The sequence below is a fragment of the Chanos chanos genome, chromosome 9, assembly GCF_902362185.1.
Source record: "Chanos chanos chromosome 9, fChaCha1.1, whole genome shotgun sequence".
In the NCBI taxonomy this organism is placed as follows: domain Eukaryota; kingdom Metazoa; phylum Chordata; class Actinopteri; order Gonorynchiformes; family Chanidae; genus Chanos; species Chanos chanos.
Window position 1 is genome coordinate 29,059,339 of NC_044503.1, and position 72,089 is coordinate 29,131,427.

General features: G+C 38.5%; 3 protein-coding genes and 1 pseudogene across 3 annotated transcripts; all 4 read left to right on the forward strand.

Annotated features, from left to right (window-relative positions):
- The first annotated feature begins 17,619 nt into the window (after positions 1 to 17,619).
- Positions 17,620 to 19,695, forward strand: LOC115821585 (uncharacterized). The gene has a single exon (XM_030785396.1). It carries the CDS (start codon positions 17,620 to 17,622, stop codon positions 19,693 to 19,695), a length of 2,076 nt encoding a protein of 691 aa, XP_030641256.1.
- A 6,446-nt stretch (positions 19,696 to 26,141) lies between these two features.
- LOC115821586 (nuclear factor 7, ovary-like) lies at positions 26,142 to 27,389 on the forward strand. The gene is made up of 3 exons (XM_030785397.1): positions 26,142 to 26,246; positions 26,562 to 26,661; positions 26,842 to 27,389. Exons 1-3 carry the CDS (start codon positions 26,142 to 26,144, stop codon positions 27,387 to 27,389), a joined length of 753 nt encoding a protein of 250 aa, XP_030641257.1.
- A 3,762-nt stretch (positions 27,390 to 31,151) lies between these two features.
- Positions 31,152 to 35,749, forward strand: LOC115820010 (zinc-binding protein A33-like; annotated as a pseudogene).
- A 6,106-nt stretch (positions 35,750 to 41,855) lies between these two features.
- On the forward strand, positions 41,856 to 64,076 carry LOC115821587 (tripartite motif-containing protein 35-like). The gene is made up of 8 exons (XM_030785398.1): positions 41,856 to 42,254; positions 54,686 to 54,781; positions 54,979 to 55,209; positions 60,310 to 60,729; positions 61,320 to 61,415; positions 61,596 to 61,840; positions 62,034 to 62,152; positions 63,532 to 64,076. Exons 1-8 carry the CDS (start codon positions 41,856 to 41,858, stop codon positions 64,074 to 64,076), a joined length of 2,151 nt encoding a protein of 716 aa, XP_030641258.1.
- Positions 64,077 to 72,089: the final 8,013 nt, after the last annotated feature.

Below are 72,089 nucleotides of genomic sequence, written 5' to 3' on the forward strand. Positions count from 1 at the left end.
GAAACAAATTTTATTTGTGTTTTACTTGTAAGGTACACTGAGCTGGACTGAACTGAATAAGCCCACATGTGGCTTCTGTATTGCCCCCTATCCCCCCACTGCCCCCCACACCAAAAACACACACACATTCTATGGACACAGGTGTGGTTTATAGAATTATTCATGATAATTAAGCTAAGGTTAAAATAAAATAAAAATTCTTGAGAGTAACACCATTACAAGCTAAGGTCACTGTATACTTATATTCATTTCCAAATTTGTCTTTGAAATGTTTTGTAGGTCTACTATTGTTGACATCATCTACATAAGCTGTTTTTTAATCAGTGGCGTTGTGTGAAATGTTAGGTAGCCTACTGGCATGAAAGAAATAGCCTAGCCTATGGCCAGAGTACGCATATTTAACATGTTTCATACAATTGCCCTTACTCCAGACGCTGTACCAGGTTACTGTTTTGAACGTGTCTTACAGATAATGGAATAACGATCACTGCTTTGTCTTACCAAATATGGTATGCTGCCCGTTCACACATAAGCCACCTCCGCTTGCACCCTCTTTCACAGCTCTCACACACAGCAGACGCTAAATAACAAGTCTAAACCGAATTAAGCATAGACTGGTCTCAGAGGGAAAGTTCTTAACCGCTGATTTTTTTTTCCCCCAGTTGTATTTAGCTTCAAATTTTATGTCTAGATCTAAAAAGACTGCCAAGGACCGGACCTCGGCAAGTGCAGTTTTAACTGATAGTTTGTTCTTTTGTTGGAATTAACTGAAACAGACTATTGTGGGTTTTGTTGTTGTTGTTGTTGTCTTGTTTTGTTTTTTTGGTTGAACAGCATGACTGGTCTGAGGGCAGTTCTCCTACCTCAATAGGAAGGATGGCATTTCTATGGTATGAATACATTACTAGCCACAAAAATTTCCACTTTCAGATTCCAATATGGCTGAGACATTCCATGGATGCAAAGTTCTGCAAGTACCACACAGATTACAATTCTTCCAAAAGAGCTCTGGTAGTTGACGTCACGCAATCTGGCATTCATCAAAACACCGCCGTGTTGGCAGGAAAAGCGTGAGCAAAAGTGAATGGCGCCAGCCGTCAGAGTTCATGGGCCGCTGTAATTCCAAGGACACCGAACGCTGTATTGCAAAACTGGAGTCTAAAACAGCTAAAACCTGCTTTGTCGTCACTACAAGTGTCACTTCAGTCACTTCACATTAGCATAAGCAACAGGCAGTGTAATGCAACTGGTTTGCAAATGTAATGTAACTGGTGGGCCAGCCTGTATGTAGCATTACGCTAGTCTGTATCTTTGATGATGATTGGTAAATCGAAGACACAGAGCAGTTTAACACTACATACAGCTTGACACACAATTACATTACATTAGCCAACTGATTATGTTACACATTGCTTATGCTAACGTTAACTAAGACGAAGCGACACCCCTCCAGCGATGACAAAGCAATTTTTAGCCGGTAGACTCCAAAGCTGAATATTCATCACGAATCCAGATTTCATCCATTTATACCCCTCCAGGCTTTTGCAGGCTTTCAAAGACTCTCCAGATTAGGATAAGGGAAAGCTGATCAAGTAATTGTAGATGTCTAGATACTGCAGGTCTGGAAACTTATCCGTTCTGACTTTTCAATACTCATGAAAAGCACCCCAGGGGCATTATAAGGGTCAGTAATGTTTAACCTATCAAAATTTGCAATATAGCGTTCAGTGTCCCTGGAATTAAAGTATGCAGTGAACTCTGAGAGCTTGAAATCTACACTGGTGCCATTCAGTTTTGCTAATGCTTTTCCTGCCAACATGGCGGTTTACACAAAACAAGTCACGTGACGTCCAGAGCCCTATGAAACAGCGTATTTAGTGAACTACAGTTAAGATCAGGGATCACAAATGAAATAGGATTAATAGCTTTCAGTCTGTTTCATTTAGTTACTACATCTAATCTTGTGAAAATCTACAATTAGAAATGGACAAATATAGCTGCAAGTGGCAATGGTGGGCCCTCGCACTTCCGGCGATTTGAGACCCCTGATATTTCGTCATCCAATAATGTAGTCACATCTGATGTGTGTGCTAAATTACATCCTCATAGCAACAGCTTAAAGGATTGCATGTTAAAACCATAAAGCCACAATGTGCCCAATCCATTTGCTGAGGTACTGGCAAAAAAACACAAATATTACTGTTAATTTAATGTTCAGAATGGCGGATCATTTTGGTCCAATTGCATTTTTGTTCATCTGAATCTGCTACAAAATAATTTTGACTCTAGGCCAAACGGTTCAAGAGTTATATGACCAATTGGGGTGGGTAACCATAGGGACCTGCCAAGTTCGGCTGTGCACACACTTTTGGGCAGAAAAATAATAATAATAATAAAAATCATAACAAAACAAAAGGGTTCCAGCAGCTAAGCTGCATGGACCCCTGATAATAATAATAACAATAAATCTACCTTGCACTATGGTGCAAGGGGTAGCCAAGGCAAACTGCAAAATGGATCAGACTTGATATGAATGGTTTAAAGTGTCATGGGATAAGTTTCAGGCCCATCGTCCAAAGCAGCACAGAGTTACTCCCATTTTCTGTTTGGCATGGCATCATTCATTGCCACGGCAACCCTGAACAACACATCAACTGTCCCTATTCATCTTAATCTTGCACTGTAATTTGTAGGCCTTCGTGACTACATTTGAGGCAAATCTGATGAATCCTCTGGTAAACCCACATAAACCATACCTAAAAGTGCAGTATAACTATTTCAGTGTAGGTGGCGCTATAACTATGACTCATGATTGCCACATTGGTGTAATCAGTTTCCCATTAGTAGCAATACACGATTTGAGGCTGATCAAACCAAACATCAGCAAATTATATCCATTTCCTATTTTGGTGTGGCTTCTCACGCAAATCATTTTCCTGCCATTACCTGTCCATAAACTGTGCTGGGATCTGATTGTCTCCACATTTCCTGGTCTGATTGTCCAGCTGTCACAATTTAGCCAAGACTGCTGACACAGCACCTACCTATCTACCTTGATGCTGCAGTTGACTACTTGCAAGCTTGTTTCTGCTTTGGGCTGTTTGGTGTGGTGACAGGTGTTTTGAGCCATGTGTCACAAACTAGGAGGGGTCCGCCTCGTTGGGTGAAACAGCGCCGAGACCATAAGAAAATAAAATCAAATCAAACAGCCCAATGAAACGATTAAAACAAGTACAAAATCGGGAAGAAATAAAATAGAACAAATTTCTCTAGTACTGGCTTTGCAAATGTATCAAAGTCTCTTGTTTTGAGAGTTGCCGTCTTTGCTGGGAAGTGCGGACGTTCTCTCTGTCGAGGGAGTCCTCTTTCCGGGTTAGCTGGCTGGCAGCTGGCGGTGTCCCAGCTCCTCTGTCTCCGTCTTCCCCAATCAAACAGCTTCACTGGCAATGCTCCAACGAAAGCGAATGTGTGTCAGTACAGGGAAACGTCGATTTGCATTCACTCACACCAAGTCGTCACTAAAGTTACTAATTGGCTCCGCTGGCAGGTACAGGAGTGGAGAGAGAGAGAGAGAGAGAGAGAGAGAGAGAGAGAGAGAGAGAGAGTGAGTGAGTGAGAGTGAGTGAGTGAGAGAGTGAGTACAACCAACAAAAACACACAGTGGCAACCCCACAGCCCATATTTAACACACTCCAATTTTGCAATAAAACACAATCTCCCCATCCCCCCACTTGTCCTAAAATGGTCCATTTTTGACGCATGCAGAAAAACAACTAGTAAGTCCCCCAGAGCTTCAGAATGATAAATATCAAAGTTCTGCCTCTTTTCGGGGAGGTAGAACTTCTCAACCTCTCTCTTTGTGGATAGTTCCTGTCAAATCAAATATTAACAAATAAGCATTTACTAAAAACATTCATTTATCAGAACATCATTCGTTCTTCCTCCAAATGTGACAAATCTACCTTAATGCTTTTCAAAATACAGTAGCCTATATGCACTACTATGTTTTATTGTACTTTACTGTATCTGTAGCTGTTAATGTGATTACTCATATTTCAAGCCATTGTTGTCTCCTTTTGGATCCTTTTCATGAACTGGCCCCCATCCCAAATGATTTAAATAGCTCTACAGTAGAATGTTGGAATCTGATGGTCCTACCTATCTTCAGAATCATAAATATCGAAGTTCTACCTCTTTTCAGGGAGGTAGAACACCTCAGCTTCTTTCTTTGTGGATAGTACCTCTCATGCAGACAGACATTAACCACTGAAACCTGTGGTCAGGGTGAGGTTACACTGTTTAAAAATAAGCATTTACTAAGAACATTCATTTATCGGAACATCATTAGTTCTTCCTCCAAATGTGACAATTAGGGTTCAATGCACATCTTTGGCCACTGAAACAAAGTTAGCATAATACCTTAATGTACAGAGCATCGTCATACTTTAATGTAATTTTTTTTACTTGCCAGTTGTTGACTTGGGTCACTTGGAGACAAACGATATTTGAAAGGTATTTGTATGGGATGGCTGCTGATGAATATGATAATTAAAACAATTTTCTTACTATTTGTGGGCTGTGCGCTTGAATGAAAAAGACAGAAAGTAGTAATAATACGAATATATTCAGCTGTCAAGCAGTAGAATGTCCATTGTCTGTGTACAAGTCAGATGAGGTAGAGATATTGTGTGAGGTGACTCAACATTTTTGCACTTGTTTTTTGTAAACTGTTTTGGGATCTGATGGTCTCCACATTTCCTGGTCTAATTGTCCAGCTGTCATAATTTATTCAAGACCGCTGACACATGATATACCTATCTATCTTGATGCTGCAGTTGACTACTGGCTGGCTTGTTTCTGCTTTGTGCTGGTTGGTCTGGTGACAGGTGTTTTCAGCCGTGCAGAAAAACAGCTAGTAATTCCCTCTTCTTTGGTTTACCCGCAGAATCCCTCAAAGCTTCAGAATCATAAATATCGAAGTTCTACCTCTTGTCAAGGTCAAACTCCTCAACCTCTCTCTTTGTGGATAGCACCTCTCACGCAGACAGACATTAATAACTGAAACCTGTGGTCAGGGTGAGGTTACACCGTTTACAAATAAGCATTTACTAAGAACAGTCATTTATCGGAACATCATTAGTTCTTCCTCCAAATGAGAGGTAGAAATCCTCCACCTCTCTCTTTGTGGATAGCTCCTCTCACGCAGACAGACATTAAGAACTGAAACCTGTGGTCAGGGTGAGGTCTCACTGCTGATCAAATAAGCATTTACTAAGAACATTCATTTATCAGAACGTCATTAATTCTTCATCCAAATGTGACAATTGGGGTTCAATGCACATTTTTGGCCACTGAAACAAAGTTAGCATAATGACTTTATTCACAGTGGGACTATTCCACTGGTGGCCCTGAGGCCAGGTCTGACCAGCAAGTTAATTTGTACTGGCACTTCAAGTAGGATACTTATCACTTTAAAAACAGCCAAAAATTTAAAATAACTGAAGTTTATCATTTTTGTATGATCCTGTGTGTCAGGAAGTACAACGGCGCTGGACACAAGTGCGGGCAACTGAAGGATTTTAATGATAAATGAAACAAACAAAAGAAGCTCAACACAAACAGGGTTAACAGGAGGCTAAAAGAAAGAGTACAAACGGGTTAACAGATAGACTTTGAAACTTTGGTACACGAAACACAAGACAGCTCAGTAGACACTGGGAAAGTATAGACTTTGCACTGACTGATCTGACGGAGGGGTTTAAATAGGGAGACGTGTAGTCAAACTAAAGTGAGGGCAGGTGTGCGGGAGGAGAGCGATCAGACCTGTGATTAGTAGACCGGCGACGCTGAGCGCGGAATGGCTGAAACTGGTGAGGTTGTTACACTGTGTCACAATTATTTCCCACCCCGTTGGTCCCGCCTCACTGTGTCACAGTCAGCCCTGTTTGTCCCAGGCCAATCCACGTAAGAAAATCATCCCTGGCTGACACATGCACTACTCTCTGCTCTTGGATCTCCACGCGTTCTTCTCGCCACCTGTGGTCCTGTTCTTGCTAGCACATTAGCCTGGTTAATTAGACAAAATGCCTCTTAATCGCCCACCCCTCACTGCCAAGCATCTGCACCACTGTATGCGTATTGCCCTGACAACATGTACACCTGACTTCACTGTTCTTGCTAATTCAAAAAAAAGTCACTTTTCTCACTGGATGGCAAATGTTGCCTAAGTAGGCTACATATGGTATGGCATGTTTATCAAATTTGTTTATTAAATTACCAATAAGGATTGAATTTTCAACAGGTTGTACGTTGCCATTTGAATATTACTTAAGTGTCTTGATATTCACTTAATGATGTGATACTATGAACTTAATGTAGCTATTGATGTGGTATGGCTCACATGGACTGATTATTGAGGTGTCTGATGCAATTTCAATATAGAAATAATTGGCCTTGATAAAATACTATGAACTGATACGTTGTTATAATTCTATTCAATAGCATACTACTATACTGCACTTAAGTGGATGATGTCTGTTAGTTACATGATTAAAATCCTGAATGTCTGTGGTATGGCTCACATGGACTGATTTCTGAACATGGTGTATATTACCATTTGAATGTAGAAACACCTTGGGCCTGTGTGTGTTGGTACAATAAAATGCACTGATGTTATGCATTTTCAAAATACAATAGCAGATATGCACTACTACGTTTTATTGTACTTTACTGTATCTCTAACTGTTAATGTGATTACTCATATTTCAAACCATTGTTCTCAGGCTCATCATTTGGGATCCTTTTCATGAACTGGCCCCCATTCCAAACAAATTGAATAGCTCTACAGTAGAATGTCCATTGTCTGTGTACAAGTCAGATGGGGTAGAGATATTGTGTGAGGTGACTTCTTTGGACCTATTGTTTGTAAACTGTGTTGGGATCTGATGGTCTCCACATTTCCTGGTCTGATGCTGTCACAATTTAGCCAAGACTGCTGACACAGGACCTACTTATCTGCCTTGATGCTGCGGTTGACTACTGGCTGGCTTGTTTCTGCTTCGTGCTGGTTGGTTTGGTGACAGGTGTTTTGAGCCATGCAGAAAAAGAACTAGCGATTCCCTCTTCTTGGGTTTAATTGCAGAGTCTCTCAAAGCTTCAGAATCATAAATATCAAAGTTCTACCTCTTGTCAAGGTCAAATTCCTCAACCTCTCTCTTTGTGGATAGTTCTTTTCACACAGACATTAAGAACTGAAACCTGTGGTCAGGGTGAGGTTACACTGCTGAACAAATAAGCATTTACTAAGAACATTCATTCATCGGAATGTCATTAGTTCTTCCTTCAAATGTGACAATTAGGGTTCAATGCACATCTTTGGCCACTGAAACAAAGTTAGCATAATGACTTAATGCACGGTGGGACTATACCACTGGTGGCCCTGAGTCCAGGTCCGGCCCGCAAGGTAATTTGTACTGGCACTTTGGGTAGGATACATACTGCTTAAGAAAAAAAAAGTTAAAAAACGTAAAATAACTACTGCGATGGACTGGCGACCTGTCCAGGGTGTTTCCCTGCCTTTCGCCCTATGAACGCTGGGATAGGCTCCAGCACCCCCCGCGACACTAATCAGGATAAACGGCTTAGATACTGAGTGAGTGAGTGAGTGAGTGAGAGCATACTACTATACTGCACTTAAGTGGATGATGTCTGTTTGTTACATCATTGAAATAGTCCTTCCTTCAAATGTGACAATTAGGGTTTAATGCACATCTGTGGCCACTGAAACAACGTCAGCATAATACCTTAATGTACGGAGCATCATCACACTTTAATGTATTTTTTTACTTGCCAAATGTTCATTTGGCTCACTTGGAGACAAACGATATTTGAAAGGTATTTGTACGGGATGTCTGCTGAGGAATATAATTAAAACAATTTTCTAACTATTTGTGGGCTGTGTGCTTGAATGAGAAAGACAGAAAGTACTAATAATAATACGAATATATTCAGTACAGTGACTTCTCTTCAAGGACATGGAAGAGAAGCCACTGGACAAAGACCAAGCAGACAAGAAACTTGACCTTGACAACCTACAAACCAAACCAGCTTCAAACAATCACTGCACGGTATGGACACTCTCCAGCACAAGTAAAAGAGAGGTTCCACTCAAGCCATGGTTTGCAGACAAAAAAGAAAAGATGTGATACTGCACAGATTGTGAAGCTTACTGAATAGATAGATAGATAGATAGATAGATAGATAGATAGATAGATAGATAGATAGACACAACATGAAATATGGTATTTTGACAGGTCTAGTTGTTTGATGACAAGCACCACACACATTACCGTTCCTCCTATGAAACAGTGTATTGAGCTAATTACAAAACCTTACAATATTTACATATATCTTCTACAAACGCACAGGATGAGATTAAAAAAATAAAGAAAGAAAGAACGGAAATTCATGCAAATCATGTAAGAGCAATTATAATTCATCTTGTTTTACACATTTGCTTCATTGCTGGACAACTGGGTAGCACATGTGTAGGAACATTTTCACTTTAACTTTCGAGATGTGTTCTGACAAGATCCTGAGGTGTATGTGACATCAAAATAGGGAAAGAGTGTCATGATCTTTTAATTTGGTTCATTCCTTTTTGGGGGGGTCATTTCTCAAGCTCAGAGCCAGGGTGAATTCATAGAAATGCCACACACACACACATCGACCAAAACTCTTTAAAATGCTTTCTGGAATGCAAAAGGCCCAATGAGAACATGATTAGACCCTTGCCCCCCCCCCCCCCCCCCCCCCCCCCCCAGCTCGAGAAAGCAGTGGTTAGAGTGACTAATGAATTAGTCATTTTTTCCACTCCGTTCTTGTATCACCAGACTTTGCAGCAAAATTTGACACTGTAGACCACAGTAAACTTCTGGGTAGGCTTGAGAAGCATGTTGGTGGTTGTGTACTGGTTTACACATTTTTTTGTTCCTGGAACATTGAAACTTTGATCCAGGTAGTATTTTTCTACTTAGCAAAAACACAATTAAAATAATGAGTAATGAGTAAAGTGACTTAACAAACATTGTTCTGGGGGCTGTCCTGAAATTTTTGTCATGGGCGCCAGTCTACTTGGCAGGTTAGACCAAGCTAATGTTTCATAACCGTGTCTAAATCTACGAGACAAGAATTCTCACATTTATGGATTAGGAAAGGGAGACAGTTTCAACAGTACTGCATGTTAAACAAACATGAGGCTTTTCTGGAGTTTGCATGGACAACAATCTGCTGTTTTTAAATTATGTATATATGTATGTATGTTTGTATGTATGTATGTATGTATGTATTGCATCAAAAAGGTGTTAGGGTCAGAATGTGCTTTTGATACTTTTTTTTTTCAATTTTTAATGTTGCTTTTAGTGATATCAGTCATTCATTCACTTTATTTCAATTGTGAGGTCCTTTCTTTGTGCCTTTTTCACCAGTAATAATTGACATTTAATGTATTGATTATGCCAACATGTCAATCTTTCATGTCTCTTCAGGTCAACATATAAAAACTGGCAGCTTGTCATACTCATGGGTATTCCTAAATGACCACCAGATAATCTCACCTGAACATTACTCTACTTCAGTCCAATACACATACAAATGGGAATAAAATGTTCAAGTGATAGGGCTTGATCATTTCCTTGATAGTTGCCAGTCAGTGAATCCATTATTTGGCTTAAGAGAAATTCCTTACTGGCCACATATATATTAAATAGATTTACTAAAAGGGAAGATGCAAGTCAGTTAAATTTGGAAACATGTTCTTTATTAGGTTAGAATTTTACTGAATCTTCACTGAGTAGATAAAAGTACAATTTAATAAGCACTCTGTGCACAGTAAATAAGATATTTAAGCAGAGACAAGGTATTTAGAAACAAGGACTATCAAGTACATTGTAAAATTACAAAACTGACAAATTACCCAGAAAATGCATGCTCATCTAAAGAGCCAGAGCTAGAATGTCATCTGAGGCACACACAGCTGCCAGTCTCCTGTTATTCTCTCTCATGGCATCTACAAGACTCATCACACCCTTATCCTGTAGGATCTGAGGGCCTGTGATTTCTCCAGCCACCTTCACCACATCCTCCATCACCTTCATCACTGGATCCAGGAGGATGAAACGTCGAGTCTGAAGTTCCAGGACATTGGCTGTCCCACTCAGACGGCCCAGGAAGTGGACAGCACTTCTCATCTTCTCCTGGAACTCTGCCAAGGCCTCTCTCTGCTGTTTCACCTCCACTATTTTTTCTCTAATGTGTTTCAGTTCTTCATCTGTCTGTCTGATGTCACGCTCCGTCTCTGAGATTTTGGACTGATAACCAGAGACCTTCTGAGAGAACTCCCTGACCTGAGACTCTGACCTCTCCACCTCTTCTTTCGCAGCACAAACAGCCTTTTCAGCTTCCCCCATGTCCACAGCACCACCAATTGCCATGGCTGGTCCTGAGCAGAAAGTAAGCACAGGTAACATCAGAATGAAAGAAGTCACATTAAAGAACGGAGAATTCCAGCTGACAGTCTGACTGATATCTATGGTTGTAAATTGCTTTTAAGCATTTGCTTTTGAACGTTTGTTTCCCTTGAGACCTTACATGCCCTTGTGGCTTAGTGAGAGATTTGTTGCTAAGTTTCAGAATTACAGAATCGCCATATGAACATTCACTCTAATATCAGATTTTCATAATAATGTGGACATTGACTCATGTGACACATACAGTGAATTAACCCAGTGAGAAAGATGTTTTACCAACTATCCATCCAAAAATAGGGATGAAAGACACGCCTATGCCAACATCTCTCACAGTGTTTGCAGTATTTTGTCTGTCACGCTGGCTCTTAAGTGTATCTTCAGCATTTTGTTGATGTTTTTTGGCCTGTTCCAGTACTTCCTCAGAACATTTCAGGGAGTGTCTCTCTGCATCTAGCGTAGTTTTCAGGTTGTCTAAAGAGAGTTTCTTTTCCTCTCTCTCTTTGTCAAATTTGTGGTGTTGTGCTGTGAGATTCTCTGTGTCCTCATCCAGTTTTCTCAGCCCTCCCTTTGCCTCCTGCTCTGTCGTCTTCATGTCCTGCTCAGCCTTGACAATCAGTTCTCTGATGTGTTTGTAACCAGAAGAGTCATGAGATGTGAGATCCACATGGAAGAGTGAATCACAAAGGCTAATGAAAGAAGACATGCCATCTCTCAGAGACAGGACAATGGCCCTGGTCACATCCTGCTGACTGTTGGTTAGAAAGAGGAGGATAAGAGAAAAGAAGAAAGATCATGATCCTCTTACCTGTTGAACAGTAATCGAGACTTTGGATCTTTCTTCAGGTTAATTCTAAACAGTGGTCTGTATGAAAACAAACGTGCCTAGTAGAAATTTGGTTCAAGTTGTGTATAGTTTTGCTGAAGCACCTTGGAGATATCACTGAAAGATCCCTCAGACAGACTGTCAATGTCAAACACAAATACAAAAATAGAGGGGTGGCAAAATGTGTTATTCTGTGCCTAACAGAACTACAGATTTTATAGTTGGGCTCTCATGCTGTAGATGAACAAAGTATAAGCTGAAGTGTGAAGGAAGGCTGAAATTGTAAGACTTACCTAGAGGAGTATACTTTAATCATGATTTGTTTCCACAAAAGAGGAAAAATGTCTACTGGGGGAGGACCTGGTAAACCTGTGAACTTGTTCAGAGTCACAGAAGATGTGGCAGAGTACTATGTTCAGATTAAAGTCTGTTGGCAGACTTTACAGTCCCTCACCAGTCCCTCAGAAAAGGGATCTCTTTATTTGGTCTGTCCTTCTAAACTCTCTCCTCCCCACATCTGATCCTACCAATAATATCTATGAACTGCTTTAATGCCAAGTTTGAAATACTGTAACTGAAACATACACGTGCCTATGAACTAGACCCCTCCCAACATAATGTTCCATTAGGGGGTTTGGGGGTGACTATATTAAGCCCTCTGAATCACAAAGTGATCAAAGCAGAGTAGAAGCATCTCTCCTCAGCACAGTGCCTCACATCATCTGCCAAACGGTAGGCTATGCCCTTTAATTGCCTTGAAAACAGTATAATGTTTACTTCTGTTTTAATGTTGCATAAGCCATCGAGCAAAGCCTGCAAATTATGAAGAAAAACAATGCAAATGTGTAAATATATATGATTACCAAAGTCTAATTTTTTATTAGGTAGATTGAGAACACTCAAACAAATAATATGTAACATATGTGTGGAATCTTTTATAAATCAAATGTTTGATCTGCTGCTATTGCTCTGACCTACTGCACAACATGTAGACAGGTTACAGCTTATTTTACAAGAAAAGTTTGCAGCAAAGACATTTTCAGTTTTAATTTTTAATTTTAAAAATCTCCAGGAGTATAGCAAGGGCAATGCACTACTTAAAAGAAGGCAGGGAAACAAAGTTGGTGTAAACAATGTGAAATGCAAGATTCTGCTTTATTGCATATTTACACAATATAGAAAATACTCCGCACAATTTTCGGCAATGAACAAAACAACACAAACAGGACGTGAACTACTACTAATACTACTGTGCCAAGAAAAGAACATAATAAAACAAAAAAATTGTAACTGAACTTTCACTAATGATGCAGGGTCTTTAACACTCAAAGACAGGGAGTCTGGAGCTCATTTTAAAGACTTTACTGATTATGTGTTCTCACACTGCCCAAGTATGTTCAGCCCCTATGATACTTGTTTACTTCTACTACTGGTAACTATGGCAACAGCCTGGCTGCTCTAAATACGGTGGCCTCAAAGTAACATAACACTATACACATACGTAACATATTCCCTGCCCCCTTAGTTGACATGCCCTTTTTCTTATAAGTAGAAAAATACATTACTAGGCAAGAATTGAACAGAACTTGAAACATCCTACTCTGGAGAGAGACGGCGGACTGCCTCATCTTCCCACTAACCATGGGGAATTATTCTGCCCCACCGTCCTTGAGTTAGTTCTACAAACTGAAACGTTCAGGTGGTTTCCTGTTGCGAGGTGAGTTGCGCCGCAATTTAGGAGCGGGATCTGGAGGACTCTTCTTGCAGGTGGGTGTGCTGGTATCATTAGCTGCGGCAGGTGAAGCTGGAGGCACTATCCCAGGTAGGTCAATGTTGCCATCGCCTCAACACCACGCGCTCCGCCAACCCATTTGTGCATGGATGATACAGGATGGAGAAGATTTGTTTGAATTTGTTACTGCACAAGAAATCTTCTGTCTCTTTAGATGTAAACTGTGGACCATTATTGGTGACAAGGTGTTCTCTCAAAGGATGTGAATGGTTTTCTTTGATGTTGTGGAGGACATCATCGAAATTTCAGGCCTCTTTGAGTCTGCATCAACTGCAACAAGAGACATCTTCCCCTCAATAGGTCCAGCAAAATCAAGATGGATACATTGCCATGGGAATGCTGGCCAGTCCCAGGGATGAAATAGTGCTGGGCTTGATGTATTTTGGAGGGTCAGGCATTGGTCACATGATTTGACTTTCATCTCAATTTCCTGATCTAAACCTGGCCACCAGAAATAACTTCTTGCCATCTCCTTCATTCAGACAATGCTGCTGTGTCCAGCATGTAGCTTATTGAGGATCGTTTTCCTCAGTCTTGGTGGTATGGTGACATGCATGCCCCAGAGCAGACACCCTGCTACCACTGTCAACTCCTTCCCCCTTAAAAAGTAAGGCTCTAGCTCAAGCGTAGCATCTCGGACATGCGTCATGTCACCTTTCATCACCTTTCAAGCACATGAAAGGACCAGAGATGGAAATCAGGGGCCTGTGGTCCGTTAGTAAGCTGAATTTCCACCCAAATAGGTATTGATGGAATTTCTTTATCCTGAATATGACACCCAGAGCCTCTTTTTCAATCTGGGAATACTTCTTTTCTGCAACACTCAGCACTCTTGAGGCAAATGCAATAGGTTTTTCTTCCCCTGGCGACAAAATGTGTGACAAAGCTGCCTCAATGCCATATGGCGATGTGTCAAACACAAGCTGGATGGGTAGCGATGGATTGAAATTCATCAGGGCTTTACTGTCAGTCAAAGCTGCCTCGGCCTTTTGGAATGAGTCCTCGCAGTCCTTTGTCCTCTTCCAGGTGTGACTCTCACGAAGGAGCTCATACAAAGGCTTCAGCAGTGTTACCAAACGTGGGACGAACTTTCCATAATGGTCCAATAAGCCCAAAGAGGACAGTAACTGGGCAATGTGTGTACTTCGGCTATGGCTTTCGCCTTTGATGTTGCTGTGTGCAGGCCTTCGGCATATATCACTTGCCTGAGATATTCAGTTAATCTCTTGAAAAAATCACAGTTGTCTTTGCGAACATGCAGACCATACTGCACGAGTCTTTCCAGCACCATGCCCAGGTTCTCTAAATGTTCTTCGTTGTCTTTCCCTGTTACTAAGATGTCATCTAATTAACACTGGATGCCTGGTAGGCCACTAAGAATCTGATTTATTGCTTGCTGGAGAAGAGAGGGCGCTGACATGATTCCACAAGGTAAGCAAGAATACCTATAAAGGCCTCTATGTGTGGTGATCATCAGGAGTTTCTGTGATTCATCAATTTGCATTTGCAAATATGCTTGACTCAAATCGAGCTTGCTGAATTTCTTTCCTCAACATAATCCAGCAAAAAGATCATCAATAACAGGGAGTGGATACTGTTCAACAATCAGCACAGGACTCATGGTCACTTTGACATCACCGCATAGTCACACAGAGCCATCTCGCTCCATGACTGCCACCACCGGAGTTGCCCACTCACTGTGAGGTACTGGATGAAGCACATCTTGACCGGCCGTTCAATTTCAGTATCAACCTTAGGTTTCAGTACATAGGGGACATTTCTTGACATCAGCATGTTTTTTTTCAGTACAGCAGCTAAGCCTGTTTCTTCCACTGAGATGGAGTGCAACTTTGTCCAGTCCAAGCGATTCTTTTCAAGCCATGGCCAGCTTGTCAGTGATGGAAAACTGCCCTTAGCTATGTAGATGGGAAGACTGGCTTACTGTCCATTTAGTTCTACTTGAACATTCACTTTGCCACAACGATAGCACCTTCCTTTTTCTTTATCTTGTGCAGCTTCAGCGCTGTACATGCGCACAGCTGCTCCCAACTGTTGAGCCTCCTTGGTGCCAACTCCATGGATACAGCTACCTCAACTGCTGTCTGCTATGTTAGGCTGGCTTCAGTGAGCAAACATTTCTGTATTGCCTCATTGCACAGGCCACACATCAAACTCACAATGATCAGTTAGCTTCTTTAGGACAGCTATGTATTAGGACATGGACTCAGACTCCTCCTGATTATGTTGGAATGGAATCATGGAGAGCACTATTACAGGTGGTTTTGGAGAGAAATGCTCATCCAGTATCCTCACAACGTCATTATAGGTTTTACTACCAGGTTTTTCAGGCTGAACTAAGCTTCTAAACAAACCATAGGTTTTTGCGCCAGTTACACTGAGAAAAATTGCCACTTTCACCTCATCGTCAATCCCGTTGGCTAACACAGAGAAATCGAATCATTCTGTATATGTACTCCACTGCTCTACTGTTTCATCAAACTCTCCAGACACACCTGTTTCATAATTGGCCATTTCTCTTTGAATTTCCTTGCAAACCACACAGTTTTCTTTTCTTTAAACCTCATTTTTACCATTTCATTGATTTCTTCCTCCTTCACCCGTCTCGAGAAGAGAAGCATCAACTGGCTAGGCAAGTCCGTCTCGTAGCTTCACAGAATGACAAGTCTGAAATTTCCTCTCTGTCACGAGGAGGGAACAAAGAAAAAGTCAGGTAAGCTTATCGTACCTCGTCGCCAATTCTTTGTTGTGTCTTTAACACACAAAGACGGGGAGTCTGGAGCTCATTTTAAAGACTTTACTGCTTATGTGTTCTCACACTACACAAGTACATTCAGCCCCTACGATACTCGTTTACTTCTACTGCTGGTAACTATGGCAACAGCCTGTCTGCTCTGAATACAGTGGCCTCAAAGTAACATAACACTATACAAATACATAAGAAATGACATTTACACAACTAATTTGAAACCTGGAAAACAAAAAGGTCAAAGCCAAGGTGCTGTATTTAATAAAAAACAAATACTTTAAAACTGTTCTCTTGAGCTAAATACAAAACATCTCTCAACACCAAACTAATGAGATTAATACAAATCAGAAAGTGAGTGAAGGAGGTTAATTGTGGAAGATATGTACAAGTGCAAATGACAAACTTAAAACACAAAATAACTATAATTATTTATTGATACAAAATACGCAAACTGGCACATGCTAAACCACTCACAGCCTACGAAAAATTCTGTACTCACCAATCAGTAGCGGCTCCAGCTTTTATGGTGCCCTGGGTAAACCCCACCCTCAGTGACCTGCCCCCATCCTCATCTTGTACTTCTGAGTGGGAGACCTTCCCAGGCAGTAGCCTGTCTAGCTCACAAACTAGAATCAGCGTACCCACTCCAGCAAGGTTAACTGACCCACACTGTGACATGATATCATTGACATGACGTGCAAATGAGCTATAGAAGATCGATCGCACAAATAGCACCATTCTGAATTTTTTTGTGTGGGCGCAACGAGCCGCCTCTGGAAAGATGCTGCTCTGGGCAGCTGCCCATGTCGCTCATACCTAAATCCGCCGCTGTCAGCAATACCCAAAAGCACAACCTACAACGGAGTGAGTGGCCGAAGCGAAGGATTTATGGGAAGAGGGTCTACAAGATGTAGTTTGTAAATCTAGCTTCTCAGTGGTTCGCAAGCTCTTTTAAGCATATGCAGGTAAATCTCCAACCAATCCAGTGCCAACAGGAACCAAATGAATACATTTCAGGTGCTTTCATACCGGAAGAACCTTTCCATGAGAACTGTTGGAAAGTTCCCCCTTTTTCATGTGTTTGCACCACAGGGACTTAAAATGATCATAGAAGCTCAGAGAAGCTTTTCCCTCTCTAAGCATATCCTTAAGGAGATATCCTCTACATCATCTTCCTCCTCTGCAGTGTTCTGTATTTAAAATACACTGAAAGTTACATTTGAATGTAATGAAATGTCGTTTGTTTACCAAGTGCATAGACTTGGAAGCCCATAACCACACACAGATAGGAGAGTAAATACAAAAGTGAAAATATATCTGAATCTATTTCACCTGGTGTTTACTCCACTGATTAAAAAAAAAACACAAAACAAGTGATCTTATGATACTTCAATACATTCAGCCTGACATACTGCAAAATGTTGCTCAAAAATTGTGTCCACATTGTGAAATAGGTGGAATTCTTGGTCACTGTCCATATTCGGTGTAACAAACAAGACTTTTGGGGCCTTTCATAATTAATGAGTTGGTTGGTTTTAACTCAAATTAACAAATTAATTCAAGGATTTTTATTTTATGCTTGTAACACTCTGATGTTTTGGTGAAACTCAACCTGGAATGACCCTGCATTTAACTGTAGTTCTGTTTAAGAACACTTAATGAGCAATTCTTTAAGATATCTCTTTGTTTGTATCATAGACACCACGAAACGATGGCTTCTGAACTTGTGAAGAAGACTCAGAGTATCACCACAGCAAAGGACATGAGAGAGTCCACCCAGCTCATAATGAAACCTTATGCCAACTGGGAGGAGTACCTCACACCAGCACCACTTTCCATAGCTATACTAGGAGAGCTGGTCTTCATTTCCTCTTCAACTGATTTCTCTATCAACAAAAACCCACCCAAAGATGGCTACAAGCACATCAAATACCCAGAGTCATTCCGTGCCTGCCTCATGCAAGTGTGTAACTCTGGCTGGTGGGCTTTTAATGAAGCCCATAAGAATATGGATCAGATCCGCCTTCACACTTCCACTGTACCAGCCTACATGAAGACTGCAGTGAAGATCCTGTTTCAGGGAAGTGATGAGGTTGTCCAGGCCCTCCTACCTGACCAGCTGGAGAATATTCGGGTTATTGCAGATGACTGTGTGCAGTTGGCCTGTGCAGCAGAACAAAAGTTTACTGATGTCATCAATATCATTCAAGAACTCCTGGAGGCATGTGTGAATGCAGAACATTTTTATGGGGAGGAGCTGAATGAAATAAAAAGGAAACTGGAAGAGGCCAAAATGAGGGAGCAAACATCGCGAGAAGCCAATGAAAGATCTAAGAAAGCAATGAAGACAATGGAGAAGGAATTGGCAGATGCGCAAGAGAAATACAGCAAAGCAATCGATTCACTTCCTAGTGGATGGGAAATGATTGGTATGGATTTCGTTGAGGGAATAATAGAAAGTGCGACAAGTCTAACAAATGGACTAATGTCTGTTACTACCTGCCCTGATTCACAAATGTGTCAAGCATCAACAATGAAGGATACATGCGATAACACAGGAGTTAAGGATGATGCAGCAGATGAAGTTGATAAAATAAACATCATTAGCAAGTCTGGAGAAATTCTTCGGGCGGCAGAAATTCTTGGAAAATTCATCAAAGGGGAAGATATCAAGTGGAAAAAGTTGTATGACCAGAAGAAGAAGAAAACAAACACAGATTTTGCAGCAGAGCAGTTTAAACGGATTCAAAGTGACTTGCAAAGGTCCCCAGATTGCGCCCCAAAACAAGAAGCTCTACGCTTATGTGAAACTGGAATTAACATCTGTCAGCAGCTTGCAGAGTATGCACCTGAAGGTCAGTGTAGCAAAGAAAAAACGGCGGAGATCATCTGTGATTGGAAAGCGCTCATTAAATCAGCTCGTGCTTTTGACAGCAAAAGCAAGAATGCCACAAAGTCTCCGTCCATGACTTCAAAACCACCAATGATGTACCAACAGGAGAATAAGACTGAAGGGTCCGGTAAAAAGTCTGCAAGTCAAAGGGCGACAGAGAACGCTCACTTCCGTATTGAGCAGACTAGAGCACAACTGGACAAGACAAGAGAGACGTATGAGAAGTGTGTGGAGAACATGGAGAAGAACCAGAAGGAGCTGACTGACATTTTGATCACCATGAGAAAGTGTGAAGTCAAGGAGATTGACTTCAACACCACCATAGAAATGCTGGTCAAAGGTATGGATGCCATGGGTAGAGTGAAGGAACAATGGGAGAAGATGGTACGCTTCTTTCAGATGGTGTCCAACATCGTGAAGGTCAGCCTGAACAAAACACTCCACAATTTTGTCACAACATCTGAGAAGACACAGAAACTGTCTTACAATGCCAAACTGTTCTCAAAAGACCAGCTCTACAACCAGGCCTTCCAGGCATCCAACATCGCCAGTCTTGTCCATATGATCTCAGAGACCTACACTGAGGTGTCCACCAAGTACCTGATGGACAGAGTCAGTAGTTTGGGCAAACTCATGGCCATGGATAAGAGTAAGCCAGAGTTTGAACAAGAACGTCGACAGCTACAGAATGGGTGTGATGAGGCACAGAAAGGTATTCTACAACTGGTCATCAAGAACAAAAAAGCTTTTGAGAGCAGTGCTGATGCAAGATTAGAGAAGATTGAGGGGGAATTGCTGGCCATTCTTCCAGCTGCAGCACCAGAAGAAACCAAGGCCATTAAAGAAGCTGTTGTTGCTGGAATGACTGAAGAGGAAGAATCAAACTACTGCTGAGGTAAACTGTATTGTGGCCTTGCACATCTTTTGCACTGGCCTCACTCTTTTGCTCAAATTCTCTAATCTCTAAATAGTCTTCTAATGGACTTTTTACTCCCTAAATTCTAGTCTAGCTCCTTTATTTGCCTCTTACATGTAAATTTGTCTTAAATATATCATATTCTTAAATGTGGACCCATGCATTTACCTCTGCTTGCTTGTGGTCATGCATGCTAAACAGTTTCTTTTTAATTCTGTGTTATCGTCTTTTACAGAGTATATTCTATATTCTATGTACTATATTCTATATGCTATATCCCCATTCAGGTGAAAAGCTGGAGAAGACTGAGGGAGAAATGCCTCACATTCTTCCAGAGACCAATGACATGAAAATACTTCAGTGGATTCAGGGAGGAGGGAAACCTTTTCACTTGAATCAAATTATAGTGCAGTGCTAATATCTACCAATGCTGTGTTTCTATTTAAAATAATTGATATGCTCATATCTTGAATCAACATCTCATCTACAGTCCTGTCCTAGGTGTGACACTAACTCTCTTTAGTAGTTAATGTCAGAACATGATTCTCAATGAGTAAAGCATAAAATAGATGACTTCACAATCATCAGTCAATCAAAAACAAGCAAACAAAAACAATGTATCTTTATTGTTACTTTTCTTTTCTTTTCCCAAAAAGCTTTCAGCTTGTTGATTCATTCAAATAAAATTGCTTTCTTAAAAATGTAACGCCTTACCTTATATGGGTATGCTGTTCTCATACCAGTGCTATGTTCAAAGAGGTATCTCAATGAAGAAAGAAAGAAAGAAAGAAAGAAAAAAATTATTCAGAATTATTCAGAATTTAGCATATTCTTAATTAACTTCATTCATTGACTTTCGGACGCTGTCTTGTTGATTTTTCATGCTGCTGTTGCCATAGCCTTTACAAACATAGCCTTGAATCAATTTCCAGTATCATTTATAGCTGTGCTCTAAATATACACTGATCATTTTAACAATTAAACATTTAAAAAAAACAATAAAAGTCTCTGAAAATCATTATCTTGTCAGGTTCTCGTACCGAATTCACCTACTCTATCTCTGCCCCAGAAACCCATAAGTATTTAAAAAGACTGGTAGGCTTTAAAAGGTCCCAAAAACCTCTCAGATGGCCAAAAAAGCCTCATCCCCATTACAGAGGAGCATGACCAGTGTTGTAATAAAGATGTGATCAGAAGGTCAGTAGGTGTATGCTGTATCGCCATCTCCTGGCCACATATTCACCACTTAGTAACACCTCTCCACATTTTACAAAGGAAATTCACCTTGACAAGCTGAGCTAGTGTGGGGGACTTTGAGCTTTGTTCCTTTGCTCCCACAAAACCATCTGTAGTGAGATTGGTTCTGAGAAGAGTGAACAGTTAATACATGACAGTACGAGAAAATGTCAACAAGAATCTGATGGTGTTGCTGGTATTTTGATTTGTGCCAGTCTTCTTTTCTGGTTACTGATGGACCCTCTCCACACAATCTCTCAGGAGCATATGTTGTTTCAGTTATTCATTGATTCACATCACTGTCATATTTCCAAAGAGTTGGCAAAGAGAAGGATCTATTTACAAAAAGAACAAAGTGAAAGATAAAGTCATTATCTACACAGCTGGTTGAAATCTCCTGGGGAGACTTTCATGGGATTACATATTTTGTAGCAATTTGACCCCATCTAGTGGTACATTCAGGCTATGTTTCAAACTCTGTCTATTTTTCAACAATTTTCGAGTAAAACAAGTGGATTGAAATGTATCCACTGAACTCCATTGTCTTTGTTTAGTTTGTCATTATCTGTGTGTTCCAAAAGCAATCAAAAAGAGCAAAACTCTGGTATGTGCATATAATGCATTGTACATGCATAAGCACTAAGGTTCACATGCTACAGCATAAATCAAGTACAATTACTGTTACTTTGAAATTTCGAATACCAATGGGAGATAAACCACAGACTTTAACTTAATTAACATGAGCATGATGTACCTCTTGAGTAAGTTAATTTACTTCAAGATCTTATGCAAAGTTTAAATATTTAACTGAGAAATGCAGATGCACCTGAGGAAATCTCAGATCTGATGGGACATTGCATGTTACTCATTAATCACTGGTCTGTGGATGTGAAAATAAATGAGGATAGCCTATTATTACATAAGTATTTAATTAATATTCTCATGATAAAGTATAAAACTATAACATCTGCCATAGACTCTGTGAAAAGGACCATTGGAGCAATGAGACTTTTCTGCCAGGGTGGAACTGTGGATCATTTTTTTATGCATCAAATCACAGCCAGGTTAAATATGAGTGGGGACAAAGGACGCAACACAGATCATGACACACGGTTGTTTTGGTGTGGTGCCAGTTACTAACGTGTTTAGGTGCCCAGTTGCATACCAGCTCCACTCCTAAGAGATATGTACAACACCACATTTCCATTTTCATTGACACATTTCTCCATTCTTTTCATGTTAACTGCCAAAGCCTGGCTTGGAAAAATGTCATGTCTTTTAGAAAGCAGGTGCTTTTTTCAGTACGGAGATAATAAAAAGATATAATTATTATCACACCTGCTTCCAGGATGACCTTGTCCCACCTCCCCTAATTATTAACAACTCCTGTATTCCACCTCCCCTAATTATTAACAACTCCTGTATTCCACCTCCCCTAATTATTAAGAACACTTGAAACTGAACGCCAACTGAATCTCTGATGTAAATACAAACCGATACTTCCTATTCATTGCCAGTTTCAGTCTATCAGTCTCTGATTTTGTATTGTGTGTTGGATTAATTGATTCCTCTGTATTAAATTCTGTGATTCTGCACTCTGATCCTCTGACTTCATCAATACAGTTATTTTATGCAGTATTCATAAAGGACATGGTGAACAAAGTTTCCTCCTTGTATTAAAATTTTGTGTTGATTCAGTAAACTGTAAAACCTGAAGTATAAAAGTAAATCAATGTCACATTTCAGTGATTGTATCTTTACTAAATGCCAGTGTAACAGATCAAACAGCTCTGTTAAAACAGTGATGTGTTCTAGGAGGAGCTTCTGACTGCACTGAAGCCCTTACAGAATAAATCACTGATGCTTATAACAGTAATTTCAGATTTTACATGAAGTGTGCCTAAATAAAAGTGTGAAAACTCTGTGAATGGGACACACTGTCATTTACTCTAATGTATCTTCTCTAGAACCAGACTGTACACACAGAGTGGCAGATTAAGGAGGAGTTTAGGAAACTTCATCATGGTGATGAAGGAGAAGATTGAGGAGATAAACGGTGAAATATAATTTCTCTCACAGACACAATCAGAGCCATAGAAAATGTGATAAGAACTGATGACATGTCACTCCTAAGGATAAAGGCCAAATACATACATTCTGTCTCCTTGTTATATCAGTCATGTGAAAAAACATGTCATTTAAGTAATTAATATATTAGATATTAATATATCAAAAATATTAACTATATTAATATATTTGACCACTTATCGTAGATGATAAGTGGGCTGTTCGGACGTTTTAAACTGTGCTTGTTTATCCTTGTAGAGAAGCCCACTGCTGTATTTCTAGGGAGAAATGTGTTTAATATTTATCATTTATACCACGCCCTTGACATTGTAGCAATGGCTACCTGTCATAGGTTGCAGTGTAACTGATTACTTTTGCACTGAAATTGGAAATAAAGGAAAAGAACCCCAAAACAGTTTGTGTCCTGTGTGGTACGAATTCTGCAGGCTACAATCATGACAAAGAACAATATTACTGTAAGGAAATTACCTCTAAATTATCACTATCTGATGAAGATTTCATCTGCCTTGTGTGCTGTTACATCTTCAAGAGTCCTGTTCTACTGTCCTAGTTCAGTTCCATCCTTGTGCAGAATGGGTTTGGGGTATCAGTTCTTTTCTGTGATCAATTCAAGGCTAGAGGCTGCCATACCTCTTGGTTATAAAGAAGAAACCAATGGGTTTAATAACTGTAAAGAAATTTAAATATGACTGTGGCTCACACAATCAGAACAAAACCTTTGCTAATTACCATGCTAATTTACAGTGCTCATTTTTAATAGACATTTAGTTATTTATTTCACATATCTTGAAATATACTTGTAAACATTCTATGATATAGAAAAAATAGCACTCTAATCAGAAATTTACAGTCTAAAGTCATATATAACCATTAGGTGAATATTTCAAACATTATTGTTCGGTTAACAATAAACTGTTGGTGAAATATATGTTGTGTCTATATATGTTCATAAAACAACCAAAACAAAGTCACTGTGTTTCAAAGCTGTTGTCATGGGTATATGAAAGGTCTGATATGGTAACTATAAATTATTGTTTCTTATCATGTATATTACATTTTCTTATTTTCTACTGATATAATATTCTATAGTAAAAGTCTGGGCAGTTCTCAGTGTCTGTAGTATCACTTCTACACGACTTTCACATCCTGAATATTAGAATTGAATATTAAACTGAAAGGTTACTAAAGGCCTGAATAAGATGACTTGGGTACAGGGAAATGTCTTTACATTTAGTCCTCTAGGGGGGAATTCAGCTACCCCTGACATGTTTCAAAACAAAGAAATCATAGACCAATCAGAATCCCTCAGCTAAAATCCGGCCCTTTGACACACTTTAGGAGAAACAGGTAAGTCAAGGAGTTTCGGTTTGTTTGGAATGCAAGAAAAGCTCTACTTATTTTAAAGTTTGATTATTATTAAGCAAACACAGACAAAAGGATTTACAAAAGGAGTCTCTGAGCAGAGTGGAATACAGGTAGAAGAGAAACGTTCCTTTGAGTTTGTTATCTCACTAAAAATCCTTAGAGACAGTTAAACTCAAACACAGAGAGTCACGGCAGGATTGGACCTGTTACAACATGGCTTCTCAATCATCCGAAGAGGATTTCTCCCGTCCTGTGTGCTGCGACGTCTTTAAGGATCCTGTTGTCCTTTCATGTAGTCACAGTGTCTGTAAAGTCTGTCTGCAGGAATTCTGGAGAAAGAGGGGAACTCAGGATTGCCCAGTTTGTAGGAGAAGATCTTCACGAGATGAACCTCCCTCCAACCTTGTGTTAAAGAACCTGTGTGAGGCTTTTTTACAGGGGAAAATTCAGACAGCTCCAGGAGGGTCTGAGGAGGTCTGTAGTCTGCACAGTGAGAAACTCAAACTCTTCTGTCTGGAGGATAAACAGCCTGCGTGTATAGTGTGTCAAACCTCAGAAAAACACAAAAACCACAGATTTTGTCCAGTGGATGAAGCCGCTTGTGGTTGTAGGGTAAGAAATATTCTGTCTCATTCAGATTTCTCAAATGTAATACTATATGTTTTCATCTAAAATTATGTGAAGGCCCTTGGAAACTTAATTAAAAATAGAACGAATGAAGCCATTCATACAGAACAGCTATACGCATTATGGAGGAAAGTTCTTGATACCAGACATAGGCACATGTAACTAAATGAAAAGCCTGAGCACTAAAGTGTAGTTTTTTTCCAGGTCGAACTAAAAACTGCGCTGAAGTCCTTACAGGAGAAACTGCAGATCTTTAAAAAATTCAAAGTGACCTGTGATGAAACAGCAGAACACATTAAGGTGAGAAAAATAAACATGACTCACAGAGAGGGAAGAGTGGATCACATTTGTCTTTTATTCAATCATGAAAGATTATTTTAATTAGTTAATATCTTTTTGTTCAAATACATATCCCAGGAAGCATAACATATCAACATTCTCTTAGTTGAAAGATAATTTTTTTATATATTAAATATTGAGGACAATCGCAGAATTAGGACTGTTTAAATCAATTTCTCATAATGATTGGGTCAGGCATGACAGATATGACAGATTGTGGTTGATCTCCTGATGAATGTTTATGGTGTTTATCATTGTTTGCTCTGTGCAGATCAGTTATAATATAGTTTTATAAATATGCTACTGTAGAGTTATGACATATGTCTGACTCACAGCAACTGCATCACTGTAATAAAGCCTACTGTCTGATAGTCGTTAGAGAGGTGATCATACAGCATGTACATATTTGGATTCAATAACATACAAACATAACAAACATAACATATATAATACATAAAGGTGTGAGACACCAAAACTTTTAACAAATACTTTCCATACCGAGAAACTCTGAGGTGGGAGAGCTTTCATGACTGTGGACATGTGAAGGTACAAATGTAATGATTTCTGACATAAATCAGACAATCAGCTGCTAAAATATTACTGCAAACTGAAAACAAGAAGTCTGTTTTTTTTTTTTATATAGAATCAGGTCAAAAACACAGAGACACAGATAAGGGTAGAGTTTGAGAAACTTCATCAGTTTCTACGAGATGAAGAGACAGTCAGGATAACTGCACTGAGAGAGGAAGAGGAGCAAAAGAGTCAGATGATGAAGGAGAAGATTGAGAAAGTGACCAGAGAGATATCCTCTCTCTCAGACACAATCAGAGCCATAGAAGACAGCATGGGCACAAAAGACATTCGTTTTCTGAAGGTAAGACTCTCTCTCTTTCTCTCTCTCTCTCTCTCCCTCTCTCTCTGTCCCTCTGTGTGAGTGTGGTCCTTTCTGTGTGGCATTTCTTCTTCTTCTTCTTCTTCTTCTTCTTCTTCTTCTTCTTCTTCTTCCTCTTCTGTGTGTGTGATAAACTTTCACCAAGTGATTAACTCATCTAATGTTCTTTCACAGAACTTTGAGGACACAAAGAAAAGGTGAGTAACTTGTCACTTAAATCATGACTTTTTCTGTGATACAAAACCCACAGCAGCACTGACTCCTGAATGTTATTCCAGAGCCCAGTGCACACTGCAGGATCCAGAGATGCTTTCAGGAGCACTGATCAATGTGGCAAAGCACCTGGGCAACCTGAAGTTCAGAGTCTGGGAGAAAATGGAGGACATTGCTCAATACAGTAAGTTTGAAATCAAAGGGAGGTTTCTTTCTCCTCTGTTTCCAGCTCACCAGCCCTCACATATTGACATATTAACCTAGCTCAAAGCTAACCAATGTTCCAAGTTCATCTCACGGATAAAAGTATAAACAAGGAAATCTTTATTTCATTTTTCTGTCTGTCTCTGTTCTCTCTCTTCAGCTCCTGTGATTCTGGACCCCAGCACTGCTCACCCAGTGCTCATCCTGTCTGAGGATCTGACCAGTGTGAGATACGGCGATGAAAAGCAACAGGTTCCTGATAATCCAGAGAGATTTGATACCTATGTATGTGTGCTGGGTTCTGAGGGTTTTAACTCAGGGACACACTGCTGGGATGTTGATGTTGGGGACAGCACAAACTGGGTCCTGGGTGTAGCAACAGAGTCAAACCAGAGGAAGGGAAAAAGCCTGTATGAAGGACTCTGGGGTGTGGGGTATTGTGATGGAAAATACTGGTCACGCTCCCCAGAAATACAGAAATGGACAACAGTCACGGTGAAAGGAAAAATCTCCAACGTGATCAGAGTGGAACTGGACTGGGATGATGGAACCGTGTCATTGTCTGATCCACTTAATAACACACTCATACACACCTTCACACACACCTTTACCGAGAGAATGTATCCCCTTTTGTACAATCAATGTAATCTCTTTCCTCTGAGGATTTTACCAGTAAAGTGTCGCGTAACAGTGGGAGAGCGCGGTTAGAGCTGATACTGTCTCTGTTTAAAGATAGAAATGCTAGCTCTGCTTGCAGAGTTGAAACACTGTATCTCAGTGGTCTGATCGCACTCCTCCACCAGAGGAAACAAAACATCCACAAAAATATGACCGCTACAGCTATGAACTGACCCACTCCTTCACACTTGACTCCTCCTTACGGACAGAAGACAAAGAGAGAAGAAGAGCTAAAATGACATATGTTCCACTGTAGTACTGTATTACTGTATCACTGTATCTCTGTATTCCTGTATTACTGTATCACTCTATTACTGTATTACTCTATTACTGTATCACTATATCACTGTATCACTGTATTACTCTATTACTGTATCATTGTATTACTGTATCACTGTATCACTGTATTACTGTATCACTGTATTACTCTATTACTGTATCACTGTATCACTGTATTACGGTGTCACTGTATCGCTTTATTACTGTATCACTTGTCTCTCTATGATGCATATTATTTGGTACTCCCTTGTAAATACTCTTTGCTGATGCTGAAGTTGTCCTGCCTTCATTTACTTTTTCATTAAGATTTCCTTGCACTCTATGGTAGGTATCACTAAGCACTTTGAAATAGTCTGTTTCAAATGGTACGTTATAGGTTTAGATTATAGTGCAATAGACCTGCTTTGTTCTGTAGTAAAGCTATATTTGTTGATTATTGTTCATAGCATCCCAGCTATTAGCGCTGCTTCATCTCCCACACTGGGCGATAGCTTCTTCTCTCACACTTTTGTAGCCCCTCTTCATTAATACTGTTTCTACCAGTATCTGTCTGTAGTTCACTCTTTTACGTCCTGCAACTGTTGCACCTGTATCTGGTCAGTCTCTGAACTCAGCTCTGGCACCCAGACCACAGCCTGTACCTCAGTGATCACATGCTTGCTCTGTATTTTGCCTGATGTGTAAGTCATCTTTGATAAGTATCTGCTAAATAAATAAATGTAAATGCTATGCCTCTCTTCATTTCGCCTACACTGTCTTCCTGTGTCTGCCTGGATTAAGTCCAAGTCCTTTGGTTGTTGCTGTCAAAACAGCCAATGGAACTGTGCCCATCTGCACTGGATCACTCATCACAGCCCATGTTTCATCCCGTCCACTACGGTCCACGGATCTGCAGATCCAAACTCCAGACTCTCACAACCTCCAAGAAATATTCGAATATTTGGTTCTTCCACAAACACCTTAACATCGGATCCCCATAACCCATAATTCCCTGCCCTTGGACTGCCTACCTGTGTACTGTTTTTTTTTTTTTTTTTTAATGCCGACCGACACTCTGTTGTATGATTTGTATTACTAGGCATTCTACAACATGTGGACTGCTTGGAAGTCTCTTGTGAGATACTCTCTTTTGAATCAAGCATTAGCAGCTCAGATTCACCACTTTAGCTAATTATCGTTTGGATAATTTTATGCTTTAATACCTATCGTTTGCAGTATGATTGCTTCTGTGGTTTATTGTTTGTAATGTCCCTGATTATTAGCACTGCTTTAACCTGCATATTTGAGCTGTAGTTTCCTCTGTTGGTACATACAACTATCTTGCACTTGTATCTCATCAGTCATTTCTCCTTGCGTCACTTGTATTGAAGATGGTTGCTTTAACAGCCATATGCTGGTACTCAACTTTGCCTAACTTTTGAGTCATTTTAGACAAAGGCTTTCAACTCTGTCTACCTACCATTTTAACTGCTTTTAAATGACTGATTTTTTTAGTTCATTCAATTAAATTATAAAAGCCCAAATGAAATGATTCTGCTGCCTTCTGTTTTCCCTGACACTCTACAGTTTTATCCATAAAACAGTTAGTGAATGCAATATTTTTGATTGCATTACATTGTAACAATGACTTTGTTTAAATGAAGTCCTTTTCTTTTTTTAAACCTCCCTACCCATAATTTCTACTCATAATAAAAATCCAATAACATACCTGTCACTTTAGGGATTGTTTCTAATCTCCTCAGTGTGGCAGAACATTCATCTTAGAGGATTTGTAATAAAAGTTGATGTTTTAGTACCTGAGGACTGTTCTTCTGGGTTACTGATCTAGGTTTAGATTCAGACTTAACCAGTTAGGAATGCTCCTGACTTAAAACATTCACAATCTCCACACTGTATGAAGGAGGAAGTTCCACTTAGTAAATCACATATACTTAACATCCTACTCCAGCAGAGGTCAGCACTGTTCTTGAAATAATTAATTTTATGTGATTAAGCAGTCTTCTCATGAAAGGTACTGTCTATAAAAGTTATAAAAATCTAACAATGTGACAACATTTTAATGTTGATTCATATATGGATGGATTTCTCTGCATTTAATCTTTACATTCTGGCTCACATTATCTTTTCTTTCACAGAGGGAAAAAGAAACAAATCAGTAAAATCAGGACATTTTAGAAATACCTGATAACTCATTAGCTGTATTTTAAACAGTCTGTCACAGACTTTTCACCCTTCACATGGTGCGTGAAGAATATATTACACAAAGTATATATCATAGAAGACTGTCTGTGACTGTATGGAATAATCAGTGTCTAAAACAAGAGGAGGGGTTTTCCTTTCCTGTGAGCTGTGACATTTTCAATGATCCTGTGGTTCTGTAGAACATTCCCAGAGTCTGTAGAACACCTGTTCATAGCTGTACTGGGACATTCGAAAATTATTAATTAGTTCAAAATTGAACATAGTTCAGAAAGTTATGAGAATGATTATGATTATGGATATGGAGCAAATTGTGGAGGGTAGTTACCATGACTAGAGTGATGATGATGGTGAAGATGATGAAGATGAGGACAGTGATGGAGAATGTGAGAGTGATGTTGGGGAAAAGGTGAGAATGAGGATGATGAGGAACATAGTAATAATAAAAGTAAGAAAATGAATGGGACAGTTTTAATGAAACAGCACAATGTAAATACCATTGTGTCTCACATGATAATAACAAAACCATAACTATGTGAGTTATTCTGTTCATTTTAAATAAATATTTTTACACGCCATGATGAAGAATAGATTAAAATGTTGCACATTTCTAGTTTCAGGTTGTATAAAACCATATGTTGAAAGGTGAATATATTTTTGCATGTATGGCTGTAAAACAAATAAAATAATATCAGTATGTTTGAAACCTGCTGTATTAAAGGCTGATACGGTGTATAAAACCTAATGTATTTTCTGCAATGTGATTTACATTTTCGTATTTCCTCTTGATATAACCTATTATGATATAATTATAGTGTTAGCAATTTTTATTGTCTGCAATAGCAGGATTTTTCCCATCCTGAATATTATAAATTTGAGTATTAAATTGAAAGATGACGGAGAGCTTTGACAAGCTTGATCAGGCATGGTTGAAGAAAAGTCTCTACACTTGGTCCTAAAGGCGGAGCATGGGCTCAATGCAAATTTGAAATGAAAAGGAATTGTAAACCAATCAGAATCCTTCAGCTAAAAACCCACCATCTGACTTGCTTTGTGAGAGGGAAGTAAAGTGTCAGTTCATTTGAACTGCAAGAAGGGCTCTACCTCAGAAAAAACCACAAAACTCATGTTATAGTTTAATTTGCACTAAGCAGATAGAGACTAAGGGATTTACAGAGTCTACAGATCAGAGTGGACCACGGGTAGAAGACGGAGGTTCCTGTGAGTTTATCATTTGTCTTCTAAAGAAAGAATCAGAAAGTGAAAGTAGACTTGAAATACAAGAAGTCAGTGAGGGAGTAGACCCGTTACAACATGGCCTCTCACTCATCAGAAGAGGATTTCTCCTGTCCTGTTTGCTGCGAAGTCTTTAAGGATCCTGTTCTCCTGTCATGTAGTCACAGTGTGTGTAAAGTCTGTCTGCAGCAGTTCTGGAAAAAGAAGGGAACTCAGGAGTGTCCAGTTTGTAGGAGAAGATCATCAAAATCTGAGCCTTTTGATAACCTTGTGTTAAAGAACCTGTGTGAAGCTTATTTAAGGGGAACAATTGGAAAGACTTCATCAGGATCTGAGGAGTTCTGCAGTCTGCACAATGAGAAACTCAGACTCTTCTGTCTGGAGGATAAACAGCCTGTGTGTTTGGTGTGTCGGGATTCAGAAATACACACAAACCACAAATTCCGTCCAACAAATGAAATTGCTCCTACTTACAGGGTAAGATACATGTTCCGATCACTTAATTTTCTTATGCTTTTTAGGTCAAATAATAATATTTTCTTTAGTTGTTTTAAAAAGTGAAATTGGTGTTGCTCGTACCAAAACTTTAAACTTTCTTTTGTGGTGTCTCAGTACAGTGGAATATATTGTCATGTATGTAATATATTAGCACCTAGGACTCAAGTCTTCACCCTCCTGTATTGGTGCCGGGGTCACGCCGTGATAATAAAGGAGTTTGGTCAAGTCAAATGGACTGAAAACAGGGTAAAAAGCACAGAAAAACAGATAAACTGTCTGAGAACCCAAATACCTGACTCGTTAAGGAAGAGTAGGAACACAGCAACCACCAAAAAACCACTGTCCACCAGCATGGAAATTAATTTATCACAATGAAGTACATTAGCAGGTGCAAATGAATGTGAAATAACTCATCCAGTTTACAGTTATTATTCCCATACTCCCAAATTCCAACGACAGCAATGTCAGTTTCAGAGGAGATGAGCTCATCTGAAGAGTTTGACAACAAAGCGCATGCACAAATACAACATTCAGTTTGCCTACATACACTGCCCCACACACACACAAACTCACACATGTATGTGCAAACACTGTAAATAACTAAACTAATCACTCGTAGATCGTAGTAGATCACTCCATAGTGGCTGTCCCCTCCCTGACCAGAGGTGGCAGTATTCTCAGGTATTCTCAGGTCACCACACTTACACCTGCTGATGGTGTTGCTTAAACTTCTGCATATTCAGGGCAGCTATTAATCGATTACAAGTAAATACTGTAGATTTTAGTGTCTACTGAAAACCATTACAGAATTTTTCAATTCTGTCATTTATGACATATATAGGAAACACAACTGACTTTTAGAACTTTATCTGTAATCTAAAATAAATACATTTCAAAACTTGTTCAGCAATCCATTTGTCATAAGAAAACATGCACCTTTTTTCTAAGAAAAACTGTATGTAGAGAGAGCACATCTCAAAAACACCTGAAATGTAAAGACTTATTTGTGTAATTGTTGTTTTATTCCAGGAGGAACTCAAGACAGCACTGAAGCCCTTACAGGAGAAACTGGAGATCTTTAAAAAATTCAAACTAACCTGTCATAAAACAGCAGAACACATTAAGGTGACACTAATGAGAAATGAGGAATGAATGTGTATGGACAATGTCTAATGACTTAATGTAATACAGACAGAAGAGTTAAACAACAGGAAAACTAACTCAAATCTAAATATTTCTCATTTCAGGTACAGGTCCAGCACACAGGGAGACAGATCAAGGAGGAGTTTGAGAAACTTCATCAGTTTCTACAAGATGAAGAGACAGCCAGGATGACTGCACTTAAGGTGGAAGAGGAGCAGAAGAGTCAGATGATGAAGGAGAAGATTGAGGAGATGAGTAGAGAGATATCATCTCTTTCAAAAACAATCAGAGCCATAGAAGAGGAGATAAAAGCTGAAGACATTTCATTCCTGAAGGTAAGAACCCATCCCCTCTCTCTCTCTCTCTCTTTCTCTCTCTCTCTCTCTCTCTCTCTCTTTCTCTCTCTCTCTCTACTTGGTGGATAACTGGCTCACACCAAGGAGGGATGGCACAGTTTTTTTCCAACATGCTGTCAAATAAAATCAGACAACTATGGCTCTTACGACGCATCCCACACCTAAGCCTATGACCTGTCACTGTAGACACTACCTATGCCCCTATTATTATCCACAGTGTCTTGTGTATTTATTACTGGTGTAATTATTTATTATACAACAATAGTTTCATGTATGCATATATGTATCACATCTGCAGTATCATCAGTGCTATACACCCACCAAAATATGTCCTCTCTCTGAAGTGCTGTGTGCTATTGGACCTTGTATGTTACATGTCCTAGTCACCCTGTAAGGTCCATCCTGGTTTGTCTGTTCTGTCTTTAATGCATCTTGTATGAATCTTGTGGAAAGCGGCCCATCCTTTTGTCATATATGTAAACTGTGTGAACACCAAGTAAGTCATCTTAGTTCTTCTACAGCAGCAATGAACCCAATTCTTTTTTTTTTTTTTTTAAAATTCACAAACAAATGCCCGCACATCTGATGGGTATTGGTGAAAAAAAGTGTTTCCTAATTTTGATTGTGATTGTTATTCTGACTCTGACTGTAATTAAACTGTCTGATTTCATTTCACAGAACTTTGAGGAAACAAAGAAAAGGTAAGTAACCTGTCCTCTTAACTCTCTTCTTTTTCTGTGATACAAAACCCACAGCAGCACTGACTCCTGAATGTTATTCCAGAACCCAGTGCACACTGCAGGATCCAGAGGTGGTTTCAGGAGCACTGATCAATGTGGCAAAGCACCTGGGCAACCTGAAGTTCAGAGTGTGGGAGAAGATGCAGGACATTGTTCAATACAGTGAGTTTATGTACAAGATAATGAGATGAAACAAAACAGACAATTAAAAGAATCTCATCTAGTGATGTATTTTACTCATACACTTATGATCACTCTCTTACAGTGTTCATTGGATACTGGTCTGAATGTGGGATAATGAAGTCTAAGATAGTTTGTAGTTATTGTGTGTCAGAGAGAGAAAGAAAGAAAGAAAGAAAGAAAGAAAGAAAGAAAGAAAGAAAGAAAGAAAGATAGAAAGGAAGGAAAATTAGGCTATATGATGAAAATAACATAACTCACCCAGACAAACAGACAGAGGTGTGAAAAAAAAATTCATAGCAAAATGCTGAGATTATAATGACAGGCTGTGAGTGTAGTTTATAACTAATAGTCTGTCTGGAACAGGAATGAACAGAGAGAGAAAAGACTGGAACATCTTCAAGATGAGGAGACTGTCATGTGACAGTGGTTTCTCCCAGTCACATTTGGAAAATGTTTTCTTTTTGAGTTTGTAGTGAATAAAGGATAGGAATTTATGTGAAACACAACACACAGATCAAAACACAAGAAAAATTTAAAGACACCACAAATTATTGCAAGTGTTTATCTTGCAGTAATTTCACAAAGACCATACAGCTCATCTTAAAATGAAACTATATACAGTGAATGAAATTCATATTATAATAGACACAAACCTCACAATGACTGAACAGAATGGATTTAGACCCAGAGAGTAACAGGGTGGAGTAAGAGGAGAGTCTCAGAGTATTAGACCAGATTAAACCAACTCTCACTTCACAACTAATGCAACAAGTGCGGCATATGTAACTAAAAGAACCCAGTTGTATACAATGTATACACAGTGTTATATACTATGATATTTTGTAATATAATATTATAGTATGTTAAAGAATATTATAATACAACACACATGGCTACTGTTGTCATTCATTCCACACATACCAACAAAACACACACACTTGCTCATGCATACACACACACACAGTGCAGTACACATTTGGCTGAAAAATATCAGTAATGAAATCAAATTGGTATGAATAACTAAATAAATAAATGGATAAATGCTGGATTAAAATAAAAATGTAACTAGATAAACACATATTTAATCACATCAAAAATAACTGGATGAAGGTGAATAACCGTCAGTGTAGATAAATTTAAAAAAAATAGTATAATTGTGTAAACATGTTGTATATTTAATCTCTTTCTTTATCTCTGTTCTCTCTCTTCAGCTCCTGTGATTCTGGACCCCAACACTGCTGAACCATGGCTCATCCTGTCTGAGGATCTGACCAGTGTGATATACAGAGGAGAATATCAGCAGATTCCTGATAATCCAGAGAGATTCGATAGATGTGCATGTGTGCTGGGCTCTGAGGGCTTTAACTCAGGGACACACTGCTGGGATGTTGATGTTGGGGACAATACAGACTGGTCCTTGGGTGTGACCACAGAGTCAAACCAGAGGAAGGGAGAAACATTCTTTGACACTGGTGTCTGGTGTGTTCGGTTACATGATGGTAAATACAGGTCATGCACCTCAGGAGGGTCATGTGTTCCACTGACAGTGAACAATAAACTCCAGATGATCAGAGTGGAACTGGACTGGGACAGAGGAAAACTCTCATTCTCTGATCCTCTAAATAACACACACCTACACACCTTCACACACACTTTTACTGAGAGAATGTTTCCGTACCTTGCTAATGCCTGTAAACTCTCTCCTCTGAGGATCTTACCAGTGAAATGTTGTGTAACAGTGAAACAGAACAGTTAGATCTAATTTGTGATGGTAAATGAAAAAAAGCTTCATATTAATGTGAAATTTGTGATTTCAAATTTAAAACAGTATCTGTGTTTAGACCAGTTAATTTCACATTTATTTTCATTCTCTTGTATTAAATTATACAGATAAGATCAGAATTACATTATAATATTTAGAAATAATAAAGAGCGAAATCAAGATGAAATCATAGTTTTTTCTTCTACAGCTTTAGAAAATCATTTACCACAACCATCTTCTTGCTCCACCATCTCACAGGCTCCTCATTGGTCAATAAATATGATTATAGTTATAAAAATCCATATCTATAACACCATGTATTAGTGTCTGTCAAAATGATAAAGTTTCACTGTCCAGATGTCTTTATTTTAAAACTGTCAGTTAAAGGACTGTAATGTATCTCCCAATGAACATCACATTATACCATATAACTCACTCTACCCCTAAATAAATTAATCATAAGTTATTTTCTTTTTCTTGTTTCCACAGCAAAGAGTTTATTTTTTTCATACCATCTCACATGTATCATTTCACATCTGTCCATCCATCCATCTGCTCTCTCTCTCTCTCTCTCTCTCTCTCTCTCTCTCTCTCTCTCTCTCTCTCTCTCTCTCTCCGTCTCTCTCTCACACACACACACACACACACACATATATATATATACAGTACATAGAAAACATTCCTGCACATTTACATTATGCAGAGTTATTACACTGTGAGTTGTAAGGGTCCTGTTTGCTGATACTATGTGCTGTGCTTACATAAGTGAGGTTCCTGCTCTCTGGCCCCATGTCTATTCAAAATACACAAGCACATAAAATAAAACACATAAGAGTCCTGAAGATGCTTTTGTTATGTGGACTCTTTTTCAGGCTTTGTCTACACTCATAGATTCAGATTGGAAATCTGTGGAACCGTCTTTTCAAATTTATCAAACAGTATTTTAAGATGCAATACCCCTGGGGGGTATTTCAGAAAGCAAGTTTAGTGAAAACTCCGAATTAGTTAACTCCAAGAAAGTAGTAAACCTCCTAACAGAAGAGTTCTATGGCTCTGTTTTGCTAGGAGAATGAAGCCTCCTCTATTAGGAGGTTTACTACTTTCTCTGAGTTAACGAACTCTGAGTTTTCGCTAAACCCGCTTTCTGAAATACCCCCCTGGTTTTCCCTTCTTTGATTGTGTGAAATTGAATTGTCACTGTACACTTGAAGTCTAAATTGTAAACCTGTAAGACAGAAGTCTTTTGTTTTGTCCTGTTTATTTCCAATGCATCCTGCAGATGCATCCAGAATCTCCTTCAGCCTGTGACTGTAACTCAACGAATGTTTTTACTTAATTATTTTACCAGATGGGTGTTTTTGATGACGGTAAAGGTGGTTCTCCTGTCTAAAGACACACATTAGAGAAAGTAAGAGTTTCAGTGTTTGTGGAATCCCTGCTAAGGGCCCTCACAAAAAATTGTTGTATTTGCAGTCATCTAAGTCATCTGTGTTTTTTTTTTTGTGGTTTTTTTTTTTTTTGTTGTTTTTTTAACAAAGGAAAGCCTACTTGCAAATTTGTCCAATACTAATTCATTCAAACGAGCAGGCAAAACCAGATATTTTGATAGTCACCACACCACAGATTCTTATTGTCAAAAGACTATAACAACATGACAGAGTAGATTTCCTTGACTGTCACCCAGAAGCACTGGATGAAAAACAATGTATTAGGTGAAATATATAAACCTGTGAGATTTCATTCAAACAGCAGAAGGCAACACATCATAGCAAACGGCCTAGAATGCGTCTTTATGGAGAAAGTGAATACATTTTATTTAAGACTTCCCAATATTGTGAACGGTTTTAGGCTGTCGATTGGAAATTTTACGCAGAAGAGACTTATCGTCTGTCCTATTTCAATAGACAATATTTGTTTAGCAATCACTCACTAATTACTCTGAAAATATGACTACTACTGTATAGTTACATATATCATAGACTGTAGCCTAGTCACTGAGTTCATTCCCTTCATATGTATTTTCTCTGTTCTGTCCTGGTTATTTTATTTCATAAACAGTGTCATTGTTGTCAGTGTAGAATAATGATCTCCAATGTGTGACTGAATCCAGACTTGAGTAGTTCTTAAATAATTCTTCTTTATGGGCTTTGAATGATTCTTTTCTGTCTCTTCAACTGAATTGTGTCCAACACTTTCTCTAATTATTCTGACTTCCCTCTTCCCAGATCTCAGTGTCATCAGTTCTCATTTTACTGATCACACTTTTTATATCTGCTGAGCCTTCACACTGGTCTTACACCTGGATAAGAAAATGAGCCACTGAGTCAAAGATTAGCCACTGAAAGATTTCAGGTTTTCAAAGTTTACTCATACATACTGTAGTTTTCTTCTTTTTGGGCCAAATAGCCTTTGACTTGATACAAATATGAAACTACAAAATATAATTAGTACTTCTTCATTTGTTCTGAATGTGAGGGTGAAAAATGTATGTGAGCTCAGTCTCTCCTCTCCTAAAAACAGAAACACCTCATCATTGTAATGTTTCAGGTCACTGTGTGGTCTCAAATCCTTCAACCCCCTGAAGATTTTTTCTTCATGCTATTACATTAAGCGTTGGGTTACGCTTTACTTGGATAGTCCGCCCACAGAGGGTTTATAGAGTATATGTGAAGATTTGTGAACATACCTACATATTCTCGGAATAATTTAGTTGAACTTTAACTATGGCTAGGGTTAGGATTAGGGTTAGGGTCAACCTATGCTATACAAATGTTCAATAATGTATATACAGACAGATATTCAACTAACGACTATCCAAGTAAAGTGTCACCAAGCATTGTTCTCATTCAAAGGAAATAAAGAGAAAATAAATAGAGACAGGAAGTTCTTTTCTTTCTCCTTGTTTTACACAGATCAGTAAGAAAAACACACACTTGAGCTCCATCTAATCACCATTATTTTAAAGTAACTGTTTCCATTTAGCTCCTCTCAAGAGTTTATGATGGGTGTTTAATTTTTATCTGACTGCCTGCTGAGAAGACCTCCCACTCTCATTTGGTCCAATCACTGTTGGTGATGTAGGTCACACATTCTAGTGTAATTATAAACTGTTTGTTCATTTGCTCCTTTATCACAAGAAGGTTAAAGGTGAAGAGATTTTGAGCCTTCCAGACTAGGAGAGAGAAACAGAGAGTACAGAGAAAGAAAACTTCAGTTTAATGTCCACCACTCACCTGATGAACTTTGAACTGTGTAGTGTTGTATGACTGTGTGGTTCACACACAGGACAAATGTACTCACACACAGATATACACACGCACTCAAACTGACTTTTTTGTAAGGCTGCACACTGCATCTCAGCTATCAGCTGATAACTAATATTGAAACTGTGTTTAGAATTCTGATTGTGATATGTTGCTTCATTTGTTCTGTTAAGTTATATTTGCTTTATATTTGTTTATATTTGTTTTGGCAGGACAGCACTGTAATAACTTTGATTATGTATGCGTTTCAGTTGCTTAATTAATTTATTTAATAACTAAGTTTCTCAATATCATTATTTGGCCGATTAAACAAAACACTCTTCCATTGAAAAACCTGGGGTCTGCTCCATTCCTTTCATAGACATGTACTAACCCCAGTGGGTTACATTAATAAGTAAAATAGTGACCAAGTCATAACCCATATGATATATGAAGCTGTAAAACCATTTTTTTTCTGTACTTACACCCACTTGACAGATTCATTTACCTGCTGTCCCTGCACAGATCATTTGTGCAGTAGTAACGCCCTCTACTGACTGATAATGGCAAGTGCACTGCGTATTCCCCATGACTGGTATCTCCACTTCCTGAGGAGTCTGAGGGGAGAGTAAGGGGACTGGAGAGAGCCCAAAGAGACAGGTGGAGGGCGCGGTGGGTGGGTGTGGGGTGTCAAGTGACGTCAGTTAATTGTCTGAAAGTGAACCTAACCCCACATCCACTATAGTGTAAAATACCAACAGCTGTACGCTGCACAGTTTAAATGATTCCATCTTTTCATGTAAATGTAAATGTAAATCAACACAACATTCATATATTTACTGTTTACAAGCACCATATCTTTAGTTCTGTTTGTGCTGTGATTTCACAACATGAGTGACAGGTACCAAAAGTCAGAAGTGAACCACTGACAACTCTACATTCTGAGAGACACAGCAAAAATAGTGACAGATACATTAGAAAGTCTGGATAGCAGTTGAATTTTGTGAGTGGAAAACTTTTTCATGTCATTGATAATCATGTTGAGTGTTGTCTGAAAGACCAGTTGTGAGGCATAATTTTAAGAGGGAGACGTTAACTTGCCACTTGTGCTTGTGCTTTTGAGTCTGTTTTCTGGAGAACAGTATTAACTGAGTCCACCCATAACTTCATAAATCCTACACAAAATTTGCAATTTGCAGTTGTGCAGTTTAAATTTTAAAATTTTTAATTGAAAACTACTGTACTTGCTTTATATTTTTATATAAAACAATACGAACACAAACTTTAACGCTCTAATAATCTCCTCGCTGTATAGAGGAGGAAATTCAGTTTAGTAATTCACATATTTAAACTTAACATCCTGCTCCAGTAGAGGGCAGCACTGCTCCTAATAATATTAATTTTGTAATTACTGATTAATGCATAAAAATGAGAAATATCTGACAGGATAATACCCATTTCATCGTGATTCATGTTTTTATGAATTTCTGGATATTTGATATTGTGCCTCATATCACCTATTCTTTTATATAGATAAAAAGATTTGTAAAAAATTATGAGGATTGTAGAAATGCTGGATCACTCATTATAGTGCATTTTACATAGTGGACCACCGACTTTTCACTGTTATTGCACCACTGGCTTATACCACAGTGGACATTTCAGAGGAGAGTCAGTCACTGTGAGAGTTATGGCAATAATGGAAATGATAAAAACAGAGAAGATAGAAAAGGTGAGGATGAGGAGGGTGGTGATCATGACTAAGAATGAGGATGATGGTGAAGAAGATGAAGATAAGGATTGTGATAATGAATGTGAGGGTGATGTTGGGGGAAAAGATGAAGGTGAGACGACTGATAATGGAGATGAGGATGATGATGAATATATAAATAATAAAACTAATGAAAATGAAGAGGATTGTTTAAATGAAATAGTGCAATTTAAATATGACTGTTGGTCACACAATCAAAACAAAACCTGCTAATTACAATGCTAACTTTGAATAGAAATGTAGACATTTTATGATGAAAAAACATTAAAATCTGTTTCTAACAACAAATTTCAAGTCTCAAATTATATAAAACCATAAGCAAAAGTTACAACACAGTAATCTGTTGTAAATGATGTTTCTCGATCTTGTCTTGTTGATGTTTGTCTATTTGCCTTACTACTGTTGAAAATCAATAAATATATTGTTGAAAAAAAGTAAGAGATACAATAAAAGATTTTTTTTTAATTTCAGACTTTATTAATGGACAGATATTAAATTACGACTGAGGTATATTTCCCATATATTATAAAACAAGTAAAATAAAATCAGTGTGCTTCAAACCTACTGTTTGTGGGAGATCTGATATGCTGTATATAGCCTATTATATATCTATAAAATATATAATATTATATTTTCTAATTTACTGTTACACTATCTGAGCAGTAAATAGACAGTTGATACACTATCTGTCTGCACTGAGGACCCAGGAACCAGTTGTAGAAGAGCATTTAACTGTTGGTCCTCTAGGGGGAAAATCTGACATTTTTAAAAGACACAAGAAATTGTGAACCAATAAGAATCCTTTATTTGAAACCCTGCCCTCTGACACACTTTGCAAGAACCAGTTAAGTCAGGAAGTGTCAGTTCATTTGGAATGGCAGAAGAGTTCTACCTGACAAATTAAACCAAACGTATTTTAAAGTTTAATTATTGTTAAGCAATCGTTTACATCAGTCTGCAGATCACTATGGACTGTAAATAGAAAACAGGTTCTTGTGAGTTTATGGTCTGTTTTATAACCATAAATCAGGAAGTGAAAGTAAAGCTGAAATACAAGGAATCACAGCAGGAGTTGACCTTTTACAACATGACTTCTCAATCATCAGAAGAGGATTTCTCCTGTCCTGTCTGCCATGAAGTCTTTAAGGATCCTGTTGTCCTGTCATGTGGTCACAGTGTGTGTAAAGTCTGTCTGCAGGAATTCTGGGAAAAGAAGGGAACTCAGGAGTGTCCAGTTTGCAGGAGAAGATCATCAAAACCTGAACCTCCTCTTAACTTTGAGTTAAAGAACCTGTGTGAGGCTTTTTTACAGGGAAAAATTCAGTCAAGTTCATCAGGGTCTGAGGAGCTCTGCAGTCTGCACAGTGAGAAACTCAAACTCTTCTGTCTGGAGGATAAACAGCCTGTGTGTGTGGTGTGTCGGGATTCAAAAAAACACACAAACCACAAATTTCGTCCAATAGACGAAGCTGCTCATGATAGCAGGGTAAGATAAGTATTGTGGTTATTAAACACAGCAATAATATTTTAACTTAAAAAGCACAGAGAATTGTTTTCTGAAATAATAGTTATTTTCAGTTATTCTAAAAGTGGGAAAACAACATCTCCACATGTAGGGATTTGACCTCATGCTGTGCAGCTTTGGAATGAGTGAAATGAAGTGAAAATGAAATGAACACAGTCGGGTTACTATGCTATCTCTGTGTTTAAAACTTTGTATTTGGGTTGGGCTTAGGTGTGACTTAATACATTGTATATGAATTATAGAAATAAGCTATTATAATGTCAGCAAAATCAGGTCAGTTTCTTTTTGACATTGTACAGGGTGTGTGTGTGTGTGTGTGTGTGTGTGTGTGTGTGTGTGTGTGTGTGTGTCTGTGGATCTCTGATCTGTGTAGGTCAGGTCAGTTCCACCAAAGTGCTCATTCATTTATCATGTCAAATGACTGTGTGGTTTGCTGAGATCTTGTCATTATATCACACACACACACGCTACAGAATCCAACTAGAAACCAGAGGCTTTCTCTAAAAATCTACTTATTTATTTCAGGAGGAACTGAAGACTACACTGAAACCCTTACAGGAGAAACTGGAGTTCTTTAAAAAAGTCAAACTGACCTGTGATAAAACAGCAGAACACATTAAGGTGAGAATAATTAGTATAAATTGTACAGTTCCACATGAAGTGTTAATAAAAAGTCTACTAAAATTCTGCTAAAAATTCTATAATGCTATATTTCATGCGCTATGTAACACAGAATAATTATGAAGTTTTTACGAAATCAAGCTATCCTGAAATGAAACAACAGAGCACATCACAGGAACAGTAATGATCAATTTCAAAAACCCAGAAGCTGAAAATAAAACAATGATTTTGAAATATTTTCAGTATCATTAGTGCAGTGTACAGTGATCATTAAATATTTTTACGTTTCTCATTTCAGACTCAGACCACAAACACTGAGAGGCAGATCAAGGAGGAGTTTGAGAAACTTCATCAGTTTTTACGAGATGAAGAGACAGCCAGGATAACTGCACTGAGAGAGGAAGAGGAGCAGAAGAGTCAGATGATGAAGGAGAAGATTGAGGAGATTAGTAGAGAGATGTCATCTCTTTCAGACACAATCAGAACCATAGAGGAGAAGATCAAAACTAAAGACATCACATTTCTGAAAGTAAGAACACCAATGCCCCCCCCCTCCTTAACCCCCCTCCAATAAATTACACACAATTAGTAAATAACTGATGATTAACACATCTGATCTCCTCTTACAGAACTTTGAGGCCACAAAGAAAAGGTAAGTAACCTGTCTCTTAACTCTCTTCTGTTTCTGTGATACATAACCCACAGCAGCACTGACTCCTGAATGTTATTCCAGAGCCCAGTGCACACTGCAGGATCCAGAGATGCTTTCAGGACCACTGATCAATGTGGCAAAGCACCTGGGCAACCTGAAGTTCAGAGTGTGGGAGAAGATGCATGACATTGTTCAATACAGTGAGTTTATGTACAAGATAATGAGATGAAACAAAACAGACAATTAAGTGAATCTCATCCAGTAATGTATTTAACTCATACACTTATGATCACTCTCTTACAGTGTTCATTAGATACTGGTCTGAATGTAGGATAATGAAGTCTAAGACAGTTTGTAGTTATTATGAGACAGATGGAATGTCAGAGAGAGAGAGAAAGAAAGAAAGAAAGAAAGAAAGAAAGAAAGAAAGAAAGAAAGAAAGAAAGAAAGAAAGAAGAAAGAAAGAAAGGAAGGAATATTAGGCTATATGATATTGGTTACAAGATAATGAGGTTTAAAAAGAAAAAATAGTAAAAGCACATCATCTAATAATGCTCATGTACTTATGATCCCTCTCTTACAGTGAGTTTATTTTTACCATGTTACAAAGGACTTATGATCTCTCTCTTACAGTTTTCATCAGATACTGGTCTGAATGTAGTACGATGGAGTTGATCCCTAAGACAGTCTGAAGGAATTATGAGAATGACAAAATATGAAAGAGAGAGTTAGGCAGAGAGAGAGAAACAAAGACAGAGAGAGAGGGAGAGAGAGAAAGAGAGGGAAGCAGAGAGAGGGGGGTGGAGAGAGAGAGAGAGAGAGAGAGAGAGGGAAGCGGGGGGAGCAGAGAGAGAGAGAGAGAGAGCAACAGAAAGAGTGAGTGAAAGAGAGAGAGAGTGAGTTTGTAGTGAATGAAAGACAGGAATTTATGTGGCTGTGTGAATCACAACACACAGATCAAAACACAGGACAAATGTAAATACATCAGAAATTACTGCAAGTGTTTAAAACACAAACACCACACAGCTCATCTTCAAATTAAATTATATACAGTAAATGCAATACATATCAGTATAGACACAAATCTCACATGTATGACTGAATAGAATAGATTTAATCCCAGGGTGTAGCAAGGCGGCATAAGAAGAGAAACCAGATTATAACAGCTCACAACACACAACTAATACAATGCACACAGCTTAAACACTACACAAAACTAATACACCACACACAATTAATACATCTCATGTGCATACACACACACATACACACACACACACAATAGACACATACACACACACACAACTGATACAACATACACACAACTAATGCAACACACACACAAAATAGATATACAACTTATGCAACACACACACAACTAACACAGTAAATATGAAACTAATACAGAACACTCACAACTTATCTAAGTGTAGTACTCTTTAGCACATTGTCTAAATACTGTGAATCTCAATAATCAGTGAAGAGAAATTAATAAAGTATAAACATTTAAACACACTGAATATTCATTCAATCTCTCTGTCTCTGTTCTCTCTCTTCAGCTCCTGTGATTCTGGACCCCAACACTGCTGCACCAAATCTCATCCTGTCTGAGGATCTGACCAGTGTGAGATTCAGTGATGAGAAACAACAGATTCCTGATAATCCAGAGAGATTTGATTGGTATGAATGTGTTCTGGGCTCTGAGGGTTTTAACTCAGGGACACACTGCTGGGATGTTGATGTTGGGAACAGTACACTCTGGTTTCTGGGTGTGATCACAGAGTCAAACCAGAGGAAGGGAAAGACGTTCTTTAACACTGGTGTCTGGTGTGTGTGGTTAAATGATGGTAAATACGGGTCACGGGCCTCAGGAGGGTCATTTGTTCGACTGACAGTGAATAATAAACCCCAGAGGATCAGAGTGGAACTGAACTGGGACAGAGGAAAACTCTCATTCCTTGATCTTCTAAATAACACACACCTGCACACCTACACACACACCTTTACTAAAAGAATGTTTCCATACTTCTGTAATTACTGTAAACTATGTCCTCTGAGGATCTTACCAGTGAAGTGTTGTGTAACAGTGGAACAGCACAGTTAGATCTTATAATGTCTCTGTACAATTAACACACATCAAATGTCCATTATTTAACAAACTGATATTAACATTCTACAAATCACATCACATCACATCCAGTTACAGGACAATAACTTTATATGATGGTTAAAAAGGAGTTAAATGCAATCCATTGATTATTTTTTCAGCATAATTTTTAAACAGATTTGGAGGGAATAAAAACATGATGAATTGATTGATCATCATTTTTAACAACCCAGATGGAGTATTTATCCTTAAATCTCATCACTTACATCTCAAAGGGTTTGGGGTTTGGAAAATGATCTCTGTGGTAGCTGTCATGCTCTGATTCTCTCTTTCCCCCTGCGCTGGCCATTTTTTTATGAAATTTGTTCATTCACTCCTAATGAATCATCTGTTCCGCCTGTTTTCTGTTTAGTCTGGTCCTGCTGAGTGTTTATAAAAAAACAAAGTAGAGCTATATTAACAGTGTATACTCAAAGTCTGAGTCGTAAACCTGTAAGTTCCCAGAGGTCTTTTGTTTTGTCCTGTTTGTGTCTAATAAAAACTGAGAGACCTGCACAAACATCTAGAATCTCCTTCAGTCTGTGACAGTAACTCAATGAATTATATTACCACACGACTGTCGTTAATGGTGGCTCTGTGTTTTTGGCATCCCCACTAAGGAATCTCATATGAACTTCAAGGTACTTTGTGTCCTTCTTTGATTTTTTTTTCCTTTCAAATCTTGCCTGCAAATTTCTCCTACAATAATTCATTCAATAGAGCAGGCAAAACCACAGATTTTTAGCCAACAGGCTATAAGGGCAGCCGTGGTCTAAAGGTTAGAGAACCGGGCTTGTGACTGGAGGGTTGCCAGTTTGATTCCCAGACCCAACATCCACAGCTGTGTGCCCTTGCGCAAGGCACTTAACTCTAATGCTGCCCACTGCTCCTGCATCTGTTGTGTGTGTTAAATGGAGAGACAACTTTACTGTTCACAGTGTGTGTAATCACAGAGATTTACATATATGACAGAGTAGCTTTTCTTGACTGTCACCTAGAAGCACTGGATGAAAAACAATACATTAGGTGAAATATATAATATCCTGTGAGATTTCATTCAAACAGCAGAGGGTAACACAACATAGCAAAAGGCCTAGAATGAAACTTTATGGAGAAAGTGGATACATTTTACTAAAGGCTTTCCAAATATTGCGAACAGTTTTAGGCTGTAGGCTGGAAATTTCACATGGCAGAGACTTATTGTCTGTTCTATTTCCATAGACAATATTTGTTTAGTAAAATCACTCACTAATTACTCAGAAGAGATTTGTGACTAGTACTGTATAGTTACATACATCATAGACTGTAGCCTAGTCACTGAATATGTTCTTTTCATATGTATTCTGTCTGTTTCTATCCTGGCTGTTTTATTTCATAAACAGTGTCATTGTTGTCAGTGTAGAACAATGATCTCCAATGTGTGACTGAATTCAGATGTTAATAGTTTTCTTCTTTATGGGCTTTGAATGATTCTTTTCTGTCTCTTCAACTGAATTGTGTCCAACATTTTCTCTAGTTCCTCGGACTTCCCTTTTCTCAGATCTCAGTGTCATCAGTATTGAACACACTTTTTATATCTGCTGAACCTTCACACTGGTCTTACACCTGGATAAGAAAGTGAGCCACTGAGTCAAAGATTAGCTACTGAAAGATTTAAGGTTTTCAAAGTTTACCAGTAAATACTGAAGTTTTCTTCTTTTGGGTCAAATAGCATTTGACTTTGTGGCGATAAGAACCATGTCTCCCTATAATATATATGTGAATATATATAAAATAATATATATATGTGTGTGTGTGTGTGTATATATATATATATATATATATATATATATATTTTTTTTTTTTTTTTTTTTTTTTTTTTTTTTAAATGGCGTCTGCATACGGGTCATGGTCATTGTTTATAAATATCTGCCCGGGTAACACTGCACTCTCTCTCATTCACTTCCTCTACCTGGTGTGTCGCTACTGTTCGCTCCTGGTACATTTTGGGTTTCTGCGCTGTCCGGACGCGCTTAGCTGGTTTGAACGTTGTAGAGAGAGCGGCCTTTTCATTCTGCGGCGTGATCATTTTTCTGCTCACAATTATGTTGTGAATTGTTTATCGTTTTTAAGCAGGTGACACGGCAGCGGTGTGGTTAATTATTGTGGTTTTAGCCTCTTTTTTGTGTCCGGTCCAAACGTTGACCGCTCATATAATTAGCATTACCCTTAGGCTTCTGTTGAAGTTTTCTTTGTGATAGCTGTTTTATTTCTTGCTTGTTTAAATTTTGTTTTTTGTTTTTGTATTTTCCTCTGGCGCCCGGGTTGCCCTGTGTGGTATCACTGTTGAAAATTAATTGCATTTAATTTCGCTATGTCGCGGGAATTTTAAAAGTCTGAATCCTGCGTTTTCCTCAGTGTGTTAATTTTTTTCTTACAAATTGCTTGAAATTGTTTCTGTTGGAAGCAGGCTATCGAAGCAGACTTTGAAGATAAGTTTTTTTTCCCTCTATCTTCTCTTTCTATTCTTTTCTTTTTTCTTTTTTTTTGTCGCGGCCACTACCATCCTTCCTCCCAGCAGACGACTGCCTCGTTTAATCCGAAAGAGACTTTGTTTCCGCGTACCAAACGATGAAACATAATACATCTTTTGACGTTTCCGGTCTGACATGTGTTTCTTTACATAAATAGATAGATAAATAAATAAAAAGCAGTGTTTGTGATGTTTGGTTAACTTCAGCTAAAGCAAACATCGTTATTATTCCTTATAATCATAATTTTATTTTCTTAACTACCCTGTCTGAGTGGCGGTGGAAATCACCTGGCGCCTGAACAATTAAAATAGTCCCACTGCCGCCACAACCTGATTGGAATATGAAACTATAAAATATAACTAATGTTTCTTCATTTGTTCTGAATGTGATGGTGAAAAATGTATGTGAGTTCAATTCCTCCTCTCCTAAAAACAAAAACACATCATCACCATACTCTCTCAGGTAACTATGTCATTTCAAATCCTTCTCAACCCCCTGAGGATTTGTTCCTCATGCTCTTACATAACGCATTGTTCTCAGTCAAAGGACAAAAAGAAAGAATAAATAGAGACGGGAAGTTCTTTTCTTTCTCCTTGTTTCACACAGATCAGTGAGAGAAACACACACTTGAGCTCCATCTAATCACCATTATTTTAAAATGACTGTTTCCATTCAGCTCTTTTCAAGAGTTTATGAAGTGTGTTTCATTTTTATCTGACTGCCTGCTGAGAAGACCTCCCATTCTCATTTGGTCCAATCACTGTTGGTGATGTAGGTCACACATGCTAGTGTAATTATAAACTGTTTGTTCATTTGCTCCTTTATCACAAGAAGGTTGAAGGTGAAACCAGTTCAGACAGGAAAAAAGGAACATGTGAAAAATACCAGACCTCTCTTATATATCCTGAAAACATTCAGTGTTGGAAAAGTTGAGGAGGCAGTGGGAAGGTTCATGCCTAACATTGTACCAGATTACCTTCTGTGTGGACATCATGGTTTAAAGCTGAGCTTTGACACACTTCTCAAATGTGCCCGGGAATGATGATAAGGGTGAAAATGTGAACTGTGATTAAGACATTGTGAATGAGCAAGATATGATGAATACAAAGGAAGAAAAGTAACAGGATATCCATGCAAATCTAAACAGATTTGATTTCATGTGTCCATGTGTGCTGGGCTCTGAGGGCTTTAACTGAGGGACACACTGCTGGAATGATGAGGTCAGACACACTATACACTGGATCCTCGGAGGAACGACAAAGTGTGTTTACAGGAAAGGAGAGTATTTCTTCGCCAGGTAATGAGGCCATCGCAGGACAGACACACAGACAAACACACTCACACACATTCATACCCGGTGTCTCCAATTCACCTAACCTGCATGTCTTTGGACTGTGGGAGTAAACCGGAGTTCCCGGAGGAAACCCACACAGACACGGGGAAAGAACATGCAAACTCCACACAGAAAGGACCATGGCCGCCCGGCTGGGAATCAAACCCGAGACCTTCTTGCTCTGAGGCAGCAGTGCTACCCACCACACTACCATGCAAAGTTTCTTTTTTTTTTTCACTGCTCTTGAAGAGGTAAAAGTGCAGTGGTTGTGAACATATTGCTGTGGGCTTGTTTTACAACACAGGACAGTTTTTGTTTGTTTGTTTGTTTGTTCATTTGCTGAAGAGATGGTGAGCCATCCAGACTAGGAGAGAAAATTGTGTACAGATAAGGAAAACTTCAGTGTAATGCCCATCATTCACCTGATGAACTTTGAACTGTGTAGTGTGGTATGACTGTGTGGTCCACACACAGGACAAATGCACTCACACACAGATACACACACACACATACACACACACACTGATTTTTTTGTAAGGCTGCACACTGCAGGTCAGCTATCAGCTGATAACTAATATTGAAACTGTGTTGAGAATTCTGATTATGATATGTTGCTTCATTTGTTCTGTTAAGTTATATTTGCTTTATATATGTTTATGTTTGTTTTGGTAGGATAGCACTGTAGTAACTTTGATTATTTATCTGTTTCAGTTCCTTAGTTAATTTATTTAATAACTAAGTTCCTCAGTAAGGGCAGTAGGGTGGTGCTGTCACTCAATTCCCGGCCGGGCGGCCAGGGTCCTCTCTGTGTGGAGTTTGCATGTTCTCCCTGTGTCTGTGTGAGCTTCCTCTGGGAGCTCCGGTTTCCTCTCACAGTCCAGACATGTAAGTTAGTTGAGTTGGAGATACTAAATTGCCTTGAAGAGGTATGAATGTGGGTGTGTTTGCCTGTGGGCCTGCCCGGCGATGGACTGGTGACCTCTGGTGACCTTCTTAGGGTGTTCTGCCCAATGACCGCTGGCACCGTCACCCCTCCAGCACCCCCCACCACCCTAATTTCGGATAAGCAGCTTTAAAAACGAGAGTGATGGGAGAGTTTCTCAATAACATTATTTGGCCAACTGAACAAAATAATTCTTTCATTGTAAAACCCTGGGGTCTGATCCATTCCTTTCATAGACATGTACTAACCCTAGTGGGTTACATTGATGAGTGAAATAGCGACCAAGTCCATATGATACATGAAGCTGTAAAACAGCGATTTCACTTTTTTCTGTACTTACACCCAGTAGGCAATTTGTAGGGGGATGCCATCCCCCTTGTTAGCAAAATGACCAAAATGCACCCCCTTTGTTAACCTGCCATCCCCTTATATACTCTATGGAGCAGTGTTACTGACCATTGGGCCATCCCCCCTGTTGGCCATTGGGCCATCTCCCCTGTTAAAAAATAACAAATCGCCTTTTGCTTACACCCACTTGACAGAGTCATTTGCCTGCTGTCCCTGCACAGATCATTCGTGCAGTGGTAACATCGCCCTCTACTGACTAATACTGGCAAGTGCACTGCGTATTCCCCATGACTGGTATCTCCACTTCCTGAAGAGTCTGTTGGGAGAGTAAGGGGACTGGAGAGAGCCCAAAGAGACAGTTTGAGGGGGCGGTGGGTGGGTACACTGTGTCAAGTAATGTCAGTTAATTGTCTGAAAGTGAACCTAACCACACATCCACTATACTGTAAAATTCCAACAGCTGTACGCTGCACAGTTTAAATGATTCCATCTTTTCATGTAAATGTAAATGTAAATCAACACAACATTCATATGTTTACTGTTTACAAGCACCATATCTTTAGTTCTGTTTGTACTGTGATTTCACAACATGAGTGACAGGTACCAAAAGTCAGAGGTGAACCACTGACAACTCCACATTCTGAGAGACGCAGCTAAAATAGTGACAGATACATGAGAAAGTCTGGATAGCAGTTTGTAAGAGGAAAACTTTTTCATGTCATTGATAACCATATTGAGTGTTGTTCAAAAGACCAGTTATGTGGCATAATTTCAAGAGGGAGATGTTAAGTTACCACTTGCATTTGCGCTTTTGAGTCTGTTTTCTGGAGAACAGTATTAACTGAGTCCACCCATAACTTCATAAATCCTACACAAAATTTGAAATTTGCAGTTATGCAGTTTAAATTTTAAACTTTTAAATTGAAAACTACTGTAATTGGTTCATATTTTATATAAAACAATAAGAACACTCCTGATTTTAAAGCTCTAATAATCTCCTCGCTGTATAGAGGAGGAAATTCAGTTTAGTAATTCACATATTTAAACTTAACATCCTGCTCCAGTAGAGGGCAGCACAGCTCCTAATAATATTAAGTTTGTAATTACTGATTAATGCATAAAAATGAGAAACATCTGACAGGATAATACCCATTTCATCGTGATTCATGTTTTTATGAATTTCTGGATATTTGATATTGTGCCTCATATCACCTATTCTTTTGTACAGATAAAAAGATTTGTAAAAAAAATTACCGGGATTGTAGAAATGCTGGATCACTCATTGCACCACTGACTTATACCACAGTGGATATTTCAGAGGAAAGTGAGAGTTGAGAGAGTTATGAGAGTTATGGCAATAATGGAAATGATAAAAACAGAGAAGATGGAAAAGATGAGGATGAAGAGGGTGGTGATCATGACTGAGAATGATGATGATGATGATGATGATGAAGATAAGGATGGTGATAATGAGTGTGAGGGTGATTTTGGGGGAAAAGATGAAGGTGAGACGACTGATAATGGAGATGAGGATGATGATGAATATATAAATAATAAAACTAATGAAAATGAAGAGGATTGTTTAAATGAAATAGTGCAATTTAAATATGACTGTTGGTCACACAATCAAAACAAAACCTGCTAATGACCATGCTAATTTTGAATAGAAATGTAGACATTTTATGATGAAAAAACATTCAAATCTGTTTCTAACAACAAATTTCAAGTCTCAGATTAGATAAAACAATAAGTAAAAGATACAACACAGTAATCTTTTGTCAATTAAGTTTCTCGATCTTGTCTTGTTGATGTTTGTCTATATGCCTTACTATTGTTGAAAAACAAATACAATACAATAAAAGATTTTTTTTTTCAGACTTTATTAATGGACAGGTGTTAAATTAAGACTGAAGTATATTTCCCATATATTATAAAACAAGTAAAATAAAATCAGTGTGCTTCAAACCTACTTTTTGTGGGAGATCTGATATGCTGTATATAACTTATTATATATCAATAAAATATATAATATTATATTTTCTAATTTACTGTTACACTAACTGAGCAGTAAACAGACAGTCGATACACTATCTGTCTGCACTGAGGACCCAGGAACCAGTTGTAGAAGAGCCTTTAACTGTTGGTCCTCTGGGGGAGAATCTCACTCACTCGTTCACTATCTAAGCCACTTATCCTGATTAGGGTCACGGGGGGTGCTGGAGCCTATCCTAGCTCATAGGGCGAAAGGCAGGGAAACACTCTGGACAGGTCACCAGTCCATCACAGGGCAGACACACAGACAAACACACTCACATTCATACCTAGGGGCAATTTAGTGACTCCAGTTCCTGTGGGAGGAAACCGGAGCTCCCGGAGGAAGCCCCCGCAGACACGGGGAGAACATGCAAACTCCAGAGAATCGAACCTGGGAATCACACCCAAGACCTTCTTGCTGTGAGGCGACAGTGATACCCACTGCGCCACCATGCCTCCTGGGGGGAAATCTGACATTTTTAAAAGTCACAAAAAATTGTGAACCAATCAGAATCCTTTATTTGAAACCCTGCCCTCTGACACACTTTGCAAGAAACAGTTAAGTCAGGAAGTGTTAGTTCATTTGGAATGGCAGAAGAGTTCTACCTGACAAATTAAACCAAACTTATTTTAAAGTTTAATTATTGTTAAGCAATCATTGATTAAAGGATTTACAGAGTCTGCAGGTCACAGTGGACTATACATAGAAGACAGGTTCCTGTGAGTTTATAATATGCTTTATAACCATAAATCAGAAAGTGAAAGTAAAGCTGAAATACAAGGAATCACAGCAGGAGTGGACCCGTTACAACATGGCTTCTCAGATATCAGAAGAGGATTTCTCCTGTCCTGTCTGCCGTGAAGTCTTTAAGGATCCTCTTGTCCTGTCATGTGGTCACAGTGTCTGTAAAGTCTGTCTGCAGGAATTCTGGGAAAAGAAGGGAACTCAGGAGTGTCCAGTTTGCAGGAGAAGATCATCAAAATCTGACCCTCCTCTTAACTTTGAGTTAAAGAACCTGTGTGAGGTTTTTTCACAGGGAAAAATTCAGACAACTTCATCAGGGTCTGAGGAGGTCTGTAGTCTGCACAGTGAGAAACTCAAACTCTTCTGTCTGAAGGATAAACAGTCTGTGTGTGTGGTGTGTCGGGATTCAAAAAAACACACAAACCACAGATTCTGTCCAATAGACGAAGCTGCTCATGATAGCAGGGTAAGATCAGTATTGTGGTTATTAAACACCGCAATAATATTTTAGCTTAAAAAGCGCAGAGAAGTGTTTTCTGAAATGATATTAAATTTAATTTATTCTAAAACTGGGAAAACCTCCAAATCTCCAAATGCAATTTGACGTCATGCTGTGTAGCTTTGGAATGAATGACATGAAATGAAGTGAAAATGAGATGAACACAGTCAGGTTACTATACTGTGTCTGTGTTTTAAACTTTGTGTTTGGGTTGGGTTCAGGTGTGACTTAACACACTGTATCTGAATTATATTAATTAGTTTTAATAATATCAGCAAAATCAGGTCAGTCTCTCTTTGATGTTATACAGGATTAAAAGGTAAAATACACTGTGTGTGTGTGTGTGTGTGTGTGTGTGTGTGTGTGTGTGTGTGTGTGTGTGTGGCTCTGGTTCTCTGATCTGTGTAGGTCAGGTCGGTTCCACTAAAGTGCTCATTCATTTATCATGTCAAATGACTGTATGGTTTGCTGAGATCTGGTCATTATATCACACACACACTCTACAGAATCCAACTAGAAACCAGAGGCTTTCTCTAAAAATCTACTTATTTATTTCAGGAAGAACTGAAGACTACACTGAAACCCTTACAGGAGAAACTGGAGATCTTTAAAAAAGTCAAACTGACCTGTGATAAAACAGCAGAACACATAGAGGTGAGAATAGTTAGTAAAACTTGTATTGAGTCATTATGAACTTTTTATAAAAGCAAGCTTAGCTAAAATAAAACAATAAAGTGCATCACAGGAGCAATAATGATCATTTCCAAAAATTAAACAATGATTTTGAAATATTTTCAGCATCCTTAGTACAGTACACAGTGATCATTAAATATTTCTGTTTCTCATTTCAGACTCAGGCCAAAAACACTGAGAGGCAAATCAAGCAGGAGTTTGAGAAACTTCATCAGTTTTTACGAGATGAGGAGACAGTCAGGATAATTGCACTGAGAGAGGAAGAGGAGCAGAAGAGTCAGATGATGAAGGAGAAGATTGAGGAGATGAGTAGAGAGATTTCCTCTCTCTCAGACACAATCAGAGTCATAGAAGAGGAGATCAAAGCTAAAGACATCACATTTCTGAAAGTAAGAACACCTATGTCTCTCTCCCCATAACAGCCCTCAATAAATTGCACACTATTAGTAAATAATTGATGATTAATACATCTGATCTCTTACAGAACTTTGAGGCCACAAAGAAAACGTAAGTAACCTGTCTCTTAACTCTCTTCTTTTTCTGTGGTACAAAACCCACAGCAGCACTGATTTCTGAATGTTATTCCAGAGCCCAGTGCACACTGCAGGATCCAGAGGTGGTTTCAGGAGCACTGATCAATGTGGCAAAGCACCTGGGCAACCTGAAGTTCAGAGTCTGGGAATAAATGCATGACATTATTCAATACAGTGAGTTTATGTTCAAGATAGTGAGATGGAACAAAACAGACAAATAAAAGAATCTCATCTAGTCATGTATTTTACTCATACACTTATGATCACTCTCTTACAATGTTCATTGGATACTGGTCTGAATGTAGGATAATGAAGTCTAAGACAGTTTGTAGTTACTATGAGACAGGTGGAATGTCAGAGAGAGAAAGAAAGAAAGAAAGAAAGAAAGAAAGAAAGAAAGAAAGAAAGGAAAATTGGGCTATATGATGAAAATAACATAACTCACCTAGACAAACACACTGAGGCGTAAAAAAAAATCATAGCAAAATGTTGAGATGATAATGACAGGCTGTGAGTGTAGTTTATAACTAATAGTCTGTCTGGAACAGAAATGAACAGAAAAAGAAAAGACTGGAACATCTTCAAGATGAGGAGACTAACATGTGACAGTGATTTCTCCCAGTCACATTTGGAAAATATTTCCTTTTTGAGCTTGTCATGCATAAAGGACAGGAATTTATGCAAAACACAACACACAGATCAAAACACAGGAGAAATTTAAAGACACCACAAATTATTGCAAGTGTTTATCTTGCAGTAATTTCACAAAGACCATACAGCTCATCTTAAAATAAAACTATATACAGTGAATGAAATTCCTATTATAATAGACACAAATCTCACAATGACTTAACAGAGTGGATTTAAACCCAGAGTGTAACAAGGTGGAATAAGAGGAGAATCTCAGAGTGTTAGACCAGATTAAACCAACTCTCAGTTCACAATTAATACAACAAGTGCAGCTTATGTAACTAAAACAACCCAGTTGTATACAGTGTATACACAGTGTTATATACTATGATATACTGTAATATAATATTATAGTATGTTAAAGAATATTATAATACAACACACACAGCTACTGTTGTCATTCATTCCACACATACCAACAAAACACACACACTGGCTCGTGCGTGCACACACACACACACACACACACACACAGTACAGTACACACTTGGCTGAATAATATCAGTAATGAAATTAAATTGGTATGAATAACTAAATAAATAAATGCCGGACGTGATTAAACCGGACGTGATTAAACAAATATTTAATCACGTCAACAATAATTGGATAAAGGTGTGGTAAATAACAATAAGTGTAGCTAAATCTAAAAAAAATTGTATAAACATGCAAACATACTGTATATTTAATCTCTGTCTTTATCTCTGTTCCCTCTCTTCAGCTCCTGTGATTCTGGACCCCAACACTGCAGGACCACGACTCATCCTGTCTGAGGATCTGACCAATGTGAGATTCAGTGATGACAAACAGCAGATTACTGATAATCCAGAGAGATTTAATTGGTATACGTGTGTGCTGGGCTCTGAGGGCTTTAACTCAGGGACACACTGCTGGGATGTTGATGTTGGAGAGAGTACATGCTGGTCCTTGGGTGAGACCACAAGGTCAAAGCAGAGGAAGGGGGAGACATTCTTTGACACTGGTGTCTGGGGTGTTCGGATACATGATGGTAAATACAAGTCATGGGCACCAGGAGGGTCATATGTTCCACTAACAGTGAATAATAAACTCCAGATGATCAGAGTGAAATTGGACTGGGACAGAGGAAAACTCTCATTCTCTGATCTTCTAAATAACACACACCTACACACCTTCACACACACTTTTTCTAAGACAATGTCTCCATACCTTGCTAATGCCTGTAAACTTTCTCCTCTGAGGGTCTTACCAGTGAAATGTTGTGTAACAGTGAAACAGCACAGTTACAGCTAATGTATGATGGTAAATGAGAAAAGGCTTCATATTAATGTGAAATTTCCAGTTGTGATTTCAAATTTAAAACAGTATCTGTGTTTAGACCAGTTAATTTCACATTTCTTTTCATTCTCTTATATTAAATTATACAGATATGGTCAGAATTACATTGTACCATTTATAAATGAGCTCAGATCATTCATCACAGCCATCCTCTTGCTCCACCATCTCACTGGCTCCTCATTGGTCAATAAATATGATTATAGTTATAGAAATCCATATCTATAACACCATGTATTAGTGTCTGTCAAAAGGTTTCACTGCCCAGATGTCTTTATTTTAACACTGTCATTGGTTAAAGACTTTGTGACGCATCTCCCACTGAACATCGCATTATGCCTATAACTCATATAACTCACTCTAATAACTTATGATTAATAAATGAATCATAAGTTGTTTTTTTTCTTGTTTCCACTGCAAAGAGTTTATTTTTTCTCTCTCTCTCTCTGTCACACACACACACACACACACACACACACACACATACACACACACACAGCTGAAGGCGCAGTGAGAAAGTTCATGCCTAACATCTTCTGTGTGGACATCATGGTTTAAATCTGAGCTTTGACACACTTCCCAAATGTACCTGGGAATGAGTGAAAATGTTAACTGTGGTTAAGACATTGTGAATGAGCGTAATAAGATGAATATAAGAGAAGAAAAGTAACAGGATATCTATGCAAATCTAAATAGATTTGATTTCATGTATCCATGTGTGCTGGGCTCTGAGGGCTTTAACTGAGGGACACACTGCTGGGATGCAGAGGTCAGACACACTATACACTGGATCCTCGGAGGAACGACAAAGTGTGTCCACAGGAGAGTATTTCTTCGCCATGTAATGAGGCTCCATAAATACAATAAATAACAGCTGTATGCTACACAATTTAAATGATTCCATCTTTTCATGTAAATGTAAATGTAAATCAACACAACATTCATATGTTTACTGTTTACCAGCACCATATCTTTAGTTCTGTTTGTGCTGTGATTTCACAACATGAGTGACAGGTACCAACAGTCAGAGGTGAACAACTGACAACTCCACATTCTGAGAGACGCAGCTAAAATAGTGACAGATACATGAGACAGTCTGGATAGCAGTTGAATTTGTGAGTGGAAAACCTTTTAATGTCATTGATAATTATATTGAGTGTTGTTCGAAAGACCAGTTGTGAGGCATAATTTCAAGAGGGAGGTGTTAACTTGCCACTTGTGTTTGCGCTTTTGAGTCTGTTTTCTGGAGAACAGGATTAAAGAGTCCACCCATAACTTCATAAATCCTACACAAAATTTGCAATTTGCAGTTATGCAGTTTAAATTTTAAACTTTTAAATTGAAAACTACTGTACTTGGTTTATATTTTTATATAAAACAATAAGAACACAAACTTTAACGCTCTAATAATCTCCTCACTGTATAGAGGAGGAAATTCAGTTTAGTAATTCACATATTTAAACTTAACATCCTGCTCCAGTAGAGGGCAGCACTGCTCCTAATAATATTAAGTTTGTAATTACTGATTAATGCATAAAAATGAGAAACATCTGACAGGATAATACCCATTTCATCGTGATTGATGTTTTTATGAATTTGGGGATATTTGATATTGTGCCTCATATCACCTATTCTTTTATATAGATAAAAAGATTTGTAAAAAATTATGAGGATTGTAGAAATGCTGGATCACTCATTATAGTGCATTTTACATAGTGGACCACCGACTTTTCACTGTTATTGCACCACTGGCTTATACCACAGTGGACATTTCAGAGGAGAGTCAGTCACTGTGAGAGTTATGGCAATAATGGAAATGATAAAAACAGAGAAGATGGAAAAGATGAGGATGAGGAGGGTGGTGATCATGACTAAGAATGAGGATGATGGTGAAGAAAATGAAGATAAGGATTGTGATAATGAATGTGAGGGTGATGTTGGGGGAAAAGATGAAGGTGAGAAGACTGATAATGGAGATGAGGATGATGATGAATATATAAATAATAAAACTAATGAAAATGAAGAGGATTGTTTAAATGAAATAGTGCAATTTAAATATGACTGTTGGTCACACAATCAAAACAAAACCTGCTAATTACCATGCTAACTTTGAATAGAAATGTAGACATTTTATGATGAAAAAACATTAAAATCTGTTTCTAACAACAAATCTCAAGTCTCACATTATATAAAACTATAAGTAAAAGATACAACACAGTAATCTTTTGTCAGTTAAGTTTCTCGATCTTGTCTTGTTGATGTTTGTCTATTTGCCTTACTACTGTTGAAAATCAATAAATATATTGTTGAAAAAAAGTAATAGATACAATAAAAGATTTTTTTTTTTAATTTCAGACTTTATTAATGGACGGATATTAAATTAAGACTGAGGTATATTTGTCATATATTATAAAACAAGTCAAATAAAATCAGTGTGCTTCAAACCTACTTTTTGTGGGAGATGTGATATGCTGTATATAACTTATTATATATCTATAAAATATATAATATTATATTTTGTAATTTACTGTTACACTAACTGAGCAGTAAACAGACAGTTGATACACTATCTGTCTGCACTGAGGACCCAGTAACCAGTTGTAGAAGAGCCTTTAACTGTTGGTCCTCTAGGGGGAGAATCTGACATTTTTTAAAAGACACAAGAAATTGTGAACCAATCAGAATCCTTTATTTGAAACCCTGCCCTCTGACACACTTCGCAAGAACCAGTGAAGTCAGGAAGTGTCAGTTCGTTTGGAATGGCAGAAGAGTTCTACCTGACAAATTAAACCAAACTTATTTTAAAGTTTAATTATTGTTAAGCAATCGTTGATTTACATCAGTCTGCAGATCACTATGGACTGTAAATAGAGAACAGATTCTTGTGAGTTTATAGTCTGTTTTATAACCATAAATCAGAAAGTGAAAGTAAAGCTAAAATATAAGGAGTAACAGCAGGAGCGGACCTGTTACAACATGGCTTCTCAGATATCAGAAGAGGATCTCTCCTGTCCTGTGTGCCATGAAGTCTTTAAGGATCCTCTTGTCCTGTCATGTGGTCACAGTGTCTGTAAAGTCTGTCTGCAGGAATTCTGGGAAAAGAAGGGAACTCAGGAGTGTCCAGTTTGCAGGAGAAGATCATCAAAATCTGAACTTCCTCTTAACTTTGAGTTAAAGAACCTGTGTGAGGCTTTTTTACAGGGAAAAATTCAGACAACTTCATCAGGATCTGAGGAGTTCTGCAGTCTGCACAGTGAGAAACTCAAACTCTTCTGTCTGGAGGATAAACAGACTGTGTGTGTGGTGTGTCGGGATTCAAAAAAACACACAAACCACAAATGCTGTCCAATAGACGAAGCTGCTCATGATAACAGGGTAAGATAAGTATTGCGGTTATTAAACACTGAAATAATATTTTCGCTTAAAAAGCACAGAGAAGTGTTTTCTGAAATAATATTAAATTTCAGTTATTCTAAAAGTGGGAAAACAACATCTCCACATGTAGTGACTTGACCTCATGCTGTGTCGCTTTGGAATGAATGAAATGAAATGAAGTGAAAATGAAATGAACAAAGTCAGGTTACTATACTGTGTTTGTGTTTAAAACTTTGTATTTGGGGTTGGGCTCAGGTGTGACTTAATACACTGTATATGAATTATAGCAATTAGTTTTAATAATATCAGCAAAATCAGGTCAGTCTCTCTTTGATGTTATACAGGTTTAAAAGGTGAAATACAGTGTGTGTGTGTGTGTGTGTGTGTGTGTCTGTGTGTGTCTGTGTGTGTCTGTGGATCTCTGATCTGTGCAGGTCAGGTTGGTTCCACTAAAGTGCTCATTCATTTATCATGTCAAATGACTGTGAAGTTTGCTGAGATCTGGTCATTATATCACACACACACATACACTCTACAGAATCCAACTAGAAACCAGTGACTTTCTCTAAAAATCTACTTATTTATTTCAGGAGGAACTGAAGACTACACTGAAGCCCTTACAGGAGAAACTGGAGATCTTTAAAAAAGTCAAACTGACCTGTGATGAAACAGCAGAGCACATAAAGGTGAGAATAGTCAGTAAAACTTGTATTGAGTCACTATGAACTTTTTTACAAAAGCAAGCTTAGCTGAAATAAAACAACAGAGTACATCACAGAAAAATTAAACAACGATTCTGAAATATTTTCAGTATCCTTAGGACAGAGCACAGTGATCATTAAATATTTTTACATTTCTCATTTCAGACTCAGGCCAAAAACACTGAGAGGCAAATCAAGGAGGAGTTTGAGAAACTTCATCAGTTTTTACGAGATGAAGAGACAGTCAGGATAACTGCACTGAGAGAGGAAGAGGAGCAGAAGAGTCAGATGATGAAGGAGAAGATTGAGAAAGTGACCAGAGAGATTTCCTCTCTCTCAGACACAATCAGAACCATTGAAGAGGAGATCAAAGCTAAAGACATCACATTTCTGAAAGTAAGAACACCTATGTCTCTCTCCCTCCCCATAACCCCCCTCAAATAAATTGCACACTATTAGTAAATAACTGATGATTAACACGTTTGATCTCTTTTCACAGAACTTTGAGGCCACAAAGAAAAGGTAAGTAACCTGTCTCTTAACTCTCTTCTTTTTCTCTGATACAAAATCCACAGCAGCACTGACTCCTGAATGTTATTCCAGAGCCCAGTGCACACTGCAGGATCCACAGATGCTTTCAGGAGCACTGATCAATGTGGCAAAACACCTGGGCAACCTGAAGTTCAGAGTGTGGGAGAAGATGCAGGACATTGTTCAATACAGTGAGTTTATGTACAAGATAATGAGATGGAACAAAACAGAAAATTAAAAGAATCTCATATAGTAATGTATTGTACTCATACACTTATGATCACTCTCTTACAGTGTTCATTGGATACTGCTCTGAATGTAGGATTATGAAGTCTAAGACAGTTTGTAGTTATTATGAGACAGGTGGAATGTCAGAGAGAGAAAGAAAGAAAGAAAGAAAGAAAGAAAGAAAGAAAGAAAGAAAGAAAGAAAGAAAGAAAGAAAGAAAGAAAGAAAGAAAGAAAGGAAAATTAGGCTATATGATATTGGTTACAAGATAATGAGGTTTAAAAAGAAAAAATAGTAAAAGCACATCATCTAATAATGCTCATGTACTTATGATCCCTCTCTTACAGTGAGTTTATTTTTACCATGTTACAAAGGACTTATGATCTCTCTCTTACAGTTTTCATCAGATACTGGTCTAGTATGATGGAGTTGATCGCTAAGACAGTCTGAAGGAATTATGAGAATGACAAAATATGAAAGAGAGAGAGAAACAAAGACAGAGAGAGAGAGGGAGAGAGAGAAAGAGAGAGGGAAGCAGAGAGAAGGGGAGAGAGAGAGAGAGAGAGAGAGGGAAGCAGGCGGAGCAGAGAGGGAGAGAGAGAGAGAGAGAAAGAGAGAGAGAGAGAGAGAGGGAAGCGGGGGGAACAGAGAGAGAGAGAGAGAGCAACAGAAAGAGTAAGTGAGAGAGAGAGAGAGAGAGAGAGAGAGAGAGTGAGTTTGTAGTGAATGAAAGACAGGAATTTATGTGGCAGTGTGAATCACAACACACAGATCAAAACACAGGACAAATGTAAAGACATCAGAAATTACTGCAAGTGTTTAAAACACAAACACCACACAGCTCATCTTCAAATTAAATTATAGATGGTAAATACATATCAGTATAGACACAAATCTCACATATATGACTGAATAGAATAGATTTAATCCCAGGGTGTAGCAGGGTGGCATAAGAAGAGAAACCAGACTATAACAGCTCTCAACACACAACTAATACAATACATGCAGCTTAAACTCTACACAAAACTAATACACCACACACAATTAAACCATCTCACGTGCACGCACACACACAAAATACATACACACACACACACACACACACACAATAGATATACAGCTAATACAACATACACACAACTAATACAGAACACACACAACTAACACAGTAAATATGAAACTAATACAGAACACACACAACTTATCTAAGCGTAGTACTCTTTAGCACATTGTCTAAATACTGTGAATCTCAATAATCAGTGATGATAAATTAATAAAAGTATAAACATTTAAACACACTGAATATTCATTCAATCTCTCTGTCTCTGTTCTCTCTCTGCAGCTCCTGTGATTCTGGACCCCAACACTGCAGCACCATGGCTCATCCTGTCTGAGGATCTGACCAGTGTGAGATACAATAATAAGAAACAGCAGATTCCTGATAATCCAGAGAGATTTGATACATATGCATGTGTGTTGGGCTCTGAGGGCATTAACTCAGGGACACACTGCTGGGATGTTGATGTTGGGGACAGTACATACTGGGACGTGGGTGTGACCACAGAGTCAAAGCAGAGGAAGGGAAAGACGTTCTTTAACGCTGGTGTCTGGGGTGTTGGGTTATATGATCGTAAATACAGGTCACGGGCCTCAGGAAGGTCATTTGTTCGACTGACAGTGAATAAAAAACTCCAGAGGATCAGAGTGGAACTGGACTGGGACAGAGAAAAACTCTCATTCTCTGATCCTCTAAATAACACACACCTACACACCTTCACACACACTTTTACTGAGAGAATGTTTCCGTTCCTCTGTTATAACTGTAAACTCTCTCCTCTGAGGGTCTTACCAGTGAAGTGTTGTGTAACAGCAGGACAGCGCAATTAGTTCAAACCCACAATAATTAATGAGCAAAAATTTCACATCAAAAGTAAAGATATGAAAATCATCATCATCAGTTTATGAGGTCTAATTCTAAAAGTGTATGAAGGTGAAGATAATCAGTTTCTTATTTGTAATACCACACAGTGAGTGTTTTTAAGCTACAGTATCATAGCAACAGTGTCTTTGATTTTCATTCACATCATACCAGGACAGAGTTTTGCACTTTGATAATGTAGGAGTTTCCTTATTCTCTCTCGATGTATAAGTTGACTCTACATATCTGAACTGAATTGAGAAACATCTTCCTTAACAAGGCTAAATGTCTGAAAATATCACAGATCTTCTTTGAATTAAAGTTGTTTTTTTACTTCATTTTAATCATACAGTGCAGTAAGTGTTTTTGTTTAAAAGAAAAACTCATATGCCACACTGATAATGTTATGTGCATTGACCAGATTTGTGTGTAATGTATGTGTTTGATTTGGGCAGTAATTGTGTTGTAATTATGTCTGACTGACTGTACTGTAAACACACTGTATGTGTTATAGTGCGTGATGAGTCTGAATAAAGCCTGTTACGTGTGGCGCATTTGTGTGTGGTTGCGTCTTGTTCGCGTCTTGTGTTTTCTCTCTCTCTCTCTACCCTCTCCTGTCACCTGACGCAGGGATCCAGCGGTGGCGCGAACAGCTGCCACTCCCCACCTGGCCTGGTGTTGCGTCCCACCTCCGTGTTCCCAGCCAGCCAACCAAAGACGGAGCACCCCTCGTCGGATGGCCAACCGGAGATGGGGCGCGGAAATTTAAAGATGCCAGTTGTTAGCTGTGGGTAGATTTCGGTCTCGTTTTGCGTTTGCTTGTGCTCTATTGTGTTATAGTTACTCGCTGTATATCGTGTTTGACTGTTGTTATTGTTGACTACGGATTTGGATTACGGATTGGTTTTGGTTGCTTTCGATTGGCGTGGGGAGAAGAATAGGTAAGAAGGGGATCCCCGCGCTAGGAGTCAACTGTGTATAGGGGTTAGGTTAGAGGCGGGTGCCACTATTGTATGTTTTGTTTTGTAGGCAGTGAGTGTAGTTAGGTTTATTTTGGCTCTGCCACCTTTTTAGTTTCTCGTAGTTACGTGTGTGTTTCCGTAGGCAGTTAGGGTGGTTCCTGTTATATTTCGTTCATTCCTTTGGCACCGTCTATAGTTCTCTCCCCTCTCCGTGTCCATGTGTAAATATTTCTGTATATATATATATATTCTTGTAAATATTCTTTTGTCACTTTGTAAATATCTTTAATACATTTCACTTTTTTTGTTGTACATTGCTCCCGTGTCCGTGTGTTTTTCCCCCCGCACCGTCCCAATCCGACACTGGTGGTGGGTTTTCTTTATGCCACGTCCCTGCTTCATACCCCTAGACCCAACTCACCATCTGGGACGTAACAAGCCATTATGAATTCCCCATAATAAAACTAATGAAAATGAAGAGGGCAGTTTAAGTGAAACAGTACAATTTAAATATGACTGTTGGTCACACAGTCAACACACAACCTGTTTTACCATGCATGCTAATTTTAAATAGAAATGTAGACATTTTATAATGAAAAAAAAATTAAAATCTGTTTCTAACAACAAATTTCAAGTCTCAAATTATATAAAACCAAGTATAAGATACAACACAGTGATCTTTTGTCAATTATGTTTCTCGATCTTGTCTTGTCAGTGTTTGTCTATTTGCCTTACTATTGTTGAAAATCAATAAATATATTGTTAAAAAAAAAAGTAAGAGAGATAATAAAAGATTTTTTTTTTTAATTTCAGACTTTATTATTGTCACAGCCTGCACCTTGGTTTGGACTTTTGTTTTGAAATGTCTTGTGTTCCTATTCCGTCTGTCTCCGCCCCTCATCTGATCCTGTTTATTCTATTTATTAACTTCGTTTCATCCTTGTTAATTTGTACCAATAATGTTTCTCCAGTTCAGTTCTCCTTTTGTATTTAAGCCCTTGTGTTTGCCCTGTCCTTTGTCTATCGTTGTTTGTTTTCATTTGAAGACACTGTTTGGCTGCACTGTTTATACCCAGTTTTTGTTCCTGGTTATTTGTCTACTTTTTTATTACCACCGTCACCATGTCTTGCATTTGGGTCCAGCTCCACTGCACGCCTGACAATTATTGGACAGGTGTTAATTCAGTCTTAATTTATGTTTTCCATATGTTATAAAGCAAGTAAAACAAAATCAGTGTGCTTCAAGCCTACTGTTTGTGGGAGATCTGATATGCTGTATATAACTTATTATATATCTATAAAATATATAATATTATATTTTCTAATTTACTGTTACACTATCTGAGCAGTAAACAGACAGTCGATACACTATCTGTCTGCACTGAGGACCCAGGAGCCAGTTGTAGAAGAGCCTTTAACTGTTGGTCCTCTAGGGGGAGAATCTGACATTTTTAAAAGACACAAGAAATTGTGAACCAAGGAAAATTCAGACAACTTCATCAGGGTCTGAGGAGGTCTGTGGTCTGCACAGTGAGAAACTCAAACTCTTCTGTCTGGAGGATAAACAGCCTGTGTGTTTGGTGTGTCGGGATTCAAAAAAACACACAAACCACAAATTCCGTCCAATAGATGAAGCCGCTCATGATAGCAGGGTAAGATAAGTATTGTGGTTATTAAACACCGCAATAATATTTTAGCTTAAAGAGTGCAGAGAATTGTTTTCTGAAATAATATTAAATTTCATTTATTCTAAAAGTGGGAAAACAACATCTCCACATGTAGTGACTTGACCTCATGCTGTGTAGCTTTGGAATGAATGAAATGAAATGAAGAGAAAATTAAATGAACAAAGTCAGGTTACTATACTGTGTTTGTGTTTAAAACTTTGCATTTGGTTTGGGCTCAGGTGTGACTTAATACACTGTATATGAATTATAGCAATTAGTTTTAATAATATCAGCAAAATCAGGTCAGTCTCTCTTTGACGTTATACAGGATTAATAGGTAAAATACAGTGTGCGTGTGTCTGTGTCTGTGTCTGTGTGTGGCTGTGGATCTCTACTCTGTGTCGGTGAGTTCCACTAAAGTGCTCATTCATTTAACATGTCAAATGACTGTGCAATTCACTGAGATCTGGTCATTATATCACACACACATACACTCTACAGAATCCAAGTGGAAACCAGAGACTTTCTCTAAAAATCTACTTATTCATTATTTATTTCAGGAGGAACTGAAGACTGCACTGAAGCCCTTACAGGAGAAACTGGAGATCTTTAAAAAAGTCAAACTGACCTGTGATAAAACAGCAGAACACATGAAGGTGAGAATAGTCAGTAAAACTTGTATTGAGTCACTATGAACTTTTTTACAAAAGCAAGCTTAGCTGAAATAAAACAACATAGTACATCACAGGAGCAATAATGATCATTTCCAAAAATTAAACAATGATTTTGAAATATTTTTAGTATCATTAGTGCAGTGCACAGTGATCATTAAATATTTTTACATTTCTCATTTCAGACTCAGGCCAAAAACACACAGAGACAGATCAAGGAGGAGTTTGAGAAACTTCATCAGTTTCTACGAGATGAAGAGACAGTCAGGATAACTGCACTGAGAGAGGAAGATGAGCAGAAGAGACAGATGATGAAGGAGAAGATTGAAGAGATGAGTGGAGAGATATCATCTCTTTCAGACACAATCAGAGCCATAGAAGAGGAGATCAAAGCTAAAGACATCACATTTCTGAAAGTAAGAACATCTCTCTCTCTCTCTCTCTCTCTCTCCCCATAACCCCCCTCCAATACATTACACACTATTAGTAAATAATTGATGATTAATACATCTGATCTCCTCTTACAGAACTGTGAGGCCACAAAGAAAACGTAAGTAACCTGTCTCTTAACTCTCTTCTTTTTCTGTGATACAAAACCCACAGCAGCACTGACTCCTGAATGTTATTCCAGAGCCCAGTGAACACTGCAGGATCCACAGATGCTTTCAGGAGCACTGATCAATGTGGCAAAGCACCTGGGCAACCTGAAGTTCAGAGTGTGGGAGAAGATGCAGGACATTGTTCAATATAGTAAGTTTATGTACTAATGATGAGATTTCAAATATCATTCAGTGATGTATTTTGCATATGAGAGAGAGAGAGAGAGAGATGTATTTGTCAGAAAAACACAATCACCACACCATACTAATGTGAATAATGACTTAATATAAAATCAAATAAAATCATATACAGTAAATGTGATACATATATATTATATACATGAAGAGTAATACATATCAATAGAGACACAAATCTCACATATGACTGAACAGAGTGGATTTAAACCTAGAGTGTAACAGGGTGGAATAAGAGGAGAATCTCAGAGTGTTAGACCAGATTAAACCCAACTCTTAACACACAACTAATACAACACACACACACACACGCACACACAAGTAATACAACACACACAGCTAAAACAGCACCACACACACACACACACACACACACACACACACAACTAAAGAACAAACAAACAAAAAAAAACACCCCCAAAACTAATAAAACACACACATAGGCCTACACAACTTTTGTAAGTGTAATACTCTTTAACACATTGTCTGAATACTGTGAATATCAGTAATCTGTGAAGATAAATTAATAACAATATAAACATGTAAACATACTGAATATTCAATCTCTCCCTCTGTCTCTGTTGTCTCTCTTCAGCTCCTGTGATTCTGGACCCCAACACTGCAAACCCATGGCTCATCCTGTCTGAGGATCTGACCAGTGTGAGATACAGTAAAGCGAAACAGCAGATTCCTGATAATCCAGAGAGATTTGATAACTGTGCATGTGTTCTGGGCTCTGAGGGTTTTAACTCAGGGACACACTGCTGGGATGTTGATGTTGGGGACAACACAGTCTGGGACTTGGGTGTGACCACAGAGTCAAACCAGAGGAAGGGACTAGCATTCTTTAACACTGGTGTGTGGCGTGCGTTGTCACATGGTCAATATAAATCAGTGGTCTCAGGAGGGTCATATGTTCCACTGACAGTGAATAATAAACTCCAGAGGATCAGAGTAAAACTGGACTGTGACAGAGGAAAACTCTCATTCTCTGATCCTCTAAATAACACACACCTACACACCTACACACACACTTTTACTGAGAGAATGTTTCCATTCCTCTGTCATTACTGTCAACTCTCTCCTTTGAGGATCTTACCACTGAAAAGTAATATAACAGTGAAGCAGCACAGTTAGATCAAATGTGTGTTAGTAAATGAGAAAAAGCTTCATATTAATGAAATTTAAATTTATGATGTCTGATTTAAAAGTGTATGTGTTTTAATAGCATTTCAGGGTCTCTTCAGTGTCTAGTGTTATGTTTTACAAATAAGATTAAAATTGCTATAATATTCACTTAAGTAGGTATTAAAACATCCAAATCTATAACACCATATACTCATGTCTGTCACGAAGCACAAAAAGGAGAGATTCCTGTGATAGTTCAAGTACAAACAGTGTTAAACAGCAATCAGCACTGAGGAATCTGTTACGAGCAGAGGTGGACTGTCACGTTTCTCGAGAGGGACAGGATGCATTTGCAGATCAAACTTTCTCTTTATTTGAAGAAACAAGAATCTTACTTACAGACTCGAGAACAGAACCTTAGCAAAACAAGAACGTAAACGTGACCTGGAGGCAATATCCAAAACACACAATGCCAACACAAGGAAACAGAGAAAACCTAGGAGTACTTATATCAAACTAAACGAGATATCACTAACTAAACACAGGTGGGAGTAATGATTGAACAAAGACTAGATAGGAACAAACCAAAAACCTGACAGGACGGGGGGGGGCAAGAGAAAACAGAACCCAAACCCAACACTAGAGGGAGAGCAGAGGGACCAGGAGAACAGAGGGACCAGGGCGTGACATGGACTAAGTAAACAACTCCATTACTCAAGTCAAAGTATAGATACTCCTGGTCAAATATTCCTGGTCAGCCCGCATCCTCTTTGGGGTCCGGCAGCTTCACCGTCTGGGACCGAAGGCCCGTCCTCCTCCTCACTGGCTGCACTGTTTTGCGGCTGGCCATCCCACTTCTGACACCAAATGTGGCAGGGTGAAGCCGAACAGGGGTTCGGGTTGCCCAAAGCGCACCAAAAATAAACCAAAAAAACTAGCAACTAGCACGTAAGTGCAAGGTGTTTTATTTACAGTGCAAACAAAAAATGGTCCCAATCCAAAGTGAAAAAAATGTCCAAAATAGCAAATATTTACAGTGAAAGAATATGTATATATATATTTACAAGAAAAAAACAAACAAACAAAACAAAAAAATATATAGGTAAACAAACAAATAAATAAACAAACAAACCAAAAAATATATATAACAACCGATCATTACATTTTAACATAAGAACCCCTTTTCCCTGGAGTGGCCCCTTCCCCGCGTGCATCACGCATGCGCCACTCCAGCTAAACCGAATAAACGCATTCGTGTTCCTATGGTTCTGTTTGGGGGGGGAAAGGCGCCGCTCGCGGCCTGAAACAGAGCCCTCTGTCACAATTACTCCACTACAAGTAAAAGTTGTTCAGTTCAATTTTTACTTGAGTTAAAGTACTGGAGTACTTGCTTTTAAAGATACTTAAGTATTTTCTTTTTAATGTCATCGCATTGTTGTATTGTTGCAACAATGCATTTACAGAGTCTAATGACTCTGAAACAACCTACTTAATGCACTGACTTGCTTGTAGAGCCTGTAGAATAAAAAGCTTGTGGAATATGCTACAAAGCCTATAGAAACACAGTTGAGCCAAATGCTTCCTCTATATAAGACAGTGTATAGCTTCAGTTAAACAGGCACTAGGTTTAACTCAGAAACATATATTTCTGAAAGGATTTTTGTCAGTAATGTTAACTTGGCATTTTCACCCAGCTAACTATTAGTATGCGTCATCAGTGGATTCACACAGGACCCGGTGTTATGCCCCAAATGGTTTTCAAGCCAACTGGTTTCCGTACGCATACGGGAAGCAATTAGATTGGAAACCAGTTGATTTCAAAAATGTCAGACATGGACTTAAGATATGGCCATGGCTGCTCTGGTGAGGAACCTTTATCTTTATCATCTTTATCTTTCATTGTAGTAGCCATCAGTAAAACCGCCAAGTTCAGTTGTTAAAAAAATGCAGCACGCACTTGACTGACAGCATTGGAGTAGTTTACTGTGATTGTTTTTTCCCCTGTGATGAACACAATATGGCCTATCCCATTTTAGAAAAGAAAATTCGTCAGCTGACTTCAAAGCTGTCTGTTAAAGTAACGAGTAACGAAAACCTTCATAGAAATGTAGTGGAGTGAAAAGTACAATATTTGTATTTCAAATATAGTGGAGTAAAAGTCAGAAGTTTCCAAAAAAATAACACTACAGTAAAGTACAGATATTTGAAAAATGTACTTAAGTACAGTACTCAAGTAAATGTACTTCATTACTGTCCACCCCTGGTTACGAAAGACCAAGTTTTAATGTGTGAGAACTTGGCCTCCAAATGATTTCAGACCACAATTTCTCCTGTCTTGTGTGCTGTGCTGTGACACGGGTGGGTGGGCAGGCCAACATGATGTAGGGTAAGCGCCAAACAATTCCACACAAAGATTAAAGGCAAAAGTAGGAGTACTTATACGAGACTAAATAAGGCAAGACTAACAGAAAACAGGTGGAATCAATGATGAAATGAACCAGCTGAACTAAGGAGTCAGGAAGTAAGAGACACTTTAACCAAAACTGACCAATAGAGGGGGGACAAGGCGAACAGGACGTGACATAGTTACCTATTAATTTCAAGAAAATCAGAAAAACTTTATTAAAGATAAGATGATTCCATGATGAACGCTTCAGTCCTCTCAAGCAATTGCTGTTTTTTTACCCCAACCTTGGAACCATATAAATGTTTCCTGCCCATTCCACTTTTATAGTGGACACATCTGCAAAGATAAACTCA

Bases quoted from the DNA above. Each gene is read 5' to 3' on its own strand.
- LOC115821587 (XM_030785398.1), top strand. From the start codon at position 41,856: ATGACTTCTCAATCATCAGAAGAGGATTTCTCCTGTCCTGTCTGCCAT. The intron at 61,416-61,595 runs GTGAGAATAGTC...TTCTCATTTCAG, and splicing joins AAACAGCAGAGCACATAAAG to ACTCAGGCCAAAAACACTGA. The intron at 61,841-62,033 runs GTCTCTCTCCCT...ATGTTATTCCAG, and splicing joins CTGAAAGTAAGAACACCTAT to AGCCCAGTGCACACTGCAGG.
- LOC115821586 (XM_030785397.1), top strand. From the start codon at position 26,142: ATGAAGGAGAAGATTGAGAAAGTGACCAGAGAGATATCCTCTCTCTCA. The intron at 26,247-26,561 runs GTAAGACTCTCT...TGCACACTGCAG, and splicing joins AAGACATTCGTTTTCTGAAG to GATCCAGAGATGCTTTCAGG. The intron at 26,662-26,841 runs GTAAGTTTGAAA...CTCTCTCTTCAG, and splicing joins GGAGGACATTGCTCAATACA to CTCCTGTGATTCTGGACCCC.
- LOC115821585 (XM_030785396.1), top strand. From the start codon at position 17,620: ATGGCTTCTGAACTTGTGAAGAAGACTCAGAGTATCACCACAGCAAAG.